This window comes from Poeciliopsis prolifica, unplaced genomic scaffold (genome assembly GCF_027474105.1).
Source record: "Poeciliopsis prolifica strain line A6 unplaced genomic scaffold, Auburn_PproV2 SCAFFOLD014, whole genome shotgun sequence".
NCBI lineage: Eukaryota > Metazoa > Chordata > Actinopteri > Cyprinodontiformes > Poeciliidae > Poeciliopsis > Poeciliopsis prolifica.
Genome location: NW_026562389.1, coordinates 2184351 through 2242031, shown reverse-complemented (window position 1 = coordinate 2242031; position 57681 = coordinate 2184351). Strand labels below are relative to the sequence as shown.

Here is a 57681-nt window from a genome sequence, read left to right as displayed (position 1 = left end):
GATTCTTTTTTTTAAGTTAAAAATGTATTCTGAGTATATTTTAACACTGAAAAAGTAAGCACAAATATGTAACATTAAAATTTCAGGGGCATTTTCAATTCAAATCCTGGTGACATATTTACTTCCATTGTCTTGTTCAATTAACAAAAGTTTTTTATATTTTGCATTCGCTGATTGAGCCCACCTTTATATTATTCATCTGGAAAATGAAGGATGTATCATAAAATGAGTCTAATCGAGACATATTTGTAATAATCACCTCAAAAATGGAAGGAAATTGTCTGTTTGGTGTGTAACTCAGGCATTTAAAATGAAAACTAAGCCTTTTTTTTTCTACAGATATCTATACAATAAATGAAATAAAGCCTGTTGTGCAGAGTAATGTAAATGAATTAGTCTCTTTTAATATTTTTTTATATTTTCTAAAAGTGAAAAAACAACATGACTTGGACGAGACAGAAAGGAAATGGCACACAGGTTGGCTCTTTCTCCATCAACGTGTTCTTGATGTGATTTCTCTAGTCAACCAAAGATGCACAGCAATTACCTGAGGGCCGTTACATAACCACAGAATTAAGCTAGCGGGTTTCTTGAGCTCCAGGAAGATCAACCAGGTTGGATCATCAAGCAGAAAAATGGAAGAAAGTGACAGAGACTCCTGCTACCGGCTGTTGATGGTAATCCAGCACATCTGTATGAGTCAACTTAAGTGGTTTCCCACAACTCTGCATTTTGCAACCCGTTTCTCATAGTTGGTAAGTGGATTTCAGAAATATGGCTGCATTTAGCTGGAACAAATGTCACTGAACAGCAAAAGTAAACAAGCTCATCTTCTTGGAGTGATTCATCTGAAGTGGTTTTAGTTAGGTAGGAATTCCACGCTGAACAGAAATGACTTTCAGGGGATTTGTTATCAAAATGGATTTGTTGCAACAAATGTTAGAACTGAAGAATTTCTGCTATTTATATTTAAAGTAAAAGGCTAAGCATAACAGTTGTCTTTTACAAAGAAGAATGTGTAAAACATTTGGTGTCAAGATATGCACAGCTGGTTGAACGCAAACAAAACAACTGTATATATTGAGTATTTGCATTTATGTTGCATTCCCAAGCATAACGTATTATGCATTTAAGTACAATATAATATAGCCATACGAGAGATTTTCGTTGATTTATTCTGACATGTTAGCACACTTAGCAAAAATTGCTTTAACACCAACAAGTCAAGATAGTCGCCTGATTTAGTCGTGGGATGTGTTAGTGTTGCAGATTGCATATGAAAAGGATTCAGGTCTATGTTCTCAATCTTTATACCACTGTGACCTATTTTTGTGAATGACTCATGTGAAGGTGCCTTGCCAGCTGATTTTCATCACAGATTATGTCAGTTGCTTAATTCTAAATTGCCTACCCTTGGAAGTCTTAGAGGGAATATGAATGCATTTAAATGAACACCCCTAATATCTTATGAATATGTATAGGAAATTCACAAATGTTTCTTCTTCAGGGAAAAACTGTTTGTTTCTAAAAATTGATTATGTTGCTGCTCTGAGAAAAAGTCTGTTTAAAGCTACCAATCAAGACTTTTCAATAAAAAACAAACAGCGTGTTTATTTTCTGTTAGCAAAAATTGTCATTTTTCATCGCACCAGTGTCACATTCCTGTCATAAGATTCAATCCATATAACACGGTTTAAAATGACAAGAAAAAATTTTTATGAATAAATGGCAATTTAATGAAATTTACTAGTCTATCTACTCAGAATGAGTTCCTTTTGCAAGAATTATTGCAATACCGAATGACTTTCCCCCCGTGTTTTGAACCTTTGCTTCCAAATGAAAGAAAACAAAAACTTAAATTCATCTAAATAAAGGGCTTTAAACAACCATGTACCAGAAAAGTAATTTGGAGTTTCCAAAAGATGTAAGCCATATTAGTGACAATTAACAAGGATAAATATTTTTATTTGCTATATTGCCAAAATTAGTTGCTCATTTCCCTTCATACACATGAACTTGAGTGACATCCCATTTTAATTCTTAGTGTTTGTGTGAAGGAAGGTTTTCCACAATCTTTAAGATTGTGGCATATGTTGGAGTTTGAAACTTTTTAAATGTAGACGCCCATCTATGAGGTCATACTGGTTTTGGACAGCATGGCTTCTGCTGCAATTCATCCCACAATATTTGCAGTAAAACATTGTCTAAAATGTGTCTTTTGCATTATTAAAAAGTTCCTTTACAAGAGATTAAAGGGCTGATGAACTCAACTCCAATCAGCCCCACACCATAAAATCGTCTCCACCAAACTTTACCCTTAACACTGTTGAACCAGGCAGTTGGCTTCTGACAACTACTAAGACGTCCAGTGACTTTTTTATGTAAAGCTTGGATGTAGCTGGAACCCAAACCCAATAAACTCTCTTGGAGCATGAGGTTTGGATGGAGTTCTGTAGATACTGACACTGCAGAAACTCACCGATCATATAGGCCACAACGTCCGCTGATCCTGCTCTGAGATTTTGCATGATCAAGTCCTTGGCTTTTCTTATCTCTGCAGATTGCTATTATGCCACTGACATTTGATTGCATAAAAAATAACAGGGAGGACTTGTTGTACAGGTATCAGGTTGGAATTCACCAAGTTCCCAAGAATCGCCCAGTGATCTACAAATCGTTGATGGAGTCTGCATGACATGTGGAAGTGATGAGAACACCTGTATTCAATGATGTGGATGGATGAGCAATTTTGTTCACTGATTTTAATTGAATTTCTCAATTTACTGTTCGATATTTAGATGGATTAAGATGAAGCTGTTCTTCAGATGTGCTTTTATTGTTTTGTGTTAGGGAGAGCGAATCATCCACTGGACGGTGAATTTCGCGGAAATGTGATTCACTGGTACTACTTGGTGGTTTACTGGACAGCATGCTTGGATCCGATCAACCGCATTTTAACAGAGTTGTTCCATCCTTCCAGTGTTGAACCGGGCGTTGGACACGCTAATGTGTGTGTAAGACAGAGGGGGTTGTGTGGACAGAGAAAGGAAAAGAGAGAGAGAGAGAGAGATCGTGGAAGAGAGCGAGCGCGCAATCCAGGTTGGCGCAGGCACCGGTCCCGGAGAACGGAGCGTTGTGCACGGTGGCAGCATGGCCTCGTCTCACGGGAGAAGCGACTTGCGCTTCGCGGACTGGATGGCAAGTTTACCGCAGAGCATGCACACCGTCCCGCTCGCCAACATGGCTATCCCAGGTAGGTTTGTTATTATGCATTTTCTTTTCACCAGCCCCGTTAAGTCACGCGTGGATAATGGCCATTTGTTTCCATCAGCGCGCGTCTGATCCCGGGCTAATAAGATGACAAAACATCGGTTATTTCTTTTTAACACCGTGGCTTTGAAAACTTCTGTGTTTCACTTTGCCGTTAATTAAAGTCCACTGGGCAGAAATGGGCATGACTTGAACTGTGCATCACTAGAACAAAGGGTGAGACCTGTTGCGCAACAGGATATGTGCCATCTATTTGTTTCACTTCAGCTTCCCCGCGATGTACCTATAAATAGCACACGGGTGACATATCGTTTTTATTTATTTATTTTGCACCCGATGAGTATACAAGAAGCAGAATTGCTGCTCTGTTTTGTGTTTGTAGCGGGGTGGCGCCCAAGAGGGGATGGGATGAGTTCTGTCAGTGCACTCAGATGATGATGGTGCTGATGATAGGAAATGAGCTTTTAGACCTTTAACCAATCAGTGCGCAGGTCTCTTTAACTCCATTCAAATTAAGACACTGGTTGTAAAGCCCAGCTCATATCTGGGGGCTTATTTTTAGGAGCCCATTAATTCAGAAATCTGCTATATTACGACCAAGAACAGCTCTACAGATCCTTCTTTTTTTTCCTCCCTTTTCACCCCATCTCACTGCCGTCTTGCTGCCTTTTGGTTGGACATGAACAATCGCTTGCTTTCTCTTTTTTTCGTAAACGATTTGCATGTAGAATCATTGTTACATGCAGATGGATTAGTGCTCGGTGTCCAATGAGGCGTGGCATTTTTTTTTGAACCAGCAGCGGCCACAGCTCTCAATAATACCTAAAAACCACACGCAATCATGCATTTCTTCATGCATTTAACCTGTCACCAGCAAAGGACAGAGCCAGCAATAACACGCGTGCTTTACATGCAGCTGCATCATAATTTCCCACACCAAAGTAGCGTGAGATCATGTTTTATTTCATTTAATTAGGTGTCATTACTTCTCTGCAGCTCTGCTGCCCTTTGCCTGTCCTCCAATTGGATACGGGATTTGAAAAGGCTCACTTAGTCTGGCTTTTTGCGTTTGTTTGCACACACTTCGCATCATGTTTGCCAAGATAATTCTCAAAAATCCTCAGGATTTTATGAGAGCTTATTTTAGCAGGAACCACGTGTTCCTTTCAGTGTGCAGTTTCTGATTTATTTCAAAGCGCTCATCTGACATCGCTCTCTTTGGTTTCTTCTTGAAATCAATGAGGCTTTGTTGAAGCATGATTGGAACTGGAAACATGACATTTTGATCTTCGATTTAAATATCTTTGTAAGATGTGCTAATTCAGATTTCAACATACTGCTGATGATACATATTCAATTTCCCACTGCTTCAATGGTCCAGGTCAAAACCATTTTTTCCTCCCAAGAAACTCAAAAGGACGCTTGTCTGCGTTCCAAGCACTGCACAGCAGTAAGCTTGTAAATGCCTTCTTTGTGATGTGGAAATTGTTTCTTTTGAGGTATTATGCTGCAGAAGGGATTTTTGCAGAGGAGGGAGAATGCTCTCTGTATGGCTTTATGGCACAATAGATTCTCAGAGAAGCATCAGAGTTTGACTGACGCGCTGCAACAACTGTCAAATGATAGGTTATACCTGGTGCTGTCTCATACGACTTGTGTTATTCTAATCCTGAAAGCAGGTCAAAAGCTGCCATCGCTGTGGTGCAGTGAACATCCACCCCTGTCTGAATGATTTGCTGATTAAATGGTCCATCTGCTGGTTGCTCTTCTTGTGCTTCTTGTTGGCTTGTTTTAATTTTAAATAATCAATCTTGAAATGGCACACTCAAAAGATTAAGAGGTTAATAATAGGCAAATGGAAAATCACTTCAGTTGATAATTGAGCCTGAGGTGGTGGCTGTGGTGATGCAGCAGCTAATCTCAAAGTGACCTAGTGCTACACACTAGCTACAGTGAATCTCGCTTTTTATGTGTGCAGATATTTAAAGTAACTGGAAAAAATGCAAAAAACAAAGACACATGAAGCGTATTGTCCACACATACGCTGATGAGGCATTACATTATGACTGACTGTTTAATAGTGAACTTGTCCTTTTATTTGCTGCCAAATCAGCACGGATCCATAGACGTAAACCTCAATAGACCTCTGAATGTTTGCTGTGGCATCTGCTACCTAGGTCTTGGTAACAAATTTGTATAACCTCTTATTGTTGTGAGGTGGATCCTGTATTTGTAACAGATTCTCGACTGGATTGAAATCTGAGACAAGTTAACCAATCCTTGTTTAAATTCTCACTTAATTCCCAAACCTTTTGTTGCTTCAAAGTACTTTTTAGATGTATTTTGCGGAAAGAGGCCACAGTCATCAGAGAATACATTTCTTTGAATGATTGCACATATTCTGTAATGCTTAGACAAGTCATTTACGTCAAATTAATATTATGATGGATGACAGAATAAAAGTTTTCTCAGGAGAATATTGCTCAAACCATCATGCTGCTTCCACCAGTTTGTCTGGTTCCCATAATGCATTCGCAGGTAGAGGAAACACACCTGGTCATCCATAATTCATCAGGCTACAGATCCATTGCTCTTTGGTTTTTTTTCCGATGCTGATGCACCAATTGCTGTTATTTTTGGTAGTAAACTTGTATCAGCAGAGATGCCCTGTTGCATCAGGACCCATGTGTTTTAGCTGTCTGTTGGATTAGATTATGTAGCCATTGCTCCGTACATGCATCAACAGTCCTACGGCCTTTCTTGAAACTCTTGATGGATTCTGACGTCTGTAGACTAAGAACACTCAGGTTTTGTTACACACTCGAGTGTGGTAGAACCAAACATTTCTTTTAAGTCTGACTACTTAGGTCACCCTCTGTTTTTGGAAATTGTTTGACTGATTTATTTTTGCAGTAACATTGGTTGTTCAACGCTTCAGTATTTTATTTGACCGAGAAAAGCTGCTTGCAGCCAAAGAGACAACACTACTGTTTTTTCTTGGATGCTCAGTGTCAAATGCACTCTGTTTGAACTGTAAGTAATTCCTTCGTCCTCACACTCAGCGCCCGAGAAAAGTTAGGTCACCTACTAGAGGCTTTTATGTTGTACACATCTAAACAACAATAGTGTTTTATTAACGCGTGCAAACCGGACTTATCAAATTTTGAGCCATGAAGAAAAACAATAAAAAGTGTAACTTATTCATCAAACTACATGCGAGACATGACCAACCTACTGTCTCACCAGCAATGAGAGACAGGAATGAGTTACAGTATTCAGAACACAAAGTGATAAAAACATATATCCTGTAATCAGCAAAGATGGTTTTATTACATTAAATTAAGTGCTGTCAGTTGACCCATAAATAGATTTAATTTGGTTAATCATGTTCGAGATGTGAGCTTAATTCAGAAAGCTTAGAGGTGATGAACTATGAAAGTTTTTTTCTTAATTTATTCTATTTTCTCCCAAATAAAGTCTTTATATCTCAATTTATTGCAAATGTGTAGTTATTTCAGAATCGCTATGTGCAATATTCATATAACAAAGGACAGTTCGTATTATTATTATTTTTTGCTGTCCCCTAATGCATGGTCAGTATGAGGTGTTGCTGAAAGGTTAATGACTCGATTGATTGTGATTGTGATTGTCCACTGTTGCCAGATCCAGAAGAAGTGATTGCAGCGAGTCAGTGACTCACTGCAATCTGTTGGGTTTCCATAGATAGAAAACCTTTTTCAAAAGGACGCCTTTCGAAAAACTCCTTTTAACCAATTGAATAGCAAATATAACTTCACTGCATTGTTTGAAAACTATAATGAATTTGGAATGCATCTACTCCATCCGTATGATTGGATTAAAGACACTTTTTTTTTGTAAAAAATGATAGGTTATACCTATCAAGACAATATTGGAATTGGTGCTACGTAAATAGACTGAGAAATACTTAATTGAAATAATCTCTGAGCGAGTTTACATTTGTTGCAGTTCAATAATATATTTCCAAGATAAAAAGACCAAAATGGCGAAAAAGTTATTCATATTTCATAGAAAATTAGCTCTTTTGAAGCTGACCGAATAAACAGCCGACCAACTGCTGTGCTAACTACAGCTTTTGTTTTATCATTGACTTTGTTGTATTACACCTCACTGCAAAACTCACTCTTTTTCCTGCATGAACAACTTCCACACTGAAGTAAAGAGTAACGTTGATACTGCAACATATTGTGACATGTAGATATTATGCGTTCAGTTATTTGAAAAGGATTCGATTCTTCTGATTTTAACCGGCTAGTCTCTGATCAGGAGTGGTGAAGCCTAGAATAGTGTTTTTCCAACGACTAGCCGATTTCTGAGTGTATTTTGTTTTGTGCTGTTATTAAAAAATCTTCTAAGGTGTGTAGAACAAAATGAAACAATCATTTTGTTCTACATTACAGGAAAGCTATGGGAATCATGCTGTGTAATATCCAGAATATGGTTAGAACGGTCCATAAGTAAGAGTTTACTATTTTTGTCTATAGGATTGGGTCCAACTGTTTTTAAAATAGCAGGATTTCTGCAGTGCCCAAAGACACCAGTGACTCATTTGTCACCTAGAGGAGAATTGACTCAGTGCTGTTGTGAAACTTGATTGAAAATGGGCCAGGAAAAAAAAAAGGAGTTAAAGAGGAACAGCTTTTTCTAGGCACAACTATAAAAAAACAACACAATTTTGAGATTGGAAGATTTTGAGTAGCATCTATTCAGAATAGGTAGTATACATAATGTCAGCGAGGAGCATTAATATTGACAGATAATTTATTATTTACATCATTCTGATACTGAGTTTTATTAAATCATATAAAATAAAATGCTGTGACTCATAACTTGACTCAGCAACATTGGTTTTGTGTTTTTTCTAATATAACATCTACATATCTCCATAAGCATTCTGCTGCTTTTCTATTTCTCCCGCCTACCACTAACACGTCAGTGTTGGTCACAATTGCAACTTTTGTCCAATCAGTAATTATGGATGGAATCATGCCTTCTCTGGCTTATCGAAATTCTATAAGACTCGATGGCTGTCCAGTATTATAGATGGCTGTCCATCATCTAGTTGTAGTTATGGTTGATGATAGATAGGTAGATAGATAGATAGATAGATAGATAGATAGATAGATAGATAGATAGATAGATAGATAGATAGATAGATAGATAGATAGATAGATAGATAGATAGATAGATAGATAGATAGATAGATAGATAGATAGATAGATAGATAGATTGCCTTTATTGTCATTGAACAGAATTCAATGAAATTTCCATTGCCACTCCCATGCAAAAAGTCAAATATATACAATACATAAATAAACTGCACAGTAATAACAATATATGCAACTAAAATTAACTAAAAAGCACTCCAACCAAACTAAAGAGGAAGCAGCAGGTCCAATTATGGCAAGGTGCAGATGATGTGACAAAGTGCAGAATAGTATGGCTGTGTGGGGCTGGGAATGGGTCACATGAAGGAAAAATGGCTTTAAATTTTCCTTTTCCCTCAAGCTATTCAGTAGGGAAGATGGTAAAGCCATTTTTTAGCAGCTACTGGATCTGCGAGGTGAATGCCACACACTCCCTGTCTGCACATTATTCATTGAGTTGGTCAAGAATGACGTCCCAAAGATGTTATAAATTAGTTTCCCTGGTGTTTCATCACTTTCAGTGATAGAAGGAAAATATGACACACCACAGTGTCTCATCTATATATGTGTGTGTGTGTGTGTGTGTGTGTGTGTGTGGGGGTGTGTGTGTGTGTGTGTGTGTGTGTGTGTCACATCCATCAGGTACATGCACAGTAAGTTTCTTAAAATATAGTGTTCAATATTTCAAAATTTATATTTGTGAATGCCCAAAGGTCAAGTTGTAGAGTGCTTTTTAAAGCCAACTTTAAATCCCTTGAGTGTGTATGACTGCCTTCCCATAATCCATAATCTATAGTTCACTTCACAGATTTCATATCAAAAGTGAAGACTCTGGCTTGGCCATTTCAAAATTTGAATGCTAGTTAAATTCAGAAGACACATGTTTCCAAAAATAAAGGAATAATTAAAAAGCTTTGCATGTCGGTGGTGTGAATAACTTAGATAACAGAATGTGCCTCGAAAACAGAAATTGCATAGAGAAATAAATGAAGGATGTCGGCTGACAAAGGAGTTGATTTAGAGATCAGACTGTATACAATTGTCTGAAAAGCAGTGGGATTTACATATAAAAAAGCTAAGCACACCACAGCTGTCATGGACTGTAGATGTTTGGATGAAAGTGGCTTTTTGAGATGAATTCAGGAACTGCATCAGCCACGAATTTGATTCTGCAGCCTTCTAAATAAAACATATCCATATGTCCTCAGAACAGTAGAATACATAGAAATATTTTACACTTTTTTCATTTCATTTATCTAAACTAGGCTTGGTGAGATTAGAATACAATATCAGACCAATAAAAAAGTAGCTTATAACACAGAAAATAGGTTTTATAGTTGTTTTATGACTCGGTAGTGATATTCTTTTAATAGGTTCTTTTAATCTAAAAATTGAGCCTCATTGAAACACACATTCTGATTTATTGAATATGACTGGAAATTTGTCAAAGTCAAAACTGAACATAATTTATAACCATAGTACTTGTATTTTTTCCTATATAGGTAATACAACAGAAAACATTAACCTTGGAGTGGTTTTATTTTACTTAATTTGAGTAAAATGTCTACAATATTTCTATGTTTTTCTCTTTCTACAAATTAAACAAAATAGATTTGTTTTTTATTAAAACTTCATATTTAAATAGATTTGTGGGGTTTAAATGTTTAACAATTAATGCTATTTTTTTATTTTATTTTTAATATCAGTACCCCATTATACTAGAATGTGGACACTAACTTTAAAACTGCACCAATCTATTCCGCTCTGATGAACATTCTGATTTACACTTTTTAGAATTTCTAAAATTTCTAAGTTCCTTAGATAGATATTTTCTGAAAAAAAACTGGAGGAAATGATTTATGATGATTTCCATATATTATATTTTTACTTCTCCATTTGTCTACAATTCAGTTCAGCGCAGAAGGACCAATAAATCTAATTTTTCATATTTTTGCCAGAAATTGAATCATATTATGTGCATATAGGAATAGAATAGAATAAAATGCTTCTGTCATAAGGTGATAGAAAAGCAGCATTCATGAATGACAGAAATACTATATGGAAAATCTCAAAAAGTGAAATATAGCCAAGAGGCCTGTAGATTACATTAATTTTTTCCATAAAATTTTCCTGAACTGCATCCTGTCACTTTCCATTTCCTTCTCTCTTTCTCTTCCTCTCTCCTGTCCTCAGCATCCAAAAACAGATCTGACTTTTTATGGTGAGCTGAAATGCTTTTTCTCTCTCAAAAAACCCCCCAGATTCGAACCAGCAGTGGTCCTTTCTGAATGCTCCCCTCTCATGCAGGGAGAATCACTCGTTTACTTCCGGTCAATTTTCAAGACAACACTGCCACCATAATGATCAATAAGTCATTTTTTCAGCCAGTTTCAGCCTTACTTTTCTGCTTTCTGTTCTTTGGCTCCTTGTTCCAGTGTGGACGTGACAACTTCATGTCTCCACCTGACATGTGATTGCATGGCTGACTGTCAGAAGAAAATAGTTCTCACTGCTTCCACAGTCTGTTCTGCTGTCAGACTGGTAATCCATGTAATGTTTAAGACAAGACAGATTGCTATTAGTCTTTTTTTATTACAACACTTTATATGTTTGTATGCAACATTTAAAAGATCAATACTCAGATGTTATGTACATCTGAATATATTATTCGGTCACACTGTTTGATGTGTTTTGTTCTTTTCCTAAGTATAAGTAGAAATTATATTTTATCAGACATTTGTGAATAAAGGCTCTAAAATATTTATCAGAATTCAAAGTCTGCTGATAATTTAGGATCAGTTGTGAGCAGGATTTACTGTTTTTGCTTTAATCTTTGTCATTCTATGTTTGCAAAAAGCAACATTAAAGTGAAGCAAACAGTAGTTTTTAGAAGAATTAAATGTGACCTCTGTCATTTATTTGAACACATTTAGATAAATCTTTTAGGTGTGAGACATCACTCTCAATATGGGTGCAACTGAACCCCCCAGAACTTTATTGTGCTGGACTGATTTCTCCACATTTACACATTTCACCTCAAATTGCTGAAGATGTTCTGCGTATTTGAATAAATATTTAGATCTTCATTGTTTTGACTTTTTTGGGAAGGCATTTCCCTTTCCACTACAGCATGAGCCACATGCTTTTCATCACACATATTTAAAGCATTTTTCTCAGCACTCCACAAACAAACATTATGATATATGCTTTAGGAGCTCAGATTTAAAATAAATCCCAAAAGTTGTAATCTTGTCAAAAAGTCAAGGGACTTATAACTTTGATTTTTCATATGCTATGTATCTTTTCTTTAGTATGTTATCACAAAAATTTTAGAGATGGTTTTTAACAGCAATGTTTGATTTATCACAGTTCTTATTTTCCATTTTAAGGAATGTGGTAGAAAAATCTTTTTTTCTCCCCAAGTGGCTGCCTACTGAGATGTGGATACACATTTTCCAAAGTCCACTACTGATTAGCTAATCAGCTCCTCTTCACAATTTCTTCCCCAGAAGATGTCAAGTCTAAGTCTCTAAGTCTGTAGGCTCCCGGTGTGGCTGAGCACAGAGACAGAAAGAGATACAAACCAAATATAGAACTAGGAAAAAGATGCACAGCTGAGTCAGAATGGTGGCCTCATCATGCTTTTAAGATTCAGTGGCAATAAATGGGTTTTTGCATGTGCTGTGTTCTGTTTTTCTTATCTTAGTGTAAATTTCTTGAAACACTATTTGTTATTTTCTTTTCACACCTCTGACTCACTGAGGGCAGAGGCACAAAGCTGTTAGCATTTGGCAAATGTTTGCAAACTTCATTTTGAAAGACACAAAGGTAGATCTGATCTCCCCATCATGAATAACTCTATGCTGTTGCAGTTCCCCAACATTTAAATGAGGTTTTAAGGTTAAAACCTGTTCATGTTTATAAATATTTATGAAAGATTAAGCCATTCTTGTCATTCTCTAAAAACAAAAACCCTTTGCTTTTGATGGGGAGAGAAAATCTGGAGTTTTTCTTTTTCTTTTGCGCGACTAAAAATCCTTCCGCAGTAAATGATTATTCTGGATAAATGAGTCGCTTTTGAGCTGAGATTTTACATTCAGCTGAGCTGAATAATATTGAAGCGTCATGAACAGAACTCCGTGTGGATTCCTTATGTGGGCCAACAGTGTGATTACAGACCCCTAAAATAGGATCGCTCTTGTCCAGTTCCACGTTTCCGTTCTAATCTGAAAACTGACTTGTCCAAGTGATGTGGTAACTTCTACATATCTCCCTCCTTTTTTTCAACTCTATTAAAATTTGTGTTAGGCATTATAATTAAAAATTTTAGTTAATGAAACCCTTTATTGAAATTTAAGATTATTTTCCCTGTCAAATTGTGTGTGAAATTAGTTTTTTTGTGTCATAAGGAACCTTTATTCCCTAGCGGAGGGACAGGAAGAGGCTGAGAATTGAACCGGTTGGCATATGGAGCCCTGCTCTCTTACTCAACCATGTGGTTCTCCTTCAGACAGAATTTTGATATTTTATCAAATAAATTATGAGACTAAGAGTAATTTTTCTTTTTACATGCTTTGATATTGATTATTGTAGCAATGATGCTATTAGCTTCCAGCCTTCATAAAAAAAAAAATATCACATTGAAAAGACTTTTGAATTATCATGTGTAAAGAAGCAAAACTTCCTGTGCCAAAAAGGGAGAGACAAAAACAAAATATAACAAAAAGAAATTCAGCGGTGCAGCTGCTGCAGCTGGTTAAGGTCACAGCGTGTTACACTGTGACCCGAATGGTGCGGCTCAGCCAGCAGTGATGCAGTTAGCTCCACCGCCCCGGGATTCAGCTGTCCGCCCTGCTTATGGTCATTCTCTGAGCTGGCTGTGAAGACCTGGCTCTGGTGCGTGTAGATAGTTGAAGGTCAGTTTGGGCTTCATGTCAGCTTGTTGATGGAAAAGGTGGGTGGTCCTTCTGTGTGCCTAAAAAGCAAGAAATGGGATTTTGTGGCAGGAGTAATTGCAAACTAGGATGATCAAGAAAATAGAGCGTATTGCTTGTTTCATATAAACCACTTTGAACTGCCTTGTTGCTGAAATGTGCTGTACAAATAATCTTGACTTAATTTATGCCATCACAATGTCCTTATTTAAATACCTGCAACTGACAGTACCGTCATGCAGACTCATTTTTGTGTCCTCCTTTAGGTTCTCACGACTCCTTCAGTTTCTACATTGACGAGGCATCCCCAGTGGGCCCCGAACAGCCAGAGACAGTCCAGAACTTTGTGTCTGTTTTCGGTACGGTAGCCAAGAAGCTAATGAGAAAGTGGTTGGCCACGCAGACTATGAACTTCACTAGCCAGCTGGAGGCCGGGATCCGTTTCTTTGACCTGCGCATCTCCACCAAGCCCCGTGACCCCGACAACGAGCTGTACTTCGCCCACGGGCTCTTCAGTGCCACGGTCAGTAGAGAAGCAGACAGCTCTGATGTTTGTGTTTTTTTGTTGTTTTTTTTGATGCAATGACTGATACTTGTGGTTGCTAAGTGATGTTATTTAATTTCCTTGCACTTCAAGAGAAAGTACCTCTTGAAGTACCTTGGAAAGTCAAAGTTTTTTCTGCATTTAGATTTTGGTGTCAGGATGTCAATAGATGGATTTCTTATTAGAGGGGTTTTTATGTGTCTGTTTTCAGGTCCGCGAGGGTTTAGAGCAGATCAGCAGTTTCCTATCAGCACATGCCAAAGAAGTTGTTTTCCTGGATTTCAACCACTTCTACGGTGTACAGAACCTGCACCACGAAAAGCTGGTGGCCATGCTGAAAGAAGTTTTTGGAGAAAAACTCTGCCCAGTGGTCTTTGCACAAGAGGTATAAATGCATCTACATTTCAACAATGCAACCCCCTGTAATTTATTTATTTTGTAACTTTAACAACTTGTGTCAATGAGGATATAACATTTTTGCGAGTGATCTCAGCTCTTCACTGCACTTTTAAGTTTTTTATCTAGACTTTGATGATTGTCTTAATGATAGTTTTTTTTATTTTTTATGAACATTCCATTTTTAGTCGGTTTTGTTTTTCAGAAGGTTTTATTTTCAGTCTACTCGTAATCATTTTGCAGCTTGACTTGTACTGAAGCACTTTCTCTCCCCTACTTTCTGGCTTATCACATGCAGAAGATACTCTAATAAACCGTTGCTTTGACATCTTCTTATCTCACAGTCACTCTCTTATCACAGTGGGCTCCAATAAAGATTTCAGACTTGATTCCGTCATGGTGAATTGGGTGATGTGCGACAGGAATCTCAAAGAATTTTATCTCTTCACTTCTCCATTTCTTAGCTATTGCTAGAACTGTACTCATCTGAGATCTCAGAAGTTCTTCCTGGAATCTGCTGCAGCCGTTTCCCCAGTTTGGAGTTCGCAGCCCCAAGTGCTGCAGAGGCCTTGACATTTCATAGCTTTTTTGTTTGCTATTTGAAGCTATGGGATTTTTTTGTGCTTCTCATATTACCTTGCTGTTACTTTAAATCATCATTTTGATCTGTGATTCTCTCTGTTCTGATGTGTCTGTCATCACAAACTCTGATTGGCTAGTCATTTCTTGTTTCTCAGGCTGAAAGTCCCACAGTAGCAATGAGAGTTCAGATAGCCTCCCTCTGGATCTGATACCAATGCTTTTATTTTTACAAGTGGATTAAAAAAGTTGCATTTCAAATCTGTTTTAAGGAATTTGTGACCAGAGTAAAATTGCTAAGTCCCTGTTTGAATTGTCTTTAAATTCTGGTTTTCATATTGGACTCTTATAGTTTTTACAAATAGAAAGGCTTCATAAATGTCAGACTTTGTTCACATCTCCCATCAGTGTAGATTATTACAGTTCAAGGGAACCAGTTTTATTCGTTTTTATTGGAAATCACCAAAAGTAGTTACACGTCTTATAAAACAAATAAAATGGCACTTTTATGGCCAATTGTCAACTTGTATACCAACTTTTCTAGCTTTAACAAAAAAACATTTTTCTCACAGTGCCTAATTTATAAGAAAACAGGGTGCAGTTGTAGTTAATTTCTCATTCAATAATCTGTTATCCTGTAATTCTCTGACTATGCATAGGTGACTCTTAAGTATCTTTGGGAGAAGGAGTACCAGGTGCTGGTCTTCTACCACCACCCCATGGCCCTGGAGGTTCCCTTCCTGTGGCCTGGCCAGATGATGCCTTCTCCGTGGGCCAACACCACCGACCCAGAGAAGCTCGTTCAGTTTCTCCAGGCATCTGTAACTGACCGCAGGTTTGCGACATTTATTTCAATAACCAGCTCTCATATAATTCTGATCTGTAGTTTACATACACATGTTCTTTTTTTCTGCAGGAGGAAGGGAACGTTCTTCGTCTCCCAGGTGGTTCTGACACCAAAGGCAAGTACTGTTATGAAGGGCGTGGCCAGCGGACTGAGGGAGACGATAACGGAAAGGTATTTATTCCAGGGAGAGGCCAAAAGAACCCAACAAGAACATTGTTCTGCTTGTTTACAGCATAACGATAGGGCATGCAAATCATGCAGCGTTTTCACCAATTAGGAAAAAGAGTAACAACCATCTGGGACCAAAACTGCTGCTACACCTCAAGCGCCACTGGTCTCTGAGGTGGCATAATTTACCCATAACAACTCACGGTGTGGACACCCAAAGATAGAAATATGTGAGCCGTTGTGGCATTAAATAACTTAATCAGCATGCCTGTTGGGTTTTACAAATGTCCCCCAGCATTTGGCTGTGACCTCATTTGAGCTGGTTTGTTGGTTTTAAAAAACAAAACCATTGTTTTTGTTTCTCTTTGTTCTTTGTGTACCTTCCCTATGTTGCAGGACTAATTTTCTAGGTTTATCCCAGCTTTGTCTGTGTTTCACTCCATCTTAATGTCACCAGCTTGTTAAAAGCTTTGGCACCAAAACCATCAATTTTGCTGGTATGAATTATTCATTTGATAATTCCTCCATCAGCCATTCTCACCAGGCAGTTAGCTACTTTGATGTAGACATCCTTCAAAGTTGCAAGCATTCATTTTGCAACACTCACAAATCAGTAGAGGACTCTGCAATGCAAGAAAACAGTTGTGCATGAGATGGAGGGAGGGCGAAAACTCCTAGAATTTGGGGGGCCATGTGGAGCGAGGAATCGGCGAAGATAACGTCCTCCCCTGTTGCTCGATATTCACGAACATGTCCACCAAAAGCTCAGAGTGCACTTCTCACACCCCAACGCCAGCTGTGAGAAGGACACAGGCAGACATCACATGCTGTGCTAAAAAGATCTTTTATCACAGCTTGTTTTTCCGTGCACAAAACTGTGTTTTATACTTTTCTCTGGCCAACAACACTGTACCATGTCAATGAAGCAATACCATAAACTCCCAGGGTGTAGTTAAACGATTAATGCTTGAAAGAAACCTGAAGAACCTGCCCTTTTTTCCTTACAAGCTATTGTATGTGTGTTTTGTGTTTGTTTCTGTTCTTCGTAGGGCGTTACCAGGCATGATGCAGTGGATCAGATCTCAAAGGCCCGGGGAGAATGGCATCAACATTATTACAGCCGATTTTGTTGAGCTCGGTGAATTCATCAGCGCCGTCATCAGCCTCAACTATCATCACCTGAATGAAGACGAAGATGACGATGCAACCTGAGAGCCCATGTTGGGACATCAGAGAGCGCAGTTGCCACCACCGAATAACGGGTGTTCTGGGCTCTGCTCTCAATCTACACTCTTTGGCATTTATTTCAGGAGGGAAGCAATGTTGCGGCTCCTTTCTCTTTATTTAGGGCTATAGTGGACTGAGAGATCAGGGAGGATGAAGAAGAGACCGAGATTAGGCTGGTGAAAAAATACACTGATGGTTGGAGTACTTTGAGAATGAGGTTGATTTGTTTCCTATTTTTGGGATCAAGACTTTTTTTTATTTCCAGACTTAGTGGTGATGTAAGTTACTCCCTTGGCTGTAAAAATATCCGCTGTTCCCACAAATATACCATTTCCAGGCTCGCAACTCTAACACAGGTTTTCAGAGCATAATTACCTTCAACTGACTTTACTTTTACATCCGTCTTGATATTCTAGTGATGATAACAGTTTTGCCAGAGGGTGTTTTAAATGAATATATGTAACTGAAATCGTAAATTGTAGCTAGCTCTCGTATGTCCCGTTTGAAAAATCAGTCCAAGTGCAGTCGTTTTTTTGTTGTTTTTTTTTCCAGACAATATGCATCCCCTTTCATGTCACTGCAGGTGTTTTGCAAACGCTTCTCCTGAGGTTTGGCTGCAGAGTGTCATAAAAATGTGGTGTTCCGGTGTGTTTATTCATTACACTGACACGAAAGAAATCATTTCCATATTTGTCCTCCAGCAGTAATATTTCAATGAGGTTTTTACTCAGTAGTGATTTGCACTGAAGTTGGAATTACAGCTGTCATTTATCAGACAGTCCTATAGGCAGCTGTGGATTGATTGATTAAAACCGTGGATTTGCTCATTTATAACCACACAGGAAGGGAGAGACAGAGTGCAGCTTGTCTAACTGGCGAATAATATCTATGCTGTTGGTGCATATATATTCTCTCCATCTTCATTTGACAATTATTTTCCCATTTTCATAACAAGCATCTACTTGCTCTGTTAGAAATGCACTTAGATGCACTTACTCCCTCTTTTCTAATGGTTAAACATCCAACTGTTTGTTCTACTACATGGTGGATTCTAAGTTGCGAAATGATTATATTTTGGTACATGACTGTACCCACAGTTTTTCTGCGACTAACTTGACCTTTGTATGTTTGTTTGTCCTTCTTTCTATATTGCAGCACGTATGAGTCACTGTGCAATGTTCTCCTTCATAATAACGGGCGATAACACTTCTTAGCAGTGACTTAGCAACTTAATTCAAGTCAGAAAATTATAGACATGATAGCTTAAGCAGTCCAAATGTGGCCACCTTGCAGTACAAACACTTTAATTCACAGAATTTTGGGTCACAGTTTGATGCTAACCTATGGTTAATAAAAAATGGTAGTTATGAGCTCAGTAAAATACATTCCACCTTCCCAGGATTACATGCACTCACCAATAATATTCCAAACATCAATATACTATATCCCTTAACAGTGATGTTTTGTTCCAGCTGTAGTTTCTGCAGTTTAGCCTTAATATGCTTCTCCAGCAAGCATTAACTCTGTTAAAAGGATAGTACAGAATTTTTAAAAGTTACTTTAAGTAAAGTTATCAGTAATGCACTGTGTAGGGAAATACTATACAGCAGCGAGCTTGTTAAAAATACATAAAATCTGCAGTTCGGTGGCAGCTGACAGCTAGCCAGACAGACGCCTCTTTTAGTTATGTTAGAGATTTAAAATGACTCAAACTGAAATGGTGGATAGTCATAGGATTCAGTGCTACATTACCGTATATTTGGAGTCTACTGCACTGCAAGCCAAAGTTGTGAGGTTTGCAGATGTTTTGTCTGCTGAACAACTGCAGCTGCTGGTTGCCTCTGCTGCCTCAAAGACTGAACCATGTCTTTAAGAAAGTTACTATAAAGTTCTGACAACACATCACTGAAAACTCACGAAAAACATCTGTCACATACAGCTACAATCATAGAAAAACAGACATCTTGATCCTGCTTGTTGATAATTTACTTAACATATTTCAGAGAGGTTTCAGTTAACCTCACGCAAAAAAAAGCAACGGAAAACATTTTTCTAATTCTTTTGCTTTAAATCTCATACAATTTAAATACTAGAATTGCTTTCCACATACTTAATTGTCTAAGCTGGCAACTGTTTGGGGATGTTTTAAACGAGTTGCATATCACATATGCAAGTCTAGTAAATGACTAATTGGTGGGTCATTCGGTGCGTGAAAAGTTCTTCCCCTGTTTTAATAACTTTAAATTACACATGTATAGAAGGACAAATGGTCACGGCAGCAATCTCATGTTTACTATGAACGCAGTATAATGGGTTAAAAACATTCACCTTGTTGAAAACCCAGGTTTTCAAGATCAACAAATTAATATCCATTTCACACAGTGTTGCATTGTAACAATATCATAGTTTTTCAAAATTTACTGTGCAAAACTAATTTGCAATGAGTAGCCTAACCACAGGTGTAATGGTTGGGACATCCCTACAGCTATAATTTAAGGGTTTTAAAGTTAAAATGGAAAATATGCAGGAAAATAATCATTTGAAGCTAATAATTAACATGGCATTTTCTCACGAGAATGTAAACTCTTCTGGTAAAGGACGTAAGGATGTTCTGGTAAAGTTTGCCATTTAAAAAAATGTTACTCAGCTGAATTGCTGAATGTGCGTTTTGTGAGTAAATGTATCATTTCTCAAGAAGTTTCATCTGAGTGACAGATTCAGCCTAACATGTTTGTAGTATCTGCTCCAGTACTTTCACTTCTGTGAGGTTCTGAGTTATGTCAAACACTTTATATTGTGGAATGTTTCTACATTCTGTAACTGTGCAAATTACTAATGCATTCTCCTATAACTGGTACAACAGAGCTGATGTTAACTTTCAAATCTCTTTTGTACTTCACTTTGTGCATGAATGAAAAGCTTTTTAGAATTCATCAGGTTTCTTTGCATCTACATCGATTTTTACATTATTTCCCTGAAGAGCATGTGTCCATTTTAACTGTAAATGTTTCTATCTTTTAAGGTGAAAATCTCTTCATTTTTACTTATTTCACTGCCAAAACCCCACTGAAGAGAAGGTTGTAGATTGTGTTGTAAGGACATTTGTGTCTTTCCCTGGTCCAAACTGTTGTCATTGCACTTGTTTTTTGATGTGAAAAGAGTCCTTTGCTGTTGTAAAAATCCAAACCATACTGCTCAAATTAAAGTTACTCTGTTCTATGTGGAAAATGGCCAATCAAATAAAGCTTCTATGCCTTTGGGTGAAGTGTCATTCTGTGAGCAGTTTGCTGAGGGGGAGCTGTTTGCTTGCTTGGTTAACTCCTTGACTGAAAAGATTATTATGTTAACAAGCACAATAAGGCTGCAATTGAACTTAATTAGCAAATTGCAATTACTCAGGATCTGATGCAGACTTCCTTACAGCTTCTAAGCAAGCATGGCAGCATTTCTCTCACTGTACAACACTGCAGAAAAGCATCCGAAAACTATCTTGTTTCCAGGGTGATGAGCACAGAGAGAGGGTGGGCAGCGGCACCTAGCGTGACCTTGCTGAGGTTGTTTCAGCGTCAGACTTTTAGCAGCCAGGTGGTAAAGAAGAAACAATAGCTCAGTGTTTTTCTGTTTGTGTGCATATTTTTAACAACAAAAAAAACTGAGTTCTCTATTCATCTAATTCTGACCCACTAACTGCTTTGAGAACAAATCACAGATTTGAAGTCTTAGCATCTCATCACTAAATATGCAAAGCTTCCCAATGTGTTATTATAAATAGTTGTTTTCACAAAATTGTCTTGATTTAATTTCTCTTCTTGTTGGTCACACAATTTTTGGTTGGTGTTCACTTTTGTTTTTTTTGCAGGTCAATAATATAATGAAACCGTCAGAAACCCCCCCCCAAAAACCAAGCTAACACAATGTCTGTAACATCGCTGTCAAGGTTCTGTACAAATGGCTGCTTGCCGAAGAAAGATGAGAAAATGCAAATGATTTGTTAAAGAGCGTGTTCATGTTAAAATGTCTCTCTTTCTCTGTCACGCACACACAGCAGTGAAGAGGAGGTAGAGGTGTGGGAGGCAGAGATGGATGATGGCATTCAGACAGTTTAAAGAGGGGCAGTGGCGAGATGTGCAGCTTCATAAAAGTTTGGCGCATGTGGAGGAGGAGGAGTAATTTTTTCCAGGCACTTCTGTCTCTACTTGTTAAGGTACATGTGTGCACAGGGTGACAGCTGCTCTGCCTACAATATGCATTTTCATCACGAAAGAATGTCATTGTTTTTTGCTTACATAAACCATAACCTGCCATACATGACCCATTTGGTTGTATTTCAATACCTCTAAAATGCTGACCGCTCTAAACCCCCTCACTCTCGTGGCTCTTAAGAGGATTTGGTAGGTACAGATAATGGATACAACCATGACAGATTACATAAATACGCAGCAAAATATAGCATTAACTATAAATAAAAACATGAAAATGCCAGTCTGCAACATGAAGAGGAGAAAGAGAAGGAGACACTTAATGATTGCTTCAGACAGACTTCTTTCCAAAAGAGCCAGAAGTCACATATAACAACATCTCATCATGAAATCTCATGCAAGGAAACAGCAGAACTTTGAACTGCAAAAATTTACAATGTTGGGAAGAATAAGAAAATTGTTCGACAGAAAAGTTTCCAACTTAAAACAACTGACATGTGTGTGACATATAGGGGAAAATGATGAATGGCTTTCAAAATATTTTAGCTTAATTGCTTAATTGGGAAATGGAGGGAAGGTGCGTGTAATTTAAACTTGCAATAAATACAGCTGCTCTATGAAGTCCTTTGTGGTTTGTTGGAGAACAATAGTGAACAATGGCAGCATGAACCAAATAACACACTGGACAGATTAGAAGTGAAGTTGTTGGCGAAACTAAAGCAAAGCCACTTTAAAAATCAATTTTGAGATCTTTCCACATCTCACAGAGTAAACTATGGCATGACTGAAAACCAGAAGAAAAACAATAGCAATAAAAAAACAACCCTCCATCCATATAAAAAATACCAGTGATAGCAACATGTTGAGGTGCTTTTCTTTAACAGTGACACAGAAACTGGTCTGAGTTTCTTGGAAAATGGATGGAGATAAATGAAACGCAACAGGTTAAAGGATACAGCCAGAGTTACAGTGAAATGGTTTAGGTTAAAACATGTTTGGGTTTTAAGATGGCCAAATCAAAGTCCAGCCTTACATGCAAGTCCAAAGACCTACCTTATTGTCTGAACTATAAGTCGCTCCAGAGTATAAGTAGCACCCCCGGCCAAACTATGAAAAAAACTGCGACATATAGCCGGAAAATATGGTTATAATGAAGATCAGAAAAGAATGATGAGGAATGCAGAAGACTGCAAGAGAGATGTTTTGAAAAGCCAGTCTGAAAAACACAAAACTAAATCTGAACATATGTAATGAACATACTGATAATCATTAATTCAACAGACAAAAAAAAGACACACACAAAAAAAACAACACTATTTAAAATTGGGTTAGGGTAAACAGATCTTGAATAGCGAACATACAAATAAATTCATAAAGATATATTTCTGCACAAAAACAGATGAAATATCCAAATATGATTTTGGATCCTTGACAAGTAAAACTTCCAGGGCAGATGGCGGTCAAAGATGGCCTTCTGGGTTTATGCATACGCTAAACCCACAGAAAAAGGACTAATGGAGGGCACGCTCTGGTGGCCTCTTGTCTGAACTGTTGGAAGTGCTGTTCCAGCTGGAGGCTTTGGAAATTAGCCTGCTGTTGTACATTTGCTAAGTCATGCAGCACTTGGACGGGGTGGGGTGAGAGTAGAAATAAACAAATAATTTTTGCAATAAATATTTCAGTAGATGGAGAGAATACCCATGACTCTGGATATCGTTGTCTTCCTCACCTTCAGCAGGACCAAGCCTATTCTTTTCATAACAACAGAAACAGTTCATTTTGGGGGCTGGGACATAAAGGTATCAATTTCTAGAAATTAACTGCATCAATTTTAACACACTAAAAACCAAGAACCTTTAAGAATTGTTGTATTTTCATGTTTCTGGTGCATTCCTAAATCTGACACAAAACATTGGTGAATCTGCATCACTAATTTTAGATAAATAGTATATAACCCTAAAATTTTTGTGTAGAAAATAAAAAAAGCTACAATGTCTGCCCAATGCATTTGATTTAATCTTTCCTTATTTTTCTCTTCTATTTGAAAACTCAAATTGTATGTCTAAATTGTAAACAAAACTCTGTGAAGTACAGTTTATGAGATTTTGCAGCACATTTTTAACACCAAGCTTTACATTAATATGACATCCTAAAATTGAAAGCATGAAAAATGGCTCCGAGAGTCACTTGTCAAAATGATGAGCAGCCAAAATAAATGCCAGACAAGACAACCTCGCCTCTCCTGTAGCCTCACTAAGAAAAAAGAAAAATATAAAAATCCATTTAGGTCTGAGTATTGCCAGCTAGTGTGTGATGAATATGCACAGTATGTCACCCTGACTGCACAAATACAGCCATATTTAGAGAGGATAATACAGACAAATATGGCAAACAGACCAAGCTGGACTAAAAAAAACACCTCTGGTTGTCACATAAGCATTTATCTTATATCATTTATCATTTATAAATATCAACAAGCTGGTTAAGCTAATAGAATGGGTCATTATTTTTTGAGTCGTGCAAACACAGACAGGTTTTTGTTTAGCAATGCAAGTTTTTTTAAAAAATGCATAAAAGAAAAGCACTTCAGACCTCTGTTGCCCTCCAGTGTTTGTTAAACTATATTGCAACTAATAATAATAATCCATACAGAATTTGCAAGCTATGGTTAATTCAAAAATATATAAATAATTAAAAAGGCAAATTTAATTTAATGTAACTGGGGCAAAAAAAATTAAAGAAAATCAGCAATATAACAATAAAACAATAACATACAAAACTTGTGGTGAAGATAATTACTGACACACTAACATTCTTCAGCTTTCACTGGTTCATTTAGCAGCCAAGAGTCAAAACAATTATTTTAGAGCTTCCAGAAATTAGAAAAAAAATGTATCGTAACAATTCTTGCCTTTGGGATTAAATGGGTTTATGGTGTAATATATTCCAAGCACCCAAAATTCAGAGTAATAAAGAAAAAAAAGGTGGATTACATGTGAATAACATCCTAGAGAGTTATTGTACTTTATAATGAATAAAACTGTAGTGAACTGCAGCCCTGTAAAAACGTGTGAAGAGACAAGAAGCTGTTTTTAAGCTTCAGTTTGAAGAGTCAAAAAATCTTTTCTAAATGTAACCTCATCAAACACCAAAACCAAATCATCCCTAAATAGTCCATAGGGATGATTACTTATGGACTATTTAGATCTGCTAAGGAAACAAATCTTTCTTCAGGCAGCTATTTTATCTTTTAAAGTCATTGCATGTAAAGTGGAAAGTTAAAATAAAAACTGGTTTTCTAGAGACCCTGAAAGAACATGGAGGCCTTCATTTACACAACTCCACATTTCAGTAGTGAGATAATGTTACTGAGTAAACTCAGGATTTGGAAGGAATCTTTGCACAAGCTTTTTGGCTGGAGAAGCCACCAAACTTTCTTTTTCATCAAATCCAAAGACGCACATACACTCTTCAGAAACAATCCTTCCCCCTTTCTTCCACTCCCACATACTCTGCCTTATGAAATATCTTGAATTCCTTGGGGCATCTTCCCAGCAAAGACACTCCCCTTAAATATACTTGTGTGAAAGCCTGCACATATGCCTCCTGTTTGCTCATCTTCGAACATCATGAAGGCAAGTATGACTATAATTTTTAGTTCTTGAGAGCAGTTCTTGATAAGCACAGATGTTCAGCATTAGATTGTGATCTTAATGAGAATGTGTATTCTTTTCATTTTTGTTTTTTATGATTGTTATTTCTCTTCTCTTGTTAGAATATTGCGCAACTCTGTGCAACAGTTTCGCTGCTGCTCCTGACCCTGCACTCTGCCAGAGTGTAAGTTTATTCTCCTGTTTCACTTCAAATCTATGGTGATAACAAAACTAATTTGATGTGTTGCAGTTTTTTTCCCACTAACCTTCAGTGTGCTGAATTTCTAGATTTTAATTATTTTTGTAAGGTTCTGTGTGCAGCGTGTTCATTGCCAGTGGGGGCTTTTTGGAAGCTGGTCAGCTTGTGATCCCTGCTCCAAATTGCAGGTTTGGAGAAGTTTTAAATCCTTTTGCTAATTTGGTTCCCCATCTGGAAACAGTTGTGACTCATGATGCTGATTTTTGTCATTTCACATTATAGACAAGAAGCCGAGCCATGACTGTCTATGCTCAGTTTGATGGGAACCCCTGTAATGGCGGCCGCACTGAGACCAGAACCTGTGAAACCACACAAGCCTGTCCATTGGAAGATGGATGCGGAGATAGATTTCGTTGTCGATCAGGTTGCAAAAAAAAACCCCAGCACTTTATAAAGTCAAACAAAATAAAATACAGCAGCCCTAAATATCTGTTTTTTCTTTGATCTGCAGGGAAGTGCATTAGCAAGTCTTTGTTGTGTAACGGAGATCAGGACTGTGAAGAAGATGGACTAGATGAGCAGGACTGTCCAGTTGAAAAGTTCATCACATGTGAACATACAGTTCCCCCTCCTCAAATAGAGCTACTTGGGATTGGGTCAGTGAGAAACCTTTGCAGAGATACATTTGCATTTAACCATCAGAAAAAGTACATCATGCCTATGCATTCCCATTCTTTGTCCTTTTTGACTTTTTGCCACTTTATGACCACATTCTTCAGAACTTTCAGTGACAGACCAACACAAAATAGAGCATTACTGTGAAACTGAAAGGAAATTATACTTGGCTTACAAAAACATTGACCAATATAATCTTTAAAAAGTGTATCATGCAAATGTATTAAGTTGCACTTACTCTAATATTCCTAAATAAAATCCAGTTCCTCAAATTACTTTTGAACATCAGCATAAATATGAATGTATTTTTTCCCCTGTAGGTTTGACGTAGTATCTGGAAAGAGCAGAGGAAGCGTCATCAACACAAAGAGCTTTGGAGGCCAGTGTCGATCCGTCTTTAGTGATGTCCACAAAACCATTTATCGGCTTCCCCTCAGCACTATTCAGTACAACTTCCTGGTTAGTAGAAGAATCTGGTCAGTGGTTGGGATCATGGTGGCATTGGTGGTAGGAGTTTGTCCCGCAATTGGTGGATTGCCACCGGTTCCAATTCCAACTTTGTCTCCCTCCTGTAGCTTGCCATGATCAGTGTGTGGATGAATGACTGAATGTAGTGTGTTTGATAAACACCATACAAGTATAAACCATTTACCTTTGAACTCAGTCTCTTTTACTCGTTGTGTGTCACTGATTAGTGCTCAATGAGTAAAGTCTGGCGTCTTGTAAAAGATTCAGAGCAAAATTGAATAATAAGAACCTGCTCAAATTATAATTCTACTTTGTTCAGAGTTAACAGTTTCAGTTCCAACTGAGGATTCGTTTTTTTAAGGATGAACTTTGAGTACGCTAGTTTTAAAATTAGAAACGTAAGTGGTTTGCCTGACTCTTTGGTTAGGATGAATATTTTATTTCTCCAAAAAGAGGCTGTTCAAACAGCTACCCACTTCAAGGAACACTCTAACAGTCGACAGCAATGCAACAGGACCATCTTTTATCTATCGCCCAAAAGATTTAAACTACATGGAGTAATTTTATTTTTATAAAATTTTTTTCAAATATTTGTTCATCTTGATAAGGAAACATTATTAATCCTGGTATTTTCTCAGGTTACAGTCCAAAAGGATTTCAGTGATGAGATGTTTGCCAGCCAATGGCACTATGCAAAAGATATTGTCAACAGAGAGACAGTAACCGGGACAACAACAGGACATCGTAATTATGACTTCCATGATAAACATGACACATCTCAAGTATGTTGGACCTTACATTTTTGCTTTTCAACAGAAAATATTGTAGAAAACTCTTTTTTAAAAAAACAACAACAACTAAATCCATGATCAAAAATTATGTTCATTTATTTTTTTTCCTTCTCTGTAGGCCAGAAGGATTGTGGTGTTAAAGAATGAGATAGAGGTAGCTCAGTTCCAAAGCAACTCTCCTAAGTACCTTCCAATATCAGAGGAGTTTTGGAAGGCCCTGGCCAACCTCCCCTCTGTTTATGACTACTCGGCCTACAGGAAGATTTTGGAGATGTTTGGAACGCACTACATATCTGAGGGAAGCATGGGGGGCTCCTTGAACTCCATCGTTTCAATCAATGAAGAAACTGAAAAGCGCATCAGTAAGGATTTTGAAATTAAAAAAAAAATTAATAAGTATTTAGTAATTTTCTCTAAGACCGGTCAAAAGCATGTTAACGGAAATTTTGCTTTATGGTATTTTTATGGCAGGGTTAAAACACTTTCAATTTGTTTACATGACTAAGTTGATTCATATTGACTTTTGCTCTGAAGTGATCACACTTCATTTGATAACTCATCACAGCAATGTGGAATCAAGCTTAGTTTGTTAAAAAGCAACACAATTCTTTTGTCTTCCTAACTAAATTCGTGTTCATTTTTTGGTTTGGTCTTTTTGTCTGTTTTGTCTTTGCCATCACAGACATATGAATTTGAAACTGCAGTAGATAACTTTTATAAGTAATTTGTTTTTTAATATTCACTTATTTATAAGTGAATATTATTATAGAGTGCTGCTATGGCAAAGAGGTAGAGCGCATAGCCGTTATACAGTGACCTTTGTCCTTCATGCAGCCATCATTGGTTCGAGTCCTGACCCCATGACATTGGCCGCATGTCTTTCCTCTTTCTCACTTTTTTGTGGCTCTGCATTTCAGGAAAAGCTGCATGGTAGCTGATTGAAAGTGCTAAGATCTTCCTGTTTGCTCTGACTGGTTGTTTCTGACCAAGTTGTAATGACAGAGTAACAGTTTTTACAAATATGTGAAAAACATGTTTTTATAATAGCTGCATACTTGAGCTTTAAGTGACATTCTATTATTAATCTGTGGGGTTAAATATGATGTCCACTATGGATCTATCACAACTTCAATACTTTTGAAGTTGTGATAGATTGTCTATTATTTTTCAAGCCCTTTTCTAATTTCCATTTGCCATGTCCTTCTGAAGCAAATTAAGTTAAGTAGTCTGTCATGAACCTTTGCAGAAATTAGACTGAAAAAAGTTGTAAATTAGTGCAAAAATAAACTTTCTGGAATAAATTAGAGGTAGTTTAAATTACCTCGGAGGTAATTTGACTTTCTCTCTCTTTTCGTCTGTTTTAAAGAGAGTCAGAGCTTCGACAATCACGAATGTGAAAGGAAAAAACGCTGGATTCTGTTCATTCCTTTCACAAGAGTGGTTTGCACAACGACGGGAGATTCAAGCACATGGCACAGTGGTAAAACGTTTGTTAATTTTTTTCAGCTCATAAACAAATCTAAATATGCTAGATATTTCCATTTTCTTATCCATAAATGTGTTTTGAAACAGTTTCCAGCAGCTCTGACAATACTGCAAAAGTGGAAGTGCTTGGAGGAGGTCCAACACATATAGAAGGATTAGAGAAAATGCAGCTTGAGGATGCAGAAAAGAACTGGGAATTGTACTCAAATTGGGCTGACTCCATCAGGTCATTCCCTGTGGTCATAAAGCCAAAGGTGAAGAAAACAATGACCTACCTCGTTTTAATAAAAAACTTTTCTCTTTAGTTTGACCCTCTAACGCTTTTGTTTTGATAGTTTCGACCTCTTTCAGAACTGGTTAAAGAAGTTCAGTGTTCTGGAGTTAAGAGACTCTTCCTCCGTAAAGCCATAGAACAATACCTGTATGAGAGCCATTCCTGCCACTGCCAATCCTGCAGAAATAATGGCCTGGCTGTCATGGACGGAGACAAATGCAAATGCATCTGTAAAACTGGCACATCAGGACTGGCTTGTGAACAAGGAGTTGAGGCAGAAGGCCAACCAGGTGGATGTTTGATTTTAATACAATTTAATTTACTATTTTACAATTGCTTGTAAAATGAAATACTACAAATGATTTTATTTTTCTCTTGCACCCCTTAAATGAAGGTGTGATCCATGGCAGTTGGTCCTGTTGGTCTGCCTGGTCTTTGTGTTCTGGGGGTCGAAGTTCACGAAGTCGCTCTTGCTCTAACCCTTCCCCTCAGAACGGCGGTCATCACTGTACCGGAGAAACAACTGAGACTGCTGGCTGTGAAGAGCAAGAGGACCTGCAGCACTTAAAGTCAGAGCTAGTTGCAATGTGATATATGAATTCATGAATTTGCAGACATTCATTAAGTGATTGTAATAAGCTAACCTTTTAGGGAGGCAATATTTTGTTGAAAGCCCACTAATACAGCTTTTCATTTTAACATTTCCACAGAACCATGGAGCCTCAGTGCTTTGATCAAACTCTCCCAGAACTTCAGAAGTGTGCGACTCCACCCAATTTGGTCAACGGCTACATCCTGGTAAAGATGAAGCTGAATTACTGTGCAATGAGGAGCAAAGGAAAAGTGGAACTCAAGCAAAACTCATAGTGCTATCTGACTGACAGTTTCCATCCCAAACAGAAAGTGAAAGCTGCCCAACTCCAAAAGAAAAAGAGAACAACTTTAAAATCTCAACCTTAAATAGAACTCACCTTGATAGTGCCAGATGTAGTCATATATGTAAGTCAAATCAGGTTTATTTGTATGGCGCACTTCAGCAGCAAGGTAGTTCTAAGTGTTTTGGACATGCAGTAACCAATTACATGTAATCAGGAAATATGTGACAAACTTAACCAAAATCAGTGTTGTGGACACTGAAACAAATTTTGAAAATGGAAACATAAAACCATTAAAAAATAAAAAATAAATAAAACTGTTTCTCTAACCATATTGCATAGGATCCCAGGGACAACTACTATGTGGGTAACAGAGTGGAATATAGCTGCACCGCCGGATTTTATCTTGTTGGTAACAGCATCTTACAATGCAATGCTGATCAAACCTGGTCTGCAAAACCTGGGCTCTGTGCAGGTAACTATATCTGTAATAAATGTGAACTACAATATCACAGTTGTATTAACTCCATGTTTGTTTTTCCCCTCCTAGTTTCAGTGTGTAAGCTTCCTCCGCTCGCTGAGGATGTCATAGCATCTCCTTTACAGGAGGCTTATCATCTGGGAGACTCCGTTAGCTTGTCCTGCCCACAGGGTCGTTCATTAGATGGTGAAGCTACAGCTGTTTGTGATTCCAGTTTGAATTTTTCTCCAGACCCAGCTCAAACCAGGTGCATCCAAGGTATTGTTGTCCCCATATATTATCTAATTTCTGAATACAACTGCTGTCCAGGTTCTTCATCAGTCAAAGCTTTATGGGCTTTCTGTGATAAAAAAAACCGCCGTTAAAGAAAACTCAAATAGAGTTTGCCAAAAGGTATGTGGAGTCTCCATGGTCAAGATCAAGTGGAGGAAAGTTCTTTGCTCTGAGAAGAACAAACTGAAGCTCTTTGGCCGTCAGACCAGACAAGAAGCTATGTTTGCAGAGTATAAACATAGCACAAATACATCCTAACCACACTGAAGCATGATAATTTAGAGAGCTAAAACAGCCAACAGAGTGAATACCTTTTATTGGCATAGTATTCAAAACAATGATAGATTGGTGAGACATGGTAATTAGCTACCATTTAGAGTACAGTAGTGCTTTTTACTTATTTTTGTTTTTACTGTTAATGAAAAAAAAATGTACCCCACAGCTCAAAGAAGCCAGAAGCCCACTGCTTCCCCAACACAATGCAAGCAATGGCAGAAATTATTTAGAGGAAAATGCGTCTGCAAAATGCCTCCTGAGTGCAGGTATATTTGCTGATCTAACCACAATTGTGATCACCTAGCATTTTTCTTGCTCGTTGGTTTAATTTGATGTCTATTATTTTTCTTCATTTTTTAAAATCAGTTCTTCGCTGGAGTTGTGTGCCATAAGTCCATTAAATGGACAGTTTGTTCTCTTGACTGTCTGCAAGATTCAGGCAATCAAATGTATCGGGAAAAATCTTGAGATAGCAGATGAGAGCAACTGCAGGTGGCCACAGCGCAGCACCACAGATTGCACCAGATGTCACATGTGGGAAAACTGTGATGGTGAGATCATAGAAGCTCACAAACAATTGAAAATCGTCTCTGGTGTTTTCAGGTTTTCATCAATCATTTCTTTTTACTCTCACTCCATTTTGTCAGCCCAAACAAATCAGTGTCTCTGTAAAAACGACTCTGCTGACTGCTTGAATCCAGGAGAAAGCCTGTGCATCCGTATTGGTGAGGATTCAACAGTTGCACCACAAACCATGAGCGAGTGTGAAGCAGGACTTCGACGATGCAAAGGGGAGAAGGTGACTGTTGTCAGTATCCAGCCATGTGCTTCCTAATACCTCCCGCTCATGCTATTGTTTATTTGCCCTGTACTTCAGCAGCATTTGACCAGTTGCATATTGTAGAAGTGTTGGCTGAGAAATAAAATGCAAAAGCTTAATCGTTCAGAGGGAAAACTGAAAACTGTATCTTCTGTTTTCTTCTTTACATTGTTTTATTTCCTTTTTTATTTTGATCAATAAAATATTTCACTTATGTTGTTTAAAGTGCTTTTAATTCTCAATCATGAACCAGTTTTTCTGTATGGTTTATTCCTCACTTGTTGACACTTTTAAAGACTCCTAATCAGAATGCAATAAGCAGCTACTCCGAATATTGTGGCAATATTGCATTTTGAACTGTGTGTTTTGTACGCACAACAAACTGTCATATGAAATTTAAGTTCTTTACCTGAGAAAATAAAATGTAAATATGTTCCTTAAAATGATCATGTAAATTCTCCTGTTAGGAAAACTGAAATATATTTTAAGAGATTTGCTCACTATAACTGACAGTGCAGAAGCTCCCTGCTGGCAGAACACACTCCTGCTGGCAGCCGATTCCTTCCACTGGCTCGCTGCCTTTTCCTACTGTGAGCCCATGTGTGTCAGTACCTGCTTGTGTCAGACTCGCATGAAAATGATGTATGTATTGAGTCGTTTTCAATAAATTAGAACGTGTTTCAGTGAGATTTGTTTGTCAGACAAGAGTTCTGCAACAAATTAATTTTCTCAGGAAAAGAAAAAAAAAGTGTGTCTATATATATAGCATAGGCACTTAATTCGTCAGAGCTTCTTCTGCAAAAACTGCTGCATCGAGGCAACATGGAGAGGACTTAATCAATCTGTAGCACAGAGGACTTTACACTATTTACTTAGCTTTCTCCAGATCACCTATGTATGCCAGATGTGAACAAGGAACCTGAGCAAAATAAGTACAGATATAACAGGAGTAGACAACTCCAGGCCTCGAGAGCCGGTCTCCTGCGACTTTTAGATGTGTTTCTACTTCAACACACCTGAGTCAAATAATGGGGTCATTAGCAGAACTCTGGAGAACTTGACTGCATTTAGGAGGTGATTCAGCTCTTTGAATCAGCTGCGTTGGACCAGGGAGACATCTAAAAGTTGCAGGAGACAGGCTCTCGAGGCCTGGAGTTGCCTACCCCTGAGATAGAAGAACTAAAACAATGCAAATAAGCATATATAAAACACAGGAATTTTTCAGTAACACAATTACACAAAAAATTCTAATTCTAATCTTAAAATCCTAAAGCATCTGACTGAGCAGGCAGATGCCATTATGTATATATCAACAGAAATGTGGAGTTACTTTTGTAGCAAAATCACATATCATAACATCTGTTCTGTTCATGTATTTGTGTTCACAATAAACCCCTTATTGTCTTTCAATTTTGTTTCTCTGTCTCCACCCTATGGACACTTTGATGTATTACTTGTAAGACAAGTGTGACACGCCATATACATGGTTTCAATAACAAAGTTTTATTAACAATGTAAAATGACCTATTACAGCTTTTATTTTCACATTCTCCTTTTCTAGTATACCTCAGTTAGCACAAGATCCTCCCTCATTTACTGCTCCAAAACAGGTTCTCTATGCTAACCAACTCCAACTTTGAAAATAATTAAGAGCCTTGCGTAAAGAGTATGTGTATGTACAAGTCTAACGTCTTTATAGATAGATATTGTGTGCAAAGAAGTTTTCCTTTGAATAATGTCTCATATATTCCATTTTGAAGCTGGATAGTTTGAGTTGAATACAGGTTCTTGGTTTATGGAAGACTAAATTAAGTACAGTAAGAACAAAAACAGCAAGAAACAGAAAACAGAGACTGTAATACACAACAACTTTTCTGCACAAACCTGTCATCTAATATTTGACAAAGGCATCACATCATCTCTGGGAGTGTGGCCTTTAATTCTTCAAATCGCTTTTGATCATATCACATTATTTCTGACAACACAGACATTTAAATTCCCTTTTTTGAAACATGAATCCTGACTTCACTCATTCGGGACTGTGGTAATAACCAAACAATTACATTGTTTAAGGTGAGCTCACATTCTTTTTTTTTTTAAATTAGACAAGCAGCCAATTTATTTACTAAAAAAAAATATCTTAAAATATATGATTATGGTGTTTTATTTTTATTATATTGCAGTTACAATTCTCCTTTGTATTACAAAATAAAATTATAAAATGGGCAGCCTTTAAAAAAAAGAGAATACATTTGAAAGTGGCAGTAGTAGATCGGTGGGAGACACGAGTGGTGACAGACAGTGGGTGATGGTGTCTTTGTTGTCGCCTCCTACATTAGAAGGTGGGGACTTTAGCTGGTTACCAGACAACAGAGCCCAAAGAAACGCCTTTTCCTCTGTCGGACAAGAGGGTAGGGAGTCAGGTTCAGCAAGCTGCTGTCATCTGGAGAGAAGAACATAATAATTTTTTAACAAAGGCAAAATAAAGGAACATAAAAACATTTAATTGTTCATGGGAGATACTCGAAATGGTCATAAATGTCTAAATTTTCTAACTTCACAAAACCCAAGGCTAAAAATTTCATTACAGTTGCACAACCTTGAAGTGGAAATATTCTAATTTGTAGATTGTTATGAATCCGGAGTCCTCTCTTATGCTTTATTTTCTGAAACTTACTGTGTAGGTTCACTACAGGGTTTATGTCTGTAGTGAACATAAACTTCCTTAATTCTCTGAGATGACTGAGAATTAAGAAAATAGATTTTGGGAGGCAGCCCACAGCATCACAGTATATTTAAACACCATATATACAGTTTTGTATATATCTTACATATATACCATTTGTATATATACAATAAAGGCAAGGAGATTCCAACTTTCTTTACCTATTGGAACTTCTGAAGATGATATCGCATTTTATTTTGCTTTTCTACTGAATAAAACTTGAATAAAACATATGCATTAAATGAGGCATAATGCTTTCCCTTACCTTGGTTCTTCAGTGGTAAAGGCATTGTCTCCCTGAGTTTACTTAGAAGATTCTTCATATCTCTCATGTCCCTGTAAAAATACAAAAGTTTGAGTAACTAAAATGTGGCATTTAAAATTGAGGTTGAGTGTTGTTTGAATTTGAATGATTCTGGTTCCGATTATGATTCCGGTTCCAAACTATTCTCAATTCCGATTATATTCAGAGACAGACACAAAGAAGTCAACATGGTTCAAATGAGTTACATATTACCATTTATCTGGTTAAAATTTATTATTTGTACTTTCATGAACTTAACTATGAATTATTTCCTTGGACGAGTTCCAACTCTTGATATATCACACATATGTACTTGAAAATACAGTAAATGTTTTGAATTCTTTTGCAATAGAGCTTTATTTTAAAAAGCTGATGAAGATGCATTTACTCATATGTATATGACCCTGCAGGTTACTGAGCTCCTGTTGATGGGCTAACCTGGTGCAGAAAATCAAACAAACAAAAAGAACAACTTAAGAACAGAGTGTAAAACTGTGAATGGAGTCAGGTGGTCCTGTGCTAGGGCATAGCAGGAGAAAGAAGGAAGTGAAGGAAGTTTGATGCAGTACCTCAAATGCAGACCACTCTATTATTCCAAACCATGTATCCCTTATCACATTACGTTGGTCGTTCACTCTCCTTTGTACAATATATTTTGTCTGCAAATGCTGAATGGGCCAGATCGGACAGCTCTTTTGTTTAAGTGAAGCCACACTCATGTTTTGTTCAAGTCTCAAGACCCAACTCAACTTCAAATAGTCTCTTCAGTTCACATCAACTTTAGGTTTTGAACACTCAAAAAATTTGTTGGCAGAAATTGCAGATTGTGGATTTGATTACATTGTTAAAATGAATATTCAGCATCCATATTGAATCACCGGACATGCTGTGAAAACATCTGCTGATTTCTCTGTGACTATAAATGGACAAAGATTTTTAGATATAGTATTTAAAAATATCCAATGAGAATGAACCATTTATTTGTAGTATTTCAAAGAATATCCTAAAGTTCTTTCGATGAGGTTTTCATTGGGGAAACTTTATCAGCTTTCTTCTTGTGTAAAACAGGTCCCCCACAAACCAGCTTTATATAATGTCTTTGAAAACCTTTTTCTCAGTTATATTTAAATTAAATAGTTAAGCCAAAAAAAAAATTACATGGCTACTTTGTATATGTTTCTGAGCATTATTTCTTTACTTTTAAAATGTTTAAATGTTAGGAGAGTTCTGAAGACCTGCATAAAAAGCATAAAACACTCAGGTTGTTCTCAGAAAAAAAATGTTCAACCCACTTTTCAATGTTTTCTATATCAGTGGCCACCAGCCAGCAGAGCTGAGGACAATCAGTGGGTGAAGAAGAGGTGTCCTCCAGGATGGGGATGTCAGAGTCTTCAGTCTTACTGTCGATTCCAGGAGGACAACACAAATCTTTACCTAAAGCACAAAGACAATAATTTTGATATTATTTATGTCATATCCAAAATGTAAAAAATGAAATGAAAATGAAAAAATGAAAAAGCCGATGAAGAAAAGTTTGAAATCTGATCATTCATCATTTACCACCTTTAGTTTCTGTTACATTAACTTAACTTGTAGCTAAGTTAAAGGTTAACTAACTTAACCTGTAGTTAAGTTAATGTAACATGAGCTTAAGGTGGTGATTGGTACAAACATAAATAAAGCTACAAAATCCTCTAAGCTGCATTCAGTCGTTCCTTCTGAAGTACTAAATAATATACTTGCTTCATGTTTTATGGTTAAGCATTTCCAGTTTTCTTTAAAACTTGATTTTATGATACCCATAAACTGCTATGCAGTCTATGTGCATTAACCTTTTCTGTGGAGCTGCAGGGATCCCAGCAGGCAGACAGATTTCAGCATCTCTGTGATGTACATCTCCAGACAGCACTGCAGCTGGATGAAAAGCCTGCAGATCTCAGGGTGGATTTCCCCGTCCTCTGGCCTGAAATGGCAAATTGTGAAAGCAAAAGAACATTATTGGCTACAGCTGACAGTTATGCCATTTTAAAGGTCTTAGATCAATATGTTTATGGGCACTCTATGGCATTCAGTAACATAAAGAAGCAGCAGGGAAAGTCAAATGCTAAATACTGTCATATTTGGAGAACTGAAAACAGAACATGAGGATATTAAAGTGTCATTGCAGAATGTGTAAAAGCTAAGCTTAAAGAATTTATGTGTCCCATATCACTCTGGATTGTCAGAGTATTTATCCATCCATGTGGATAGGATGTTTCTTATACATCAAGACTTAGACTAATTTCATTTTAGAGCAGTAGTGAATATGTTTTAAAACCTAACAGTAAAGTCTAGGTTAGTTCCCTGATGTTTATGCTCTTCAATAGATGTTTTTCTCCTTTATCAGTTACTTTGTTTTTTTGTTTGCTTTTTGAAGAAAGATACTTTTGGTGTTTTCCATGCCATTTTGCACTTCAATCCATTGCTACTGATAATATGGCTGCTGCTTATTGTATGTCTACCCTGTGTGTAAATGACTGTATCGTCAACATACATTTGAACATCAACATCATTACCAAACACAGATGAGATGTTGTTATATAAACTAAATAACAGATGCCTCATACGACTCCTTTTGACACCTCTGTAGTGCATCAGTGATGCAGGATCATTTAGGAAGGCACTGAGAACACCTGTCATTTTAGCAAGGCAGTGATAACTGTGAACAGTTTGAACCAGGTCAACTTGAAATATTAACACAGTAACATTGACACAGCGATATTAACACACTGAAAAGCTCACAATAAGCTTTTTACTGTGTCAAAAGTTTACTGTAGATCAAAGAAGGCTGAACCTTTTTACAAGGACAATTTCAGGAATTACAGAAAAAAACAACAACATGATGTCATACTGGAATAATCATTCCAGAAACTGAACTGAATGGAATGCAGGTGGACTTCAGAGTTAATGTATATATAAATAAATCAATTGTTGGGCTACCACTTTCTCTACAGTCTTTGAAAAACAAAAAACAAAAAAACAAAAAAGCAGGAAGTATACTCATTGATCAATGATAATGAGAAGTGCCACTAGTGTCCTGATGTAGCCTATGTTTCTGTTTTTCGGAAAAGTTTTATCGACCATTATGTTGATTTGTGACTCATTAGAAAACCTTGCTCTAATTGAGTCAGAGGAACCCAAAAAGTCCCAAAGTAGCAAAAAAGTCAAATTTCTAAGTTTGATTCAGTCACCACAAAATACATAATAAAGTCCTGTTTGAATCCTAGTGGGGCTTTATGTGAGTTGGTCAATAATTATAACTGGGAGATGTTATGCTGTCATTCCTGCAGGATATATATTGACCCCAAATTTCTAGTTCTAAGACATTCAAGAATTTAGACAAGACTATCACTACATGTATGACTCCTTCTCTCACGTTTTTATTTTGTGTAAATTCTCATTATTCCTATAACCAGAAATAATCATTTTTCAACCTGCAATATTTTATCTAGATAAGCGAGAGTTGAAAACCTCTTTGACTTTTTCTAGGCACTGAGGTTTTCAAGCATGACCTACTGTATGGTACCAGAGGTGAGCTAGTGATCCAACACCCTGCTTATTTGCATCTATAAAAGTTGAAAGAAGGTGTTGTTTGGGGTGAGTGTGCAGCCATGGTATTATAGATATATAATGTGTGAGCATTTGTAAAGCAAATGCACTGAACACTTAATGAAACGCTTTATAAATGTTGAAAGATGAGAAATGTAATAATCCAAGAATCAAACAAGCTAAATTTATATTTCTCTAGTAAAATGCTAATTATAGTGAAAGCTCATTAAGGGATTTTACAGACCTAATAGTCTGCCAATCACAGGCAGGCAAGGATATGGGCTGTATTAGAACAATAAACTTAATACTGGGGCCTTTCCAACATTCAATGGGCATTGGCAACGACACTGAACTACAGACATCCTCCAAATCTCTCTCCTCTCACCCACCAATGGCTGCAATTTTTCCAATTGTAGTTTAAGTAAGTTTGATGGTGCCAGGGCAGCTGGCATCTTACCCTTCAGAGGATCTTAAAATCACCCTCATCCACTGGCACAAGTATTGAAGGGAACCTCTTGTCAAACTAGGGCTTTTCAGCTTTCTGTTACTACTATTGATCTAGTTTTATTTTAAAGTGTACATTTATAATAAAAATGTACTCTGAGTCAACAAAGAGGAAACTAATTTAAACTGCAACCACTTTGCATCGATGATTCCTTTATTGCATCCATGATATTGTTTGGAAAAAAAAGATACCAAAGTATTGTATTAAAATGACCACTTAGGAGCAAGGAAAAGAAGCAAAGCCATTTCTCACAGAAATCACAGAACAAAGAAACAGCCAATACAATTAAGTCAGAACTAAGCATACAATGTATTAAAAGCATTTGGGAAAAAAATTATTGGATTTACACCATTGATAATATCTTCTCAAATATTCATCTGGGGAAGCATCCCACTGCCACTCCACTTTGTGCATTAGCCACACCTAAATGGAAGTGATCTGTTACAGCATGGTGTGGTGATCGTTTCCTGGAAAAGCTCTTCTGTTTGCAAATTACAGATGATTTTTAAAAGCTGATCTCATGTTCTGTTTTCCCTCAAACTCAGTATGTTTGATGGAGTGGGCTAATGCTTGTGTGTTTATGGAGCAGAGGCGGCTCAAGATTGTTCTGGGTCCTGACCAGAATTTAAGACAGGGCCTCATTTCCTCTAAAGCCCATGATCCACCAGACAACACAGGAGCAATACATTTTTGTTTTAGTTTTTACAAGCTTGATCATTTGTATGTCAACACCCTTAAATTTTACGGTTTGATAGAAAAATTAACTGTATAACAGAATGCTTTTGTTTGCTTCTAAATTGTTCACTTAGGTCAGTGCTTATAATTTAAATTTGAAAAATACTATTAAACATTTAGGGCTAATAACTGATCAGGGTTTTACAATTGAACATTTAAATAGACTCTGGTCTGGACAAACTTTCCTGAGTTTTGTCTTCTGGCCAAAGTTAAGCCTTTTTTCAAATCTAAGCGTTTCATTCTTTTATTTGCTCTAGACTCAACAACGTAGTGCTGCATGTTGTTGTCTTCCAGTTTAGCCTAAAATCACCTTTAGCTTTTCCAAAATGCAACCACCCATCTTTTAGCTAAGAAGTCCTCACATATGTATATTATTACTATTTTTCATTCTTTACACGAGCATCATATTAGTTTTACAACTGATGTTAAATTTATTATTTTCTTTAAATCTTTTAATGACCTCAGAGTTTATTTAATTGAGCTTTTAAGTGTTTGTTTGCGTGGCATGTCCTTCGAGTCATTCAGACATGTTTTGTTGGATGTTCCAAGGACTATGGGATGGTGGCACCCAAGATCGGGAATTAACTTTCTTTGGATTTTTGTTCTATCGCTGAACCAGGGCTTTTCAATAGCTAATTAAAGATGCATTCACTCAGATAGGCTATTAAACAAAAACCTTTTAAACATTTAGTTTTTGTGTGTTGTCTTTTTAAACGTTATTAATTTATTTAATTGGATGTTTACAGCCCTTCATAAGCCAATCAATGAAATAATTACAGTATATCTGTTTTTTTGGACTGCAAATATTTTTTCATTTTACTGTTATTGTGGTCTAAAGTAGAAGTCCCCAAATTTGATCCTCAGTCTTGCATGTTTTTGATGTTTTTGTTGCTGCATACCTACCTTACATGAACGGGTGATTAACAATTTGAGAAACACTTTTGCATGGGAAACAGAGACAGTCGTAGTGCGTAAAATAAATTAACTTCTTCTTTTATACCCATTAAGGTAGCACAGCTTTAAAAATACAGTTTGCAAACTAGAAACAGCATTTCAGCTGGCAACTACAGGCTCTACCTAAGCTTTAATAAGTCTTCTGAAACTTTTATCCTGAAATGTTTTAATTACTTTATATGTGTGTTTAGTTTTTTAAAAAACATAACAATAAATTTGATATTTTCATCTCTGCAGTCAGTGTGAGATGTCTAGGACATCTACTGGCCAGAGGGACCAAAAGCAGCTGCTTAGTTCAGTTATGCCTTATCCTGTCTCTATTACAGGGGCTGAGATAAATGAAAGAAGCCAGCCAACAATCTTGATGCTTATGCAAACAAGGGATTTGCTTTGAAGGAAAAAAGTTCCAAATTCCGACAGTGTGGCACATTGTGAAAGTTTTCAGCACCATGGACAGCAAACTCACCCTGAAATCAAGGAGAGACTCTGGTGTGCCGCCCTTGCCATTTCGCAGCCTTTGGTTCGGGTCTTCAGCATGTCGGCCCTCAAAGTAGGACAGTCAACAGTGATTTCACCAATGGAGATGACCAGCTCGCGGTACAAAGCCACAAGTGTGTTGAATTCTTGGACGATCTGAATTAAATGGAGACAGAAAGGATCACAAAACTTAATTTGAGCTTCAAATGACACATTAAACAGCAGCACATCAGAATGAATGGTGACAGAAAATTACAATTACAGGCAGCCACCTCACATTTCCAACCCTAAAATGATTTGAAGAGTATATGCGATGGATGGTTATTTTTTAAATGTCCAACAGAGCTTTAAAAAGCAAGTTTAAGTTTGTGTATTTTGATTAGATGGATTTTTATTTCAATATGTAACAATTTCAAAAACATGACATCATGGCCCCACATCTAACCATACACTCCACCCCAAGCACTGATGTAAAACAACACCAACTATAAGCAAATGCTCCACTTTTTATAAACATCTATTTTCATAACCATGTTACAGCACTACATTCAGGACTGGCATAGTTACTACTAGATTTTGGTCCTTGTTTTATATGGGTGCAGACATGCTAGGAAATTGTATTGTGATAAAAAAAAAACTTTCAACAAGGGGTTATTTCAGAAAAACTCAGTTTTGTTTGGATAATGTAAACCTTGAAGATAATGTGTTCCTTACTTTTAATCTGAAATCTGCATGAATGCTATAAAATTGTGGGAGTGGGGCAGCAAAACTGACTCATAGACCAGCACCTCCTTGAGAAAACTTGCGCTCCTGTCCTGTCACTGCAGCAGAAAAGTCTGAGATGTTAAACACAATGACGGAAAAGGAAGAGCAACTAAACCCAGCTGGAGGAGCTGCAGTATGCAAACGAAAAATGTGCAGACTTGTACATCTGCAGTTACAAAGTCAGGAAAACGTGACTGAAGATCGCCATTAGAACAGCCCATAAAGACAAGAGTGATGCATAATTTTTTTTGGGGGGGGGGGCATTCATGTTTTATTTAACTTGGTTGCCTGAAGAAACAAGATAGTGAGCGTTTTGGGGCACAGGTATTTTTGCTCGTGTTGTACATCCTGCCTGAAAACGAGAAGACTGCATGACGATCAGTGATGTATGGCAAAGGCTTGATCATTCCTGTTAAAACACGAGACAGATGTGCCATGATTATGAACATCTGCACATATGTTCAAGTAATTCCATCCCTTCTCAAAAAATCTCAGCAAATCAGCCCCAAATCATAAGCACCTATCTTTTCCACACTCTAAATGCAAATCACACAGTCCGTCTGCAGGCTGAGGTGTTCTGTTTGGCTTAAGTGTAAATGCATACGGCTATTTTTAGGCAGACCTGGGTAAAGTCTCTCATTTTTGCGTGCTAGATGCGGAGGACATTCAATTGTCAAATAGCAAAAGAAATCGTGGCACTCTTTATTTTATTTTTATTTTTTTTTTGTCAGAGGCGGCTTGCAGACACAGACGTGCCGCAGACCTACCATTCTGCAGTCGGCCACGGCGCGCTGGGCTTTGCGGGTACTCTCGGTGCTCTCCCTCCGCTGCGGGTCTCGGTTCGGAGGCTTGCCGATCTGGAAGATGTTCCCGGCGGATCTGGGGCGGTTTTTGCGCCCATTCGATGCAGAACTCATGCATACACATCCACGATTAAAACAGCCCCGAAACGGAACGATTCTGTCCGACTCCAGCCACAAATATTTTTAATGATTAAAAACTCCTCCACCGCTGATCTCCTTCTACCTCACCACCCTGCACCCTTTACCGTTCACCTTATTATAGGCTACTCAGTTCACCTTCGACAACTGAAGCTCGATCTATTCTTATTGCTCTTTGTCGCTACCTTTATTTATTGTAGGAGAGGGAGGGGAAAAAAATCCCAGACGAGCCAAAGGGCGCAGGAAAAGTAGAGGACGAGCGCCTGTGGCTCCTCTCCGCATTGCCTCGACTGCGTCGGGGCTCAAGTCACCTTCACTCCCGCGCCGCTATGAAGGTGCACAACGAGGACTCTTCACACCCGGCTAGGAGTCCAGTTTGCAGAAGCGTCCTTTCTGACGCACAGATGTCAGGTCGCATTCACGGATGGTCTCCAAATGCAACCATTTTTTATGATTGCGCGTTTCCATCAAGCACCGGGCGATTACAAATAAATGTTTTCTTCTGTTCTATGCGGACCAAATAACGCCGTCTGCGTGAGCTGAGAATAGAAGTCGCAGCCTACACTTTGAGCTCCTGTGTAGGAGAAAATATGAAACTGATCCCTGGCGTCGGAGTTCCAGTCCGGCTCCGAGTGTCTTTGTTTTTTTCTTTTTTTCTTCCTCTTCTTTGAGTGCTTCCTGCCAGTCGGGCGGGCCTATCTTTAACCTTGGAGAGGCAGAACGAAGATGAGCACTTGCTACAGGCCTGACGTGGCTCTGTGGTTGGCAACACTGCGCACCCGTGGGACGGGAATACTAATAGGGACCGTTAAACAGACTCTAGCAAACCTTGAAAATGAAGATTGTTGTCCAATCAAAAATGCTGCGAGCTCTGTGAAGACTGAACAGGATGACTTTAAACTTTTAAACTGAGCCTAAATGTACTTTTTGTGCTGTGATCTACAGGTGCAACTCTGTCATTAAGAATATCATCAAAGATGATTTAACATAGAGTTACGCCCTCAATAGGTAGGGCTGGGAACAGATGTAGATTGCTGCTGTTGAAATAGAATTTTAAAGTAGCACAATGTACACAAGTCAACATTTATGTTAAGATAAACTTAGATACAAATCCAAACTAAGACAACTGGTGACTCTCTGAACTTACATAAATTTCTAATCAGAAAGCAGTCTTATACTCCCTAAGGAACATTTCAGACAGGGAGTGTATTGGCTATCAGGGCAATAAATTCTTTACTCAGGGTTGAATAGTTCAGACAAACATTAAAAACTATAGAAGTCCGTTACGACATATAATCAAACATATTGGTATATTTCTTTAAGCATTAAAAAGCATGTTTTTAATTAGTTAGTTTTGGATCCAACTTATAGTTAGTATTAAGCAATACATTTTGTGCGAGTTTGTTTAAAAAACACCAACTGGTATCTTGTTGAATCATTTTGAGGCAGAGATAACATTCCAGATCCACGCCATAAATCAGATCGCCTAAAGGAGGCGGGTATGAGACAAGCAGGGTGTTTCAGTGGGTCTCAGAGGTAATAAAATTAACATTTAAGACAGCCCACACAAAGGAAAAAACACACCTCCTAATGCATATATTTAAATGAGGAGAATACACATTCTTATAGAATGGTTTGTTTTACATCAGAAGTCCGAATCTCTGTGCTGAGTGAGAGTTTCCCAAAAGATGCATCTTTTGTTTGTGTTTCCCTTTTTACTCAGTTAATTGTTTCTGTTTTGTCATGTCTTGGACTTTTGATGATCTAGGTGAGATGCTTATTGTAACATTCTTCTTGCATTGATTTCCTCTGGATAAAACTCTAGATATCTGAAGTCTGACGTCGTATGATTGCTCTTTCTCCCTGCACATTTTTACAGACACAAGAATTTGGGACAAAGAGGAATTAATTAAAGAGCTAAATCTAGTTATTCCTCTTTTTAATTCTTAACACTGCACATACTAATTGCTCGCAGGTTGCTTTATCCTGATACATTAATATTTTTTTAGTATTAGTATTTTTCTGATCTCTTCTCACTTAAACAAACATGCATTTTTTTTTTAAGTTCAACACTTTTCACACCTTAAAGCATATGACCAATTCACACATTGGCAGCATTAGGTGACACATTTGGATCCTCTAGTGACAATGACCCAAAAATGTTATCAAATGGAGGGCATGACACAGGGACTCCTTTAATCTTAACGCTTTTGAAAAGTGTAACTGTTGTGACCACAAATTATGTGGCTCATAGTTCCAACCCATGTTTAGAACTGAATTCTTTGTATGAGAAAGAAACCAGAGAGCTCCAGTTGCTTCTAGTTTAAGTAGGTAGGATTTTCAATACATGGATAACTGAAAAGCTAAACAACTAACTACTATTAGCCATTCAAGCAACTAAGTGAATGTGAAAGATTGTTAGAATTGCAATTGTTAGAAATTAACTATTACAAACAGTAGTAATCAATCACTAGGTTTTGTATGGAAATATTCTATTGTGGACTCAGATCTGTATTTGTAAGACATTTTTCTATCTTTCAACTTCAAAATGTTAACCTTTGAATAAAAACAGAGCAGACATTCAAAACATTAATTTAAAACAATCAGTGCCAAATAATAAACCAGTTTTTTTGTTTTTATGATGTTCAGGCTTAAAACAGCAAACTCTATTAAAATAAAATGATTTCACATATTTTATGATCAAAGTAGTCACACACTGAGCATCGCACCAAACATGGCTAGTGGCTATGTAGAAAATAAAACAATTATATGTGCTTTATAGAAATCCATATATGTAATAGTGATCAATATGGGTCAATTACTTCTTTCACAGAAAAAAATGGTCCTCTCAAACATTTGTCTCCTGTTAATGCATCTCAATTTGTTGCAGGTTTTCAGTGGTTATTTGGTCCTTCTTGGAAAAACAACCAAACCGCAAAAAGTAGAAGATAGACGTCCTGAATCAATTAGGAACCACTTTCAGTGTATAGTAGTAGCTTTTCTGCAGATATGTTGCTATATGGTTGTGAATTCTAAGGAAAGGCTTTCAAAAGAAAAGTAGAAATGTTTTAGTTGTGGCACCAAATAAGCAAGCAAACACGTCATATATTAGACCAACAAGTACAATGTTTTCTCAAGTATGAGGCAACTGCAATCATACAGAGAAATGTATTTGCATTAGTAGCAAATACGAAAAGATCTGTCAGGCTGTATTCTCAAACAGCCTTGCCATTTTAATATGATAAATTATAAATACATAGACATAATTTATTTATGGACCAACAGACATCTGCTCATTTTAAACATTGCTCATACGAGCTACTACCTTTTAAGTGTTTTATTTAAGAGGAAGACTCTGAAGAGCTTTGAACTCTAATCATAAAGTCATTATGAAGCAACTTTTCATCATGGGTCATAATTTCTTAATTCATTTAAATAGTAGATAGATCTTCTTTAAATACAGTATGTTTTAATTTAGACTTGATGACGGGTCTGGCATTACTGCAATGATTACATTCCAAGTCAAAATACAAGGAGGAAGTTAAACCTATGTTTAAAATAAAGCTGTCGAGATTTCCAGTTCACATATCTAATTTTACATCGTAAAAGATAAATTTGATGCAATTCTTCACTTATCAATAGCTAAAAAATCTTAACCCTACTCATGTGCATACCTGCTGTCAACGTACCGTGTATGTTCAACTGGTTTCAGTGAGAGCTCAACACTGATAGAATAAATACACATTTCCCAAATGAAATACCAACTCATTAAAATATATTTTTTGTATTTAAGTACTGTGACAACCAGTTTACAACAGCTCTTAGTCCTTACAAATGTTACTTTTGAAGGTCTGGAACTAACAAAGGGAGGAATCTCTAACTATTCATCTCTTTGCAACCTTTCTAGATCATCCTAATATGTCCTCTCTTTAGCTCTCAATTCCTCAGCTCAACCCACAGCTTTTCTAGGGAAGGAAACTGGGATATTCATGAAAGAAGAGTGATTATACTTCAAGTGAAAAAGTTTGATATTTACTAGGACGTAGTTCATAAAACTATCCGAATAAAGTAACCTATGAACAAAGTTCATTTCATTTTTATTTTAAATGTCTTTGTATTTTAAGTAGTCTATAACCCCATGTCTTCTCATCCTCTTTTTCAAAGCATTGGCATTAGATGTCTCCATCTTTTTACACCTTTTCTTCTTTTTTTATTTTGGTTGTGTCTAACCACAGCATATATAATTCATATAAGATTTCCAGCTGCATTTAGCAAACTCAACATGTGTATGTCCATCAGTCCCAACAACTGGTTGGCATGGTGAAATTGTCTTATGGTTGTTAGTTGGATAAGTGTAATAATAAGTTTTAATAATTTGTTTTAATCTAATTCAGATTCTGGATTATTGATTACTAATGAAATGCTTTAAGAACTCTTGATCAACTTGAAAAAGTAAAAGCAGAATTTCTGTTTTCTATTAAATTGAAGGAGTGATAATACATAAGGCAACATTAATTTAGTTAAAACAAAAATTTGTTAATATGTTTTGTTTTTTTACTGAATATATATTTCCAGGTTAGATTTTTCTTAATTTTGCACGGTGAAAATATGCTGCTACATTAAAAGGTAAACATAATTATAGATGTCTTACCCCAATGAATATGGACAACGCTGCATGCTATAGCACTGTCCTTTCTATCCCTTAGGCCTCCAAAAGAAAATAAAACAACAAAAAACAAAACTTTGGTAATTAACAAAAAACTTTCCTTTATTAAGTCTTACATATGGACAAAATATTTTTGTTGCATTTTTAAAGTATTTCGTAATTGAAATCAATGTTTGGTTTCGAACAACTTCACCTACCAATTTTGTCTCAACAATAACTGAATCAGGTCAAAAATAAACACTGCAGCCTGAATGATTTATTAATAGACTAACTTGGCTTTGCTCCCCTGTGTGTGGGTTAGATGAAGTCCGGAAACAGAACATTTAAGTTTAAAATGTCTACACAATTTGCTCTTTTTAAGTTCTGATTTTTGCACCTACTTGAAGTTCAGTCATTGGCTTCTCGCTAAAATTGATTTCCCAGCTCTTCCTTCTTCCACAATACATTTAATGCGTCTTTAAATAATAACTTTCTCCTCTTCAGTCTTCAACATGTTGCATTTCTGTGTCGCTCCATCATAGTTTGCAAAATTGTCAAAAGGAAGGGAAGAATAAATAGCAAAGGAAGCAGAATATAAAAAATCCAATAACCCAGTTGACTGAGTAGATGTAGATTATGACCATGTCCATGTCGAAACGCCAGCCTCTAGAGTCATCCTCGAAGTCAATAGTGTCGAGTGGAAATCCTCCTCCATGGGGGAACTGGCGTCTCACACTTGGGGTTGATTGCCTTTGGAAACCTTATTTATGAAACAAAATTCATGCAAGCTTATTGCAAAACATAACCAACGTGAAATACATGACAGAATTTTGTATCCAGTAAAAATCTACACCTACTTTAGTATTTTTTAATAATAAACTGTTAAGTTTTTGACATTTGATTCAGTATGTGAAACCCCATAAGTTATTCACATTTTCCAAATTATTAACAAAAGCTAGTTCATCAAATGAAAAAAAAAAAAAAGCTTGCCTCGAAAGATGCGGAAGAGCTTCCTGCAGCTTGGGAGCGGCCACTTTGAGCAAGGTGCTCTCTGAAAGTTTTGCTTTCTGGAAAGGTATTCCTTGGGGAAGAATGTCTTTGCTGTTTGATTCAGCTCTAAAAAAGCCCACAATAATGGTGTAATTAGTGATCATCTTACAAACAGCTTCATTTCTTTGTAGCCTGATTTGTATACCATGTTGGAAAGAATCAGACTTAGCCTCACTCGCCTCAGTGTGATCTTGACTTAAACAATAAACACAATCTCAAGTTCTTTTCATCTTATCATTTACAAAAAAACTTGTTTCTGAAGTCCGAGCAGCCAGGCTGTCCATGCTGCTCATACTTTGTATCCAAAAGTAGGCCAGGCTGAATCATGAAGTTCATTACTTATTCATATTTTTGTCAGAGTCACATCATATAGGATGAAATCTTTATTTAGTTCACATGAAATTTCATCTAGTTCATTGGTCTTTGAGTAGGATACACACAGTGCCTTGGAATAGTATGTATACCCCTAACCTTTGCAAATTGTATTATAACTTAATGTGACATATCAGCACAAGAGAGAGAATAGAGCACATAAAATCTAAAAATGCAGTATGCATGTCTTTTCAAAACCTTTTACCCTTATAACAGGAGTCGTCGCCATCAAGATCTAATGTCCTGCAGGTTTTACATTCATTCATTCTCCAACACAGCTGATTCAAATTATTGCATTATCTCTTCTTCAGCATGCCATTAAGTTTGACAAAGGCCTGGTAACAAGCCATTCATTTGATTTAGGTGCGGTTGAGAAGGCTTGCATTAAAAGACATTGAGAATTTTAATGTTGGAGACACCGGTCTTATATCCTTAAACAAAATTAAATTACCCTCTGAAGTCACCTAATAAGTAAATAACCCATAAATTTCACTACGTAGTGACATGCAAAAGTATTGAATCATCATGATGTTCAGGAATAAAGACAACCTATAAAGAAACCCTATAAAGACTTGATAGTGGGGTGAAGATTCACCTTCCAGTTTGATGAACTTAAACATTCAGCCTGAGCAGCAAGGGACTCATTCTCATCAGAGCATGTTCATGTTTAACGACGGCCCAGTCAAAGTCCAGACTTAAAATCAAGCTGAGAGTCTGTGATAGCAGTTGAACATTGCTGTACCCAGAAGTTCACAAATCAATATGAACTGAGTAGAAAAATTGGCAAACACTTCAGACTGTATATTAGCAAAAATAGTGGACATAAAGTCTTACTGTTCAGATTTTTATTTTCTAAAACCAGTGAACAGTTTTTGATCATTTTCCATTTACTTCACAATTATGTATTATTATGTTTGTCTATTAGATTAAATAATAAACATGACTAGCTTGAAATTAATATGTATTAAAATATTACAGCATATTACAAAAAAATCCTGATACATCTGTTTTCACTCTATCACAGGGGTTATTTTTCTACCAAACAGGAACGCCACTTCTTATATCTGGAGTGGATCAAATGAAAGTGTTTGGATTGTGTTTGATTTTGTCCTCTCGGCCTCTGTGACTCATCTGGTGTGAGCTGAACAAAAGGTCCACCCTGCTCCCTGCAGGACATGTGCAGCTGGGCCCCCTGAACAATCAGTAGCCCAGAGATCTAATCTGTATAACTAACAACAAACAAACAACTAAAAATTCAGTCACAACATATTTAATGCTGTATTTTGATCATCTTACTTTTGATGCACAGATAAATTAAATAATTGTTACAAATCTTATTGCTTTAAACATAGATGTCTTTGACTCCTGACTCACCCTTTTGGAAGAAGACATGAGTTATGATGGTTCTGCAGAGAGGGCATGTGGTATTGGAGGGGTTGTTCTTTGCAAGTGTCCTCAAACAGGGCTCACAGAAGATGTGGTTGCATGGGTGACACATGTAAGGACTGAAGTACACATCCAAGCACACGGCACAGATGAAACCTTCTTTGTCTCTCATGCTCAGAGTTTCTTCATCCTCAGTGCTGCTGCAGCTGCTGGTGGTAGTGGGGGTCTCTGTTGAACTCTGGAATAAAAGGAGACAGTATAAAAAAAAACATATGTGGCTTGATAATTAAGTCAGCATCCCATCATATTTACGTAAATATCTTTTTGTATGTGAAAGCAAACTTGCTGCTATTGTGAATGTGTGTAAGTATTTTAGAATTGAGCATATAGTGCACATAGTTTTCATGTTGTGTCCTGCTTTTTTATGCATGGAAAAGAAATACCAATATTAATAGAAAATATGCATTTCTACAACATTTTATAATGAATTACTGCAATTTTTTGACTGAACTATTTTTGCCTGATATTTAAAGGAAGATGTTCACATATTTTTATGTGAATGGCCTGCAGTAACCCATACATTGCCAGCTTTGATCCTTCAAACACCTCTTTGAGAGTGTTCTAATCTTCACGACCAGGCAAGGAATTTATTATTTTTTTTATTGAAAACCATTCAAAGTTTAAATATTTCAACTCTGCTGTATAGAGCAGTTCCTTACAACAAAATTAAAATGCATTTTCTCTAATTATGACATAAAGTGTCATAATGAGTGATGAAGGTTCTGAGTGATGTGGTATTGGACGGGTTGGTACTGTCGAAATCACTTGAAAAGTTAGATGATTGTAATGATCTTTATTTTGACATTCATTTTTAGTTGCATTGTCCAAATTTTGCAGCCACAGCTCCCCATCCATTTTGAATGCGATTAATCTATTTTGCAAAGATGAATAGTCACAACATTTCTATATCTAGATCTGCAAAGCTGATAGTGGCAAAATCCATAATGCTTGCAGCTATAATTGCTGCAAGACTTTGTTATAGAATTAATTCACCTTGTGGGTGAATATTTACAATCTACAACCACCTTGGGCTTAGTGTTTTATTTAAAAAAAAAAAAAATTAAGGCACTGTAAATGCAATTTTGCATTAATATGTCTTGCATCATCTGTATTTGTTCCTGTGTCTTGCATCACACCAAATATTTCCCAAGTAAAATTATTCAAACCTCAGTTTTTCTGTCTTTGCCCCTGAGTTCACACTGAGTCTATCATTTCCAAATCCCAGCCAGACCTCATGTAAAGGGATTTACCTCGGCCTTCACCTCTTGCACAAAGATGTGTCAGTTGCAGACCCATGGGAGATGTCCCTTGAGCTTCAGTGTTAAGAAAGCCTAAGGATGTTTCCACAGTAATTACTGCTTTCTCACCTAGGGGGAGCTCCAGGGACATAGCCGCAACTCTGCCTCTCAAGGTGTGTCATTAACACTGTGAGAGGAGAGGACGCTGAGCATACACACCTCTTACGTATTCATGAACACTGGGGTTCTGCCCTCAGGATGTACAACACAGTAGTGTTTTGTTGGCTACAGCTGGTTCATAATCAAATAAAACAAATATCTGATTACATTTATCTCAACTCATAAAACAAACTTATAAATAAAGAAAACTTAGGAATCAGATACAATTATTAATTAAGGGATGTTATAGTGATGTGCTTCCTCTATAACAAAACCCACAGTTCAGGTCCCGGTGAAAGTAGAAAAACAAACTTTCATGTATTTTACTGGGATTTATGTGACACAACATAAAGTAGTGGATATTTCCAAGTTTTTAGCATTTAGTCATGGCAGAATGTTTGAAATAAAACATTGCACTTATCAGCACTAAAACCTAAAGTTGACTTTTTTTTTTTACAACAAACACTGTATAGTTCAGTTTTGAAACCATCTGAAACAATATCATTATCTGTGATCTATTAATTATGTGACTGATATTGGAAGTTTCTCTACTCCACCAATCATATTAGTCTTCCTGCAACAGCAGTTAGAGTAATTTTAGTCTGGCAGCGTGACTACAGATCAGCAGCAACCAATCAAAACTGAACCAGCTCTTTTGTCTGGCCAGGCTTGAAGGGCTCTCTGCCCAAGCCTCATCATGCAGCTAATTCAGACGTAACCCCACTTTAAACCACGCAAACACAATGGCTATTGAAATGAGCTAGAAGCAGCCATAGCTGTCAAGTGTTGGGAGTCTGGCTGAACTGAGCTTACACAGACACACAGTGTCATGTGAACACCTACAGATAAATATGGTGGAAAGGAGAGAAGCACAGAAGTTAAAACTTCTATCTTGTGCTACAAATGCCCACACAGATGTTGCTTTGTTTTGGTCAAAGCCTTTCATCCTGCATGTACACACATTCAACCAGTTCTGTAGAGAAATCTGGAATACCTTAATAAAATTTTCAGCATAATGTGTTAAAGTTTGCTTTGTCAATGATATGTAATTCAACAATTCTTCTTGAAGTCATAGAATTGGCTAGATTCCCAGGTCCTCACTGCCGGGTGTATTTTCCCCATGAAAACTGATGCAAACTTCTCTGCAACCTCCTCTTTTCAGGTTGAATAAGTACTAAATTAATTATGTTGGATGAATCTAGCATCAAATGGATAACATTAGAAAAGAAATTGATTCGAATTGAATAAAACATTTTTTTGATTCATTTAGAGCATAAACGTAAGAACCCACAGTAAGAACGTTTAATAAAAGCGGTGTGATTTCTGTAACCACAGTGAGATTTACCTGTGTGCTCTCCGGCTGCTGACTTGGTCTCCATTTCTCTCTCCTCCTCTGCCTCCTTCTCAGACTTTCAATCTTGTTCTTCTCTCTTTTACTCATCCTCCTCTCTCCTGAAGCAATACAAGGTGGTGTCTCTGTGGAGTACATGGGTCGACCCGGCACTTCGATCACGCCACAGCCTTCTTCAATGGATTTCTTGTTCTCATCTTCCTCTTCTTCATCCTCTGATTCTGAGATTTGTGTCTGATTCAAAAGGTATTGTGATGGTCGCCCTGTTCTCACTTCTCCCCAGAATGGATATAAATCTCCAGATAAAGGGTCTTGTGATGACGGATGAGTCATTTGAACAGCAGGCCGTCCAGACTGAGATTTTAAATTGGTTGTTGTAGTTTGGGGGAAGCTGACAGCTTGCGATCTAGAACTTTTATGTTGTCTTTCTGAATGATTTGATGGCTCTCCAGCTTCAAAAATGGTTTTTAACTGCATTTCAGAGTTACTGCTGGAAAAGCATTCAGAGGTTCCTCTCCTTGCTTCATCTCGGACTTCATCTGCACATACTGTTTCCATCCTTCTAGACAGTTCTTGACCTTTGTCCTTACCTCTGAAGCGTCTCTCCTCGTCCCTTTCTAGGTTTCTGTCCCCTCTTCTTCCTTGTTTGTCCTCAGGACAGGTCTTTCTGCGTGCCTTTCTTCCAGACAGGGCAGGTTTTGCCAGCTGTTGTCCAGCTTGATCTGCATCACTCAGCCAAGATGTCGTCGGCCTCATCCATTGATTGTGACCCTCATTGCTGGCGTTTCCTTCACTGGGATCTTCATCTTCATTTTCTCTGTTTCTGCTAGCACCACCAGTGATGGACACTCCCATGAGGGCGCTCATAATGAACTTTAAAACCCCTCCGTGTTTAGCAGATCATATAGGATGGAAATTCAACCAACGAAGCAGCTTTTTCCTTCATTACTTCCTCTTCCTACTGGTTCCCATTTCTTCTACATGTTCTTTCAAGCATTTTATTTAAGAGAAACAGAGACTGTTCCAGCTCGAGGCAGATGAGCGGTGCAGCTCTCTGGTCTGGCCTGTCCTACCCCACAGAGCCCCCTGGGGCATTCCACACTGTTGACAAAGACAAAGTCCTCATGCTGAGCCCCATTACAATAGTTGCTCTGTTCGCAGCCTCACTATGATGCTGTTCAACCTATAGAAAACTCACCATTATGGCCCAACAGGACTGACAAAAATGAAGTGAAAAGCCAGAGGCACATTTTGTCTAATGGTAAATAGCACTGCATCAGCTTTCCACTCACTATTTGATGCAGTGACTTACGAAAGTATTCACACCTATGGGGTTTTTTTTAGTCACGTTCCGACAAATTTTAAAATAACATCATAATTATTAGTAGAAGTGTTACTATTGTATGTCATAGTCCATCAAAAAGTAGCTCATTATAGAGAAATGGAAGGAAAATTGTTTTTAAAATTTTTACAAATAAAAATCTGTTAAGTGTGGCATGTATATGTATTCTAAACTTTGAATCAATACTTATCAAAATCAGCTTTTGTGACATTATTTTTTGCATAGTAGTAGTTTGACTGTGACTGAGACGTTGTAAAGCTTGAATGAACTTTGAGACAAATCAATTTATTCTAGCTCTGGCTGTATTTTTAGAATACATGCCCTGCTTCATGGTGAACATCTTCCTCAGACCTAAGTATTCTGCATCTGTTTTCTCCAAGGGTTGACCACTTTTTGCCTCCATCCAACCTCATCAACGTCAGCAAGTTTCCTCTTACCATGATGCTGCCACTATTACATCCAATGGCGATCATGTGTTCAGGCTGAAGTGTCAGTTTTCCTAATTGGGACAATTCATCTTGACTTATTATGCTTCTAACAAATTCCATGTTTCCACTTTCTCCCACTTTACAATTATTCACTACTTTGTGTTGAACTGTCACACACAATCTCGATAAAATACAGAAAAATTTTTTTTAATGACTTTATCTTAATTTGCATGAAGACATTACTGGACACTGCAGGACGGCAGAAACAAATCTAATGCTTATTTTGGAAGTAAAATGACTCTGAACATGAAAAACATTCAGTTCGCAGAAACAGCAAAAACATTCTGACTAAATAAATAAAAAAAAAGAAGCAGCCTATCCTCTCCATCGGGAGCACAACCATTCCCCCAAAATGAAAACAGTCAGTGCAAGATAAAAAGTGAACAGCAGATGGCAGCATCGTTCCTGTCTGGCCTTTAGGAGGAGCTGGTCTTGGTCTTGAACTACAATTTCCACTGTCTGCGCACATTGAATTTGCACTTCTTGCCCTTTGGAAGCATTTTGACAAAAAAAAAAAAAAAAAACAAAAAAACATCTGCTTCAATTTAATTAAATAATACGTTATAGCAAAAATAAGATACTCCCGGTAAGGTTGATTGCAGTTTCATCACAAGTAAGAGAGTTTTTAAGTACTAGTCCTGTTAATAATAATAATAATAATAATAATAATAATAATAATAATAATAATAATAATAATAATAATAATAATGAAGGATAAAATGAAACCTAAGGGAACGACAGCGTGTCCTTCTCCTGTCAGTAGCAGAAAGTGAAGCGTTTGGGAAGCGCAGCAGCAGAAAACTCCAGGGTGAACTCCTCCCGGTCTGACGTACGTAGAGCAGTTGGTATAAATGAATTCACGGACTCACCAAGCTCAGATTATTCGCAGCACTAGTGCACACCTGGCTGTCCACACACGCACACACACACACACGCACACGCACACATGCTGACCCCTACACACACACAAACATATAAACACACACGCACACTCTCATGCATACCCACAAACACAGCGTCATGCGTCCTGAGAGCGGCAGCAGGAACTCCGATGGACACCATAAAACCCACGGCAGCAGCTGCAGCAGTGTAAGCAGCTGACTGCCTTCTGCTTTTTTTTACGCTTACACATCGCCAGCTGCAGTTGAAAAGTTGCACTCTCAGTTCGACGACATGGATTTTCTAACGAGCAGCAACGCCAGCAATGCCACCGGCGGTTACCCCGAAGGGATGGACGTGGTCGCCGACTGGATCGGGGGAAGCAACGCCACGGAGTCTAGGTTTCAACCCGACCTGGTGCTTGCTTACCAGATAATCACCTCTCTGCTCCTGGGGGCCCTCATCCTCTGCTCCATATTTGGCAACGCGTGCGTTGTGGCAGCCATCGCCCTGGAGAGATCTCTCCAAAATGTGGCAAACTATCTGATTGGATCTTTGGCCGTTACAGACCTGATGGTGTCGGTGTTGGTTTTACCAATGGCAGCCCTATACCAGGTTCTAAATAAGTGGACTTTGGGGCAGGAGATCTGTGACTTATTCATCTCCCTGGATGTGTTGTGCTGCACATCCTCCATCCTGCATCTGTGCGCAATCGCCTTGGACAGGTATTGGGCCATAACAGACCCCATTGATTATGTAAATAAACGAACACCAAAGCGAGCAGCGCTCCTGATTTCCGCAACTTGGCTGATCGGATTCTCCATTTCCATCCCACCCATGTTAGGATGGAGGAGCGCCGAGGACAGGGCGAACCCAGACGCATGCATGATCAGCCAGGATCCAGGCTACACCATCTACTCCACTTTCGGGGCTTTTTACATCCCCCTCATCCTCATGCTAGTCTTGTACGGCAGAATATTCAGGGCCGCTCGGTTTCGGATTCGAAAAACGGTTAAGAAGACAGAGAAGGCGAAAGTTTCGGACAAGTGTTTGGCCGTGTCTCCGGCAATTTTCCACAAGAAAAGCAATGGGGAGACTCGTGGAAAAGGCTGGAGGCGCTGCGACGAGTCCAAATCCAGCTCTCCGTGCGTAAACGGCGCTGTGAAGCACGGAGAGGAGGGCGAGTCGCTGGAGATTATAGAAGTTATCAGCAACTCCAAGACGCACCTGCCTCTGCCTAACACCCCTCAGTCATCCTCTCATGGTTATGAGAACATGAACGAGAGGAACTCGGGAGCAAAGAGAAAGCTCGCGCTCTCCCGGGAACGCAAAACCGTGAAGACGCTGGGGATCATCATGGGAACATTCATTGTGTGCTGGCTGCCGTTTTTCATTGTGGCGCTGGTTCTGCCTTTCTGCGCGGAGAGCTGCTACATGCCCGACTGGCTGGGTGCCGTTATTAACTGGCTGGGCTACTCGAACTCCCTCCTTAACCCCATTATATACGCCTATTTTAACAAAGACTTTCAAAGTGCATTCAAGAAGATCATAAAGTGCAAATTCCACAGACCATAAGCGCAAAAATGTGACTTTTCTTCTATAAAATTAAACGCAGAAGCAAGAGAAAACTGTGCAGAGCAGCAAAAAAGATAATAATGAAAAAAAGAAAAACAACCTCACAGACTTTTTATTCAGGGACAGAATGTTTTAGGACGACTCTGTATTGAACAAGCAGACAACAAGGCTGAGACATACATTTTCAATGTACAAGCATATTTCTTCAGTGTTGTAGCTCTGTAGCCCCCCACATGCGACGACAACCATTGTTGTATTGTCAAGCAGAACATGTCTTGTGCTGATTCAATGCATTTCGATCATGAGGCACAAGGGGCTTCTATCTTCACGCAACAAGCTTTGTAGCACTGAAACAAATAAAAACAATTAGTTTGTCATTAAAAAACTCCTGAGTCTATTTTATGTCCAGTGGCGATGAAGACACCTCTACAATTTTGTTTGGAACACAAAGTCCAATAGATCAAACCTGAAGTCTGCCTGAAAGGCATATAGCTCTGGCCAGTAGGAACAGATAATAAGATA

At 37.7% G+C, this 57681-nt stretch overlaps 5 protein-coding genes across 5 annotated transcripts; 3 read left to right on the top strand and 2 right to left on the bottom strand.

Annotated features, from left to right (window-relative positions):
- The first annotated feature begins 2934 nt into the window (after positions 1–2934).
- Positions 2935–20411, top strand: plcxd3 (phosphatidylinositol-specific phospholipase C, X domain containing 3). Its single transcript, XM_055039710.1, has 6 exons — positions 2935–3253; positions 13657–13913; positions 14146–14319; positions 15569–15744; positions 15826–15927; positions 16974–20411. The coding sequence occupies exons 1-6, from the start codon at positions 3151–3153 to the stop codon at positions 17134–17136; spliced, it is 975 nt and encodes a 324-aa protein (XP_054895685.1). The 5' UTR covers positions 2935–3150; the 3' UTR covers positions 17137–20411.
- A 4486-nt stretch (positions 20412–24897) lies between these two features.
- c7a (complement component 7a) lies at positions 24898–31834 on the top strand. The gene is made up of 18 exons (XM_055039857.1): positions 24898–24985; positions 25126–25187; positions 25312–25390; positions 25485–25626; positions 25714–25858; positions 26198–26336; positions 26984–27127; positions 27255–27498; positions 28503–28616; positions 28709–28875; positions 28957–29185; positions 29290–29464; positions 29606–29693; positions 30113–30245; positions 30321–30509; positions 30967–31066; positions 31167–31351; positions 31448–31834. The coding sequence occupies exons 1-18, from the start codon at positions 24950–24952 to the stop codon at positions 31633–31635; spliced, it is 2559 nt and encodes an 852-aa protein (XP_054895832.1). The 5' UTR covers positions 24898–24949; the 3' UTR covers positions 31636–31834.
- A 1268-nt stretch (positions 31835–33102) lies between these two features.
- On the bottom strand, positions 33103–43373 carry rgs7bpa (regulator of G protein signaling 7 binding protein a). The gene is made up of 6 exons (XM_055039025.1): positions 42441–43373; positions 40898–41064; positions 36482–36612; positions 35942–36083; positions 34611–34681; positions 33103–34063 (listed from the first exon to the last, which is right to left on the bottom strand). The coding sequence occupies exons 1-6, from the start codon at positions 42588–42590 to the stop codon at positions 33972–33974; spliced, it is 753 nt and encodes a 250-aa protein (XP_054895000.1). The 5' UTR covers positions 42591–43373; the 3' UTR covers positions 33103–33971.
- A 3991-nt stretch (positions 43374–47364) lies between these two features.
- On the bottom strand, positions 47365–53947 carry rnf180a (ring finger protein 180a). Its single transcript, XM_055039939.1, has 4 exons — positions 52870–53947; positions 50056–50305; positions 48250–48375; positions 47365–48019 (listed from the first exon to the last, which is right to left on the bottom strand). Exons 1-4 carry the CDS (start codon positions 53740–53742, stop codon positions 47814–47816), a joined length of 1455 nt encoding a protein of 484 aa, XP_054895914.1. The 5' UTR covers positions 53743–53947; the 3' UTR covers positions 47365–47813.
- Positions 53948–55546: 1599 nt separating this feature from the next.
- On the top strand, positions 55547–57527 carry htr1aa (5-hydroxytryptamine (serotonin) receptor 1A a). The gene has a single exon (XM_055039940.1). It carries the CDS (start codon positions 55879–55881, stop codon positions 57157–57159), a length of 1281 nt encoding a protein of 426 aa, XP_054895915.1. The 5' UTR covers positions 55547–55878; the 3' UTR covers positions 57160–57527.
- The last annotated feature ends 154 nt before the right edge of the window (positions 57528–57681 follow it).

Coding starts and splice junctions, on each gene's coding strand:
- rgs7bpa (XM_055039025.1), bottom strand. CDS start 42,590: ATGAGTTCTGCATCGAATGGGCGCAAAAACCGCCCCAGATCCGCCGGG. Junction 41,065..42,440: donor CCGTGGCCGACTGCAGAATG/GTAGGTCTGCGG, acceptor CATTTAATTCAG/ATCGTCCAAGAATTCAACAC. Junction 36,084..36,481: donor CCTGCAGCTCCACAGAAAAG/GTTAATGCACAT, acceptor TTTGTGCTTTAG/GTAAAGATTTGTGTTGTCCT.
- c7a (XM_055039857.1), top strand. CDS start 24,950: ATGCCTCCTGTTTGCTCATCTTCGAACATCATGAAG. Junction 27,499..28,502: donor AGAAACTGAAAAGCGCATCA/GTAAGGATTTTG, acceptor TCTGTTTTAAAG/AGAGTCAGAGCTTCGACAAT. Junction 31,352..31,447: donor CATGTGGGAAAACTGTGATG/GTGAGATCATAG, acceptor CCATTTTGTCAG/CCCAAACAAATCAGTGTCTC.
- htr1aa (XM_055039940.1), top strand. CDS start 55,879: ATGGATTTTCTAACGAGCAGCAACGCCAGCAATGCCACCGGCGGTTAC.
- plcxd3 (XM_055039710.1), top strand. CDS start 3,151: ATGGCCTCGTCTCACGGGAGAAGCGACTTGCGCTTCGCGGACTGGATG. Junction 3,254..13,656: donor CGCCAACATGGCTATCCCAG/GTAGGTTTGTTA, acceptor GTCCTCCTTTAG/GTTCTCACGACTCCTTCAGT. Junction 13,914..14,145: donor ACGGGCTCTTCAGTGCCACG/GTCAGTAGAGAA, acceptor GTCTGTTTTCAG/GTCCGCGAGGGTTTAGAGCA.
- rnf180a (XM_055039939.1), bottom strand. CDS start 53,742: ATGAGCGCCCTCATGGGAGTGTCCATCACTGGTGGTGCTAGCAGAAAC. Junction 50,306..52,869: donor AGCAGCCGGAGAGCACACAG/GTAAATCTCACT, acceptor CTTTTATTCCAG/AGTTCAACAGAGACCCCCAC. Junction 48,020..48,249: donor GCTCTTCCGCATCTTTCGAG/GCAAGCTTTTTT, acceptor TTCATAAATAAG/GTTTCCAAAGGCAATCAACC.